This window comes from Talpa europaea, assembly GCF_964194135.1.
Source record: "Talpa europaea genome assembly, chromosome: 3".
Classification (NCBI taxonomy): Eukaryota; Metazoa; Chordata; class Mammalia; order Eulipotyphla; family Talpidae; genus Talpa; species Talpa europaea.
In genome coordinates this window covers 14,822,914-14,895,002 of record NC_140069.1, presented here as the reverse complement: position 1 = coordinate 14,895,002, position 72,089 = coordinate 14,822,914, and the positions used below count along the sequence as shown (strand labels likewise).

Genomic DNA, 72,089 nt, shown 5'->3' with positions numbered 1-72,089 from the left:
CTGAAATATGTAAACTAAATGAAGTATCATGTAGCCACAAATGATTATCATTCATGAGAGTCTGAAAGGTTCTTATTCATTAAAATAAATCTATGGAGGACACACTCTCTCAGACGTTAAGATTGACATGAGGGAACCAGAATAAGAAACAACTACCCTCCAGTCAAGAAAGTTCCAATTATAGAGAAAAGACAGCTAAAAAAATTCCAATACTGTATGATAATAGTGTTATGTGAAGTTCAAGGTAATGAGACAAAGGAAGCAAGAACAGAGTGCTTTTGCACACAGAGGAAGCTGTCCTTGGGGAGGTAGAACCTGAACTGAATCTTCAAGAAGAAATAGAAGTTAGTTGTCAAAGAAGATATTGCCATGAGTAGAGAACTTTAGTTAGATCAGTTAAGGGCCAGAAATCTTGTCATATTTGGGAAATTGTAACTATCAGCATGTCCAGGACATAAAATTTGAAGTGGAAATTGGTGGGAGTTGAGGCTAGAGAGCTTTTTGGTCTTGTATGTCTTCCTTAGTAGTTTAAACTTTATTCTGTGAGCAGCTGGTGCCCCAAATGATTACTAGCAAGATAACAACACAATCATTTTCTGTTTTAGAAAGTTCCCTTTCCATACAGTGTGGTTGATGTAGTGTGGATAATGGGGGCAAGGGGAGGTGGAGGAGAAAGGAAATTCTTGTATAATTAAAGTGATTGATGATGTGAATCAAAATTTCCATCATTTATGGTGGGAATTAAGAGAAAGAATACATTAGATACAGATAACAGTGATAAAATTTGTAGGACTAAGTCTCTGATGAGTTTGAAGAATTTCATAAGAAAGGAGTAATGTAGGAAATTTGACTTTCAATGAAAATTAAGCATTAGTAGAGTACAAATGTATTTTTTAAACCACTTTACATTATTTTTCTTCTCAAATTTTGTTGCTTTGCCAACTGTTTACACAACTATATCATTTTGGGAGTGCAAATTCACACCTTCATGTGTGCAACATGCTTCAACTCCTCTTTTATCAAAGTTTCAGTGCCAACACTCTATCACATTCCATCTCCTATACCCTCTTCTCAACACCACTGTCCATCCCCTCTGGTAACCATTGTAGTGTTCACAGAGTCTAAGAGTTATCTTTTGTTGTGTTTTGCCAGTTTGTTATCTTTTGTTACTGATATTTTGCAAATGTGTGAAATCATCCAGTAACTATATTTCACTTTCTGTTTTATTTCACTTAGCATAATCACTTCAAGATCCATCCACCTTGTCTCCAAAGGGACTATTTCATCTTTTTAATATCTGAGTAGTATTCCATTGTGTATATATACCACAATTTCTTTATCTAGTCATGTGTCAATGGGCATTTAGACTGGTTCCTTGTATTGGCTATTGTTATAATACTGTATCCAACCTTTCTATATGAACTAAGGTGTGCATAAATCCTTTTGTTTTAGTGTTTCCATGTTTGGGCAAATATTTAGAAGTAATGTTGCTGGACCATGTGGTATGTCCACTATATAATTTTTAAGACTCTCCATTCCATACACTTTTCCATACAGGTTGCTCCAACCTACGTTCCTATCAACAGTGCATGAGTGTTCCATTTTCCCCACACCTTCACCAACATTTGCTGTTTCCAGTCTTTTTGATATAGTTCATTCTCACAGGAGTAAGGTGACATCTCACTGTGGTTTTAATTTACTTTTTCCTCATATATTCCTTTAAGCATTTTTTCATGTGCTTGTAGGCCATCTGTATGTCTTCTTTGAGAATGTCTATTTAGTTTTTTTTTTTTTTTGCAAATTTTTATCAGGCTCTCTGTTTTTCTGTTGTTCACCTATATGAATTTTCTAAATATTTTGGAAATTAACTCCTTGTCAGATGTGCCATGTGCAAATATCTTCTCCCAATCATTGGTTGCCTTTTTTGTGCGTTAGTTTCTTTCATGGTTTATTTTTGCTTTATCTTTCCACAGTTAATGTCCAGGAGTGTATACACTCTTTTCATTTGTGTACTTTATGGTTTCAGATCTTATATCCAAGTCTTTATTCCATTTTTAATTAATTGTTGTATATGAATTTAAATGTTTTGCTTAATTTGTTTGCAAGTGACTGTTCAAACTTTCCAAGACCATTTGTTGAAGAAGTCACAGAGAAATGAAAAGATATTTCATGGTCATGGATGATGAACTGGAAGAATAAACTTGTTAAAATGGCTATATCATCTAAAGCAATTTACAGATTCAATGTAATACTTATAAAAATGCATTGAAACTTTTCAAGAAAAAAGGAACAAACAATGATAAAATTTGAATGGAACAACAATAGATCCTGAATAAGTCAAAGTAATACTGAGAGTAAAGAAGAAAAATGGAGGTATCACATGCCGTAGCTTCAAGCTATACTACAAAGTGACAGTAATCAAAAAAGTATGATGTTGAAATGGAAACACAGACTGATGGATTAGAATAGAGTGTCCAGAAATAAACACACACAAACATGGACAGTTAATCTTTTACAAAGGAGTCATGACCATACAATGGGGAAAACAAATGTAATTTTCAAAGTCCATGTATGCCACACCTTAGAAAATAAACCTTTGATTTGCACATTATTGCATTATTAACAAAATAACAACTAATATTAATTTAGCACTTAATATGCACTAATCATGTGTTAAGCTCTTCATATGCATCATTTGGTCTAAGCCTCACAACAAACCTATTAAGTAAATACCATTATTTTCCCCTCTTGCCTGGGAAATTTTAAGGCTTAGATTAAATTTCCTGGTAAAAAGTTAGCCTGGATTCAAAGTAAATTCCGCCCATCTTATAGAAAGAGCAGATTGGAAATTCAGAAAATTTTTAGTAATAATTAGCTATTTATTGACAAAGGCAATAGCATCATTATCTTTCATCATCTGTAAAATATAAGTTGGAGGATGGGTTACTAGGGTAGAGTGAAACTTCAAAACAAAGGGAGAAAAATTGAAAACGAAGTCCTGTGTAGCCCCTTCATGCTTGGACATTCTATGGTTTTGACTCTGTATAATGAATGGAGTTTTCATTCTGGTAGTGATTATGAGCTCAGCAGGATATGGTGACCCACCTGTACAGGCACATCACCAAAAGGAATACAGACCATTGCCCAATCAATGTGGTTATTGGTCTAATTCATACATTTTTTAAAAGTCCTTTCCAAGTTTCTCCTGGATGTAGTTTCATACTCCACCTAAGAAAATATTTGGGTTGTTACTCTTTACAGGAAAAAGGGTGAGAATAATTTCCCTGGAGAAGGAAAAACTTGTTCTTACATAAACAAAGGTCTTCTTGACCATAATTTTTGTTTTAAAACAATTCAGAAAGGGACTTTTGTGATGCATTCTCTTCCATTGTATCATTTTTCTTTCACGTGGTAGTTATGCTGACCAAATACTGTAGCATTAAAGTCTCCTTTCAATGGAGGATATAAATATTTCTGGAAAAACCCACAAAAGGGTCTTTTCTCACTGCAAATGGAGGCAGAAAAGTGTGGAGAGAAAATGCCAGTAGTTCCTTTTCTTTTTCCCAAATTATGGTTATTGGAGTAATGTAGGTTTATATCACTGTATCTGCTCTGGGTTATAGGCACAAACCACTAAAATGTCTACTTTCACACCCTGCCCACCACCAGTGCCCCAACGATACTCCAGCATGTTTTTGGTCATTGAACTTTGAACTATTACGTTGGACTTTGAACTACTGGTTCATTTTGACTCTAGGCAAATCATTGAGGCTTTCTTTGGAGATAAAAATAATGTAGTCATTTAAAGCTTTGTGATGTCAGTCCTACACCAGGCGCTTACGTATAAAGACAGACACTGAAGTTAAAATACTGACTCTGTGACTTATTAGTTCTGTGATCCCAAATAATTCCTGAACCTCCAGTCCTCATCAAAGTTGTTACCTCAGGGCCTCCCTGGTGGTGCAGGGGTTAAAAACAGCACTATTGAGCTATTGCCAGCCATTGCAGCATGAGTTCGATCCCCAGCCAGCCAAGGAGCAATCCGCATGGCATACCAGACCTCTCCTGCCTCATCTGCTGCTCCATTAAGCAGTGTATTTCAGTCAATCTGCCTGTTCTGCTCCCCATGCTCTCTCGTGAATCCTCTCACCCCCTGCACCTCTGGCTTACACCTCAGTTCTTGTATGCATAAATAAATAAATCTTTAAAAAAATTGTTTCCTCAAAGGGAACCATAACATTGAAGAGCAATATATAAATCACTTAGTCTAGTGCCTGACTGAAGTTCAATGAATGAGAACTAAAGATGTTGTTAAAAAATACTGAAGTCTAGTAAGCTTAATACCAGTAGCGTATATCCCATGCTCATCAGGCTAGACCTTCTACAAAACATATCCTTCCACCTTGCCTAGTAAATCTTCTCACAACACACATGCAAAACAATAGCAACAGATGCTGAGTCAATAAGCAACAAAATGGAAAATAATTAATGCAATATGTGTGTGTGTGCATGGAAATGTCTATCAGCAATTTGATTGCTTATGATTTAAATTCTTCTAGAAGGAAATTTGAGATAAGAATGACTTTGTATGTGCATTCACTATTGTTTCATGTACTTTCAGGAATATCTGTTATCTATAGTTAGTTCCAATTATGTGTGAAAAGCAGACAGAGGAAGAGAAAATAGGGAAAATGTACTAAATTAATAATAGTGTCTCAGACATGGGCAGAATATTGGTATACTTTGCACAAAAATGGGCTGACCTAGCTGAGTATTCATCAAACCTATCTGTATACATGAGGATGTTAATTTTCACTGAAAAACTTTGGATAGATGCCAATAAATACAGATTCCTTCTCAAGGATCTTTGTTTCTCTGTTTCCACAGAAATCCTTCATAAGAAAATTATTTTCTTCTTTGGTTCATCTTTGAGGCTTGTTAAGCTATCAATTTTGTATATAAAGACCACTACAAAGTCCAGAGAGGGAAGGAGTGGCCTTCCCTTTAAATTCGTAGCCAAACATTCATGTTTTCCAGAAGTTAGTTGACAATTATAATGTTTTGGTACTTCCAGTTATAATTGTAATGCAAAAATAATAAGAGAGGAAACAAACAGAGGTTATATTAACAGACCCCTGGTGGCTATCAAGGATTTGTGGTTCAGCCTTTGAAGTCAGTTTGAATAGATTTTCATGTGAAATATGTAGAGCAAAATGCTCCCAATTCAGGTTTCACAGGTGATTCAAAAGGGTGAAAAATAGAATTGAAGGGGCAAGAAATTCAAGTGACCCTAACACAGAGATTATTTCTGTCATCACTGACTTCAAAAATGACCTATCTCAAACCAGATAACAATTCATACAATAATGTATCCAGCACAGTTTCATCTGAAATCAGACAAAGCATTTAATAAATACTTTTGAATACATGTATGAATAAATAAATATCAGAAAAAATGTTTCTTATTTCTGTACTTGACATTTTATATTACTATTTAAAACAATTTCTTCATTACTAGTGGATTATTCAGTGCTGCTAGCAAGAAACTTCCTTAGAGGTGAAGTCAGACTTAGCACTCTTGTTCTAATAGGTTCACCTTTAAGGTGAGTCCCAAGTCTATGGAATTTCACAGAGAGTATAAGACAGGTAGAATTCCAGAAGTATAAAATGGCATTTGAAGTAATAAGAGATCTCCATTTCTGCTCTCTTCAAAATGTTTTTCCCCAAAACTTCCAACTTTATTGAAGTAGAATTAGCAAATAACACTACATATATGTTCAAATTGTACAATGTGATGATTTGATATGTGGTTGCCACAATCAAATTAATTACCCATCCATCATCTCCCATAGTTACTATATCACCATGTTGTACATTAGATGCTTAGTCCCAAAAGTATTCAGAACACTAAATTGATAATCTCAATTATTACACATAGTATCTACTTTCTTGGTGAAGACTTCTCTTCTTTTGTCCATGTAAATTTAGATTATTATTCTTGGAAATTTTCTCTGCATCTGGTTGACTCTCGTTCCATAAAAGCAATGATCACATTGAGCTGTCTATTTTCTAGAATAACTATATTAAATATGAAATTTTGTTGTCTAGCTCACTGAGGACTTATACCCTACATTTTTCATCATGGATTCCACAAACACAGAACTTAACATATAACAGAAGCTCAATAAATAGAAGTTGAATTTATTCAGCTCAACATTCTTCCTTTCACTAGGCTCTTTCTAATACATCCTTAGTCTTTGGAGATACAGAAAGACAGTTGATTCTCACTCTTTTCTACTACTGAATGGAGAGCATGAAAATCAACATGATGAGATAGAATAAATTTGTGCTTCAATATGAGATGGGTTCAGATCACAGTTTTGCTACTTCTAGCTTGATAACTTTGAGTGTTCTTCAACTTCTGTGAGGTTGCTCACAGACTGTAATAAGATTACATATATAGTAAATTCACTGACACTTTAAAATGTATTAGCATCCTTTCCTCTATCATTACCCCCTTTAGGATATGGCACTCTGGTTAAAACCGAAGGATGAGGGCCTCCCCGGTGGCGCAGCGGTTGAACGCTGGGTTGCGATGCTGCCCGCAGCCTCTGCAGTGCCGGTTCGATCCCTGGCTGCTCCCCGGCCACCAGAGGAGGGTCCCACATGGCGCGCTAGACCTCTCCTGCCGCCCGCTGCTCCCCTCAGCAGTGTACTTCTGTCCTTCTGCCTGTTCTGCATCCTGCTCTGACTCTGGTGAATTCTCTCACCCTCCCACGCTTCTGTGCTTGTATAAATAAATAAATAAATAAATCTTTAAAAAAAAAATAATTAAAAATAAAAAATAAAACCAAAGGATGACACAATTGATTTAAATGGAGGATTTAGGAGCTGCTTGTAAATTTAGAGAAAGGGCATGTCATCATGGGAGCCAACATGCTCCTGTTAAACTTTCTTATCTATGGGATATGGAAACAATCTTAATACTATTCTAACTAAAGAAACATCTGAATCAAATGCCAGAGGAGATAACATACAACCCACTTTTTCTATATAAACTGATATTTGAGCTTATTTTAGGAATGTATTTGAATCAATGGATGCTGGTGTCTAAATGGTGATATGAAACCCATGTGTCTCACTCATTTGGGAAACCTTGCCTTTTAGATCAATAATCTATGTTTTGTTCTTGAACCATTCTATCCATATAATCTACTAAGCATCCCTGGATGGGTAAAACAATCCCCCAGTCTTATCAGACCCTGCCTTGTCTGGTCCTGCTATCTCACCAGCCACACCAATGCCCCTCTCTCCCTCTCACACTCAACTTTAGTCAAATGAGTTCAGTCTTCTTGCAGTTTTTAACAATTTTACATGACCACCCCAATACTGTACGCATAAAATCACTCAGGGGCCACAGTTTGTGGTATGCGTAGCAGAGTCCCTCTGCTTCTGCTCATAACACAGTCTCATCTCCTCTCTCTCAAGCCTTCCCTCCAGCCATTCTGACCCTTCTTCTGGGTACAGTAAAACTTTCATTTTTTTGTTCTGAAACAAGTTCTTGGCAGCCCAGAGACCAGGGTTTAAATGCTAGAACTGCTACTTGCTAGCCTTGCAGCCCTAAATCATCCTCTCTGAGCTTACTTCCTCATCTATAAAACGAATCTAGTCTATATCGTTTTACCTGCCTTCACAGAACAGCATGTGGACCAAATGTGCTAAATGGAAGTGTTGGTGTTTTTCAAAATGTGAGACTTAGTACAAACATTAAGAAGACAGTTGTTACCCACAGCATGCCCATGATAATAAGCTACCATTACTGTGGATCCAGGTTTGAATCTCAGATACCCTTGACTTGAACCCTAACTCTGCTGCTTTTTATCATTTTGAGGATGTTAGTTGAGACTGTGTACATGAAATGCATTGCACATTATCAAGCTCATAAATCAATAAGTGCTTTGTATAAACTATTCTTTCTGTTACACCTTGCATAGAAGCATACACAAAAATAAAAAAAAAATTAAAAACACTACCTCTCAAATTTACAGCAAAGAACCATAACAGAAAAGAAAACACATGAATGAATACTTGCCTTTCTGGTCCCGCAAGATGAATTGAGGAAGGTTTGAATTATTAGCATTCAGCCAAGTAATATGGACAGATGAAACATCACCCAAATTGTGCCTGCAACATATGCAGAAAGTAGATAAGCCTTAGTGCATCTAATTTTAAAACGGGGGCTTATTAAACTAGATAAGGATCTAGAATCTATGATAAATTCTGTTTCTGTTTCTTATTCTACCACTTTTATGTTTTTATTAATTCACACCTCTAAAGTTACATGGACCATGAAATGTTCTTTTATCACCCAGTCTCTCCCTTCAGAGGACATCTATATAATTGCAAAGACTTGCTGACACCCAGAAACAATGTGGAGAGTCAGAGAATTTGCCTAAAAACTGAAGGTGAGTCAAATAGGAAAAGTCTCCGTAACCAAGAGCAACCAGACAGCGTCTAATGTGACTTTGCCACATGAAAGACTGTGTTATACAAAAAACCCACCAGAGCTTAGGAGCTCTAGCATTTTGCCAAAAACACACATGAAAAATATTTCCTGTCTGTCACTGCACTACCAAGTTGCTGTAACATTATGTCACTGAGGGTGACTTTCACTGTTATCTTTTCAAAGATAACATTACAAACATTATACTTCATTGAAAATCTTTCTTAATAGTTGTTGAAACTTCATATTCTTTTCATAACTGACCTTTATGTGTATGGAAGTGTGTTGTGTACACACACACACACATACAGACACATGTTAAATAGGCATTTGGAGGGCATAACAACCCTAGATCATTAGCGTTAAGAGAAAACTCATTGGAGACAAATACTGAATCTATAGAAGGCATGATTTGCTCTCATACTTGAAAGTAGGACTTGGACCACCAGATCTTTTTCTGTTTTCCCTTTCATAATAAAATACTCCCTTTCATAACTAAAAAAAAAATAAAACATAGAAAACCACTTGCTTTTTTTTTTAATAAAAAAAATAGAAACCAATATTTGGCTGAGCAAGATACCTTCTATCATGGGTATTGGAAACACTAAAGTTAAAATGATCACAAATTCCTAGCTTGCCAAGAATAGCTCAGATTTGCAACTGTTGCCCTGTTGTAAAAATTAATAGTGCCCACATTCACTCTTGATTATGTATGATTAAGAAAATAATGTATATAGTCACCTTAATTAAAGCATCCATTTCATGTTGAATATAAAGATACACATTTAAGGGCCTCCCCTGGAGGCACAGACGGTTGAGCGCCACGCTGTGAAGCTGTCTGCAGCCTCTGCAGTGCCCATTCAATCTGCACCGGCCAGTGAGGGTCCCAAATGGCACAGCAGACCTCTCCTGTCGCCCGCTGCTCCCCTCAGCAGTGTATTTCGTCAGTCTGCCTGTTCTGTTCCCCACTCTATCTCTGGCGAATCCTCTCACCCTACTGCGCATCTGACCTGAACCCAGGTTCTTGTATAATAAATAAATAAATAAATAAATCTTTTAAAAATAAATAAATAAAGATAAACATTTTAGGGCCTCCCCTGGTGGTGCAGGTGGTTGAGTGCAGCACTGTGAAGCTGTCTGCAGCCTCTGCAGTGCCAGTTCGATCCCCACCGGCCTCGGAGCAACCCACATGGCACGGCAGACCTCTCCTGGCGCAGCAGACCTCTCCTGTCACGCCCACTGCTCCCCTCAGCAGTGTGCTTCAGTTAATCTGCCTGCTCTGCTCCCTGCTCTGTCTCAGGTGAATCCTCTCACCCTCCCGCGCCTCTGGCCTGTACCCAGCTCTTGTATTAAAAAAATCTTAAAAATAAAAAATACACATTTTACTATCCAAAGAATCTGAATGAGGTAGGAGAATTGGGCACTACAAGGAATTTCTCTTTCTGGAATTTGCCTTAGATGTAAGTACAATCTAACAACGTAAGATTGGAAAAATGAGCTTCCATCTCTCATCTCAGTGTTCTGGCTGGAAAAGATGTCCTAGCCTGTCTCACATTTTTATTTCATTAGGTCAGTGGTAAACTAAGACTGCCTAGATGTGTGGAAGGGATAAAATGTGGCATGACCAATCAGCTCAGCTCTGCTTTCTCCCCGGTTGGTTCTGACCGCGACCCAGCAACTCATGTTGACAATGGAGAAAGCTGGAACTATGGGATTAGATATGCTATAACCCTATTTGATGCCATGACTAGATCCAGTTTAATTTTTCCAGCCTCCATTGCGAGTTTTAATGAGAAGCCCAAAGGTCAATTACTTTTTGACCGACTGTATGAAGAGAAAACTGATAGCTAGGAAAAGTTGATTGTATTTTTCACTCCGCACACACAGCAAATTGGTTTTCTATTTATGGAGAATGCTTTTAATTAGTGCTTGAATTGTGCATTAAAACTGGGCATCTATAATTAGTTAACAGATGTGATATTTTATACCTTAAAATTCAAAACTATTTTTCTCATTTGATGAATTCTAACCCATAGCTCTCTGTTTACATGTTTGCTATTTTGGTTCTGTGTAATTCTAGAAATAACTAGTTTCAGACAGTTATGGTTTAGTGAACGCAGGGGAATTGCTTTAGCTAAAATTATTGTTGCTTGTTTCTAAAACTCCTACAGAATAAATCTACGGTCTTTGAAAAAGCACAAGTTATTTCCAATGACACATACTATTTGCTGAAAATTTACGGTAGGTTGACTCATACATCTTTGCATTGTACTTAGATTAAAATACTATAGCTTTGGTTGAGGGGTAGATGTGTGAGTGGCCTCGCTGCGGCTTACCAGTTTGTTTTGATAGGACAGAGAAAGTTTACCTAATTATAGGAGGCTCATTATTGGTTCTGAAGCAGGAAAAAAGTCATCTCAACATTGATTTCTTCTGGAAATGAATCATACAGTTGTATAACTTTTAACACCACTGTCTGCCTCCATTTATGACTTTTTTTTTTCTCTTTTAGTTAATGTGAAGTTTGTCATTTCAAATAATGTCTGATGTCTGGCCCCAGGCTATTTGTAGATTTATCCTACCCAATATGTGTCACTCATCTTTGTTTAGAATCTACAGCCTCCGTCCTACCAACTGCTTTTTATTTTATCCTTGCCTTTGCTCCACTGGTGAGTCTGTACAGATTATAACGGGTTCTCTCAGTAAGAGGATGATTAATGGTGAATATCCTAAGTCCATAGATGTACAGTAAATTGGAATTCTTGACATGAATTTATCATCCAGATAAATATTGGCTGCATCTTATTTTAACAGTTGCTTTGTCCATATTTTATAGTGGCTAACCCATCCTTTTAGTGTTGCCTCTTTTTTTTTTTAAAGATTTATTTATTTTTATACAAGAACTGGGGTACAGGCCAGAAGCATGGGAGGGTGAGAGGATTCACCAGAGACAGAGTGGGGAGCAGAACAGGCAAATGACCAAAACACACTGCTCAGGGGAGTAGCGGGCATGACAGGAGAGGTCTGCTGTGCCATGTGGGAATCTCACTGGCTGGCCGGGAATTGAACACGTGCTGCAGAGGCTGCGGACAGCTTCACAGCGCTGCACTCAACCCACTGCACCACCAGGGAGGCCCTAGTGGTGCCTCTTAAAGAAACAATAGAAAGTTCAGATGATTCACTCCACATATCTAATCTCTACATTGAAGTTGGAGATGTTAGATTTTTTCCATATATGAAAAATAATGTTTTGATTCCAAACAATTTGCATTTTTTCTTAATTTTTAAAAGATTTATTTATTTATACACACAAGAAATAGGGTATAGGCCAGAGGTTCAGTGGGTGAGAGGATTCACCAGAGACAGAGTGGAGAACAAAACAGGCAGACTGACTGAAATACACTGCTGAGGGGAGCAGCTGGCATGTCAGGAGAGGTCTGCTGCACCATGTGAGTATCTCCCTGGCCGGAGATGGAACTTGTGTGGCGAGCTTCCTAGGTTGCGTCTTAACCCCTTGTGCTACCAGAGAGGCCCCTTTTTCTTAATTTTTCATGATTTTTATGTGATTTTGCTTTGTTTACCTTCTTGCAAACAAATAAAAAATGGATTCTAACATGTTGACAATTTAGGAAACGAATTTCTTTTCATTTAAACTGGATTTCTAGAGACATAGCTTATCTTCCTGTGGCATATGAGCTAGTCTGTGGCCCCAAGACATAGTGACCTGCAGTCTTTTTCTACCTCATCTTTAGTGTGAAGAAACCAACTTGAATGTCAAGAAGTCAACTAGAATGTGATGCGTCTTTAGGATCAGCATTCCAAAATGCTGATTTAACCCTCCCGATAATTAAGCATGTCTACCTTTTACTCTATTCAAAAATATGTATTTTTTGGAATATATACCAGCAGATGCTGTTGGGTGCCCTCTCAAAAGCAATAATAGATCATATCACAAAGAAACAGCCACCTTAAAAGAAAAGAGTGTATCTATCTATGAGCAAGGTAAACATGTGGGGTACATCTGAGTTTGGTGGAACTGGTTTACCACTTTGGCTCTCTTGCCACATGGGCAATGGAGGAAGCAGCCAGAAAATCATGGACTCATTTCAACTGTGGAAGTTCAGGGCATGACGCCAAGCCAGACGCGTGGCCATGGCCGGCTCCCTCAAGCCTCCCTGTGTGCTCAGTAACCAACAGTATGCTTCAGCCTAGGCTCTGTCCAATCCAGCCACTAGTCTTGTAGATCAAGTCAGGACAGTCTTTCTGGCATTTGATGCACCAACAAAGAAGCAGAATTATAGGAATCAGGGAGTAGAAAACTGGAGAGAGGCTAAAGATCAAAATACAAATTGGACTTTTCACTTTCAAGCTCTTAATAGTAGCCCATCCTTTTATGTCTTCTTATAGAACTAATTTATATTTGAAAAAGGTAGATGCAGCTCTTTCAACTCTATCCTCTATCAGTTAGAATGGCAAAGAGTTTCCTTTCTGAAAAATGTTTATGTGCAAAAACAGAATATATTCACCCTTTTAAGCATCCAGCCCAAAGAGATATTGGTTCATTTCTGTACTAAAGCTCTCCAGTTTTCAACATTTTTTTCCTGTAGGAATATAATTGCCTACTAAGGCAAAACTAAAAATGAATAAGCTAAAACAAATGGTTTTGAATGTCCAATGTCAAGGGTTTTGTACCAATTACAGTAAAAAAAAACCAATTAGTAAAAACACATCTCTCAGCAATAATGTAAATAAATTAAAAGTCTGAGTTGCTGTTTTATTGAAAAAGAGGAATGTCAGGAAAATGACCTTACCTCATATTATTAGAAAAATATATTTTTCAAAATAAATTTTAGTTTGAACTAATTTTATCACTATATATATATTAGTGATATATATATATATATCCAACTACTGTAGAATAAGAGCCTTCACTCAGCATGATAAATACCAGTCCTCAGTACACATTCATCAAAGAAATTATCATTTAACATACTTATTTACAAAAAGAGAAGAACAGTATAATTCTATTTTTAAAAGTTTGGTTTTGGTTTCTTTTTAGTTGGCTTCTAACTGAGGCTCAGTTACCATATTTATATAAAGGCAGGTTGTTTTGATGATAATGGAGAGCTTACAGGTAATAACAATGGGATTAGTGTTAAACAAGCAGGAAGCCAAGGTCAAGTCTGGGTCTTGATCACCAAAAGGAGTACCTGGCATATAGACGGAGCCAATAAATGTTTCTTGAATGTTCTTTAATGCATAAAAGGAATAAATAAATGTACAGTAGATAAAAGATAAAGATCATGAAATTTATGCCCAGCACAAGGTCATAAAAAAGAAAATTTTGTCACTTTAAAAGAGTCAAAAGCATCAACCTCAATTTAGATGGTGATTACATTGTTTAAGTTGTTAGTTTCTCAAAGGTATAACATTCACCTTGCTTAATATGTTAATGTGACATGGCAAAGCACAAAAGTAAAGCTTCTAAATTTAGTCCCAGAGCGTGGAGTGGCTCATGCTCAGCCTAGCTCTAAGCATGGGGACTTGAATGCAGTTCTGTATCTCAGTTGCTGTGTGATGTTCCACAAGTCACTTAAATACTCTGTGCCTCTGTTATCTCACACATAAATGGGGACGATCCTTCACAGCAAAAGAGATAGTTGAAGTACTTAGTGCTCAACAAAGTAAATAACCTTTCTGGGTTAACTTCTCAGCCCCTGAAACACTGAGAGAAAATACCCCAAGATGGCAAACTTACTGTTTAGTATTCCCATCTATGAGTTTATCAAAATTACCGAAGTCTTTCTTTCTCAGGCCAAGTACATTTGGTTTGGTGGCTACAAAGTATTTTAGCCAATATGGTCCTAGCAATATCCCATAGTTTTAGCTAGCGTTTGTGAAACACGTCAGTTTTTTCTAGAAGGCCAGATGCTAGCAAATACTGATCTGTTCTCCCACAGAAAAAGCACATCAAGCTGGGGGCAATCACTCTGAAAGCGGTACTTACAAGTCTTGTCTGCCAGCGGAGTATTTTAAGATTAGAAACAACTTAAATGATCTAAGTCAGCAACTCATTTAATTTTTAAAGCTTCCACAACTATCATCATTGACCTTCATTTCTAAGGTCTGAACACAAATTCTGGTTGTGGAACTTTTATAAGCAATTTATGCAGATTTCTTGTGTCCGTTAGTATCCCTGAGTCTCTGTTTCCTCACAAAATCACTGAGATCCTCAGGTTAAAATTATGTCTGGGAATCAAATTATAAACAATTATACACATTATTGGTCTCTCCCAAGGCTAGTTGGTTAGCTGAAGATGTTGTTTTCATGCCTATTCCATTTTTAGGGGATAGAAAAATAAATATACGTAATATAATATAATATGATAAATATAATAGAGTATTACATGTCATGTGTACAGCATATAATATGCATATATTATATATGACATATTATAATATATTAATATATACAAACTTGTTTTACATATACATTTTTTTTAAAGATTTATTTATTTATACAAGCACTGGGTACAGTCAGAAGCGCGGGAGGGTGAGAGAATTCACCAGAACCAGAGCAGGGAACAGAACAGGCAGACTAATGAAATACACTGCTGAGGGGAGCAGTGGGCGTGGCAGGAGAGGTCTGTCACGCCATGTGGGACCCTCGCCGGTGGCAGGGGATCGAACCGGCACTGCAGAGGCTGCAGGCAGCTTCACAGCCCAGCGCTCAACCACTACGCCACCATGGGAGGCCCTACATATACATACTTTTTAGATTTTAATTTAATAGCAAGAAATGTTGTTGGTGGCAAAACATATCTTTAGAAAAAAGAAGGTATTTTATTCTGGAAGTTATTGGGCAAATTTGGTGGGAGGCACAGAAATAAGAAAGCAAAAAATAATAAAAAAAAATTTTGGAGCTCCTTTGGCAGTCTAAGAAAGTACAAGATTGAGAAGAAAGAGATTGAGAAGAACAAAAGGAGAGGCAAAATTCTAGAGAAACAAGTTGAGGAGAGGTTTGAGAGAAGGCAAAGAGGAATTTCCTTTTATGTTACTGGCTAGAGACCTGAGAAGCAGAGGGATGCATAATACACGAAATTGACTTACTGGGTGTGCTCTTGAAGCCCTGCTGTTACCCCTAGCACTTCAATGGGAAGAGGATCCATGTCACTGCATTGTGTTGGTGACACTGATGGACATGTGGGTGAAACAGGACAGAGAGCCAAGTCGAGCTGCGGGAGACAAAGGCAAGAGACGTGGAGACACCGCAGCCAGGGGAATTGGAGCAAACAAAACAGGACTCTCTGAGGAACTGCCAGCCCTGTTGGTGAGGGCACCCGGCTGTTGAAATATGCATGATGGAGGCTCAAGACGATTTTATTTAGTATTAAACAGCACTCTGTCCCACAGAGCAGAATAACTTGAGGACCCCCGAGGTGGCCAACTTGTGGGTTACGTATTAAACCCACAGGAGGAAGATTTATGCTTGAGGCAGTGGGCACTTGTTCTCTGCAGGGGCATCGAGGTCACAGGTCAGGATTTGAGCCCTGACTGCCACTTGCCCTGAAGCCCCTTAGTGGTAACTCACTAAAGTTACCTAAACTCACTAAAGATAGTTCCCCACTTGCCATTTGTAGAGTGCAGGTATTATCTACCTCAAAATTGCAAACAATAAACAAAAAAACTAAAACAGAAATAAATGTCTCTTGTAGGATGACAGGTACATACTTCATCTTCCAAAAGGGACCTGTTCTTCCTTCCATCTGAAGTTAGTCAATTGACTTGAAATAACTCATTTAAATAGGTAACTTGTGAATATGAAATTTCCTCAGAGAAAGTCTTCCATATCAACAAATTGCATGTTGAGAAACTTCATAGCAGGAGTCACCTAGCAGAGACCCTGGAGCTAGAATTGAAGAATGGAGCAGAAAATAAAAACTGAGTTGAACTCACTGGTATGACCCCGATAACCTAAAACATTAACCAAATGTCCTCATGGCACTAGAAACACACGCAGCATTTTTAATGCAGTCTTTAAATTCTGGCTCCCATTTTCTGTGATGTATTCTTGCCTCTGAAATTAACTTGTTTAAAAAATGATGTTAGCAAAAAAATAAAAAAATGCTCATTTTTTAAACAAAAATGTTCCTTGTGTTATAAACAATTTGACACATCCTTGTAAGCTTTGAGATTCTTTGAAAGAAAGAGTAATTATATGAATAAAAGACTTCAGGATCTATGCATGTTATAAAGTAGAAATTTTAGAGGCATTTATTGTAACTTTGAAATAAAAAATATTTGTTTGATTATTAAGTTTAAATCTTCCCAAAAATATTTCATGAAAATATGTTTTGAGAATTATATATGATGTAAGCAACCAGAATGTTATGTGGACTCTAAAACATAAACAGACCTTAGAAAAAAAAAAGAGCCTATCATTTATTAAGCACATGTTTCCCAGCAGAGCTGGAATAAATATTTATTTCCATAATACAAGAAATATTTTCCCAGGAATGGATTATTTTCTGCATTTCATCAGTTCAACAAATGCCTGATAGTCCCACTTAACTCTTCTGTTCAAGCAGAACAGGTCCAACATGTATCTGCTGTCTGTGTGAACACCCTGCTGGTCAGCTTTCTCAGCAGTAAGGGGTAAAGGAAGAGTGGGTGGTAGCAATTACCCCAAGAACACTCATTTCTTTTAAAAAAATTTTTTTAAGATTTATTTATTTATGCATACAAGAACTGGGGTACAGGCCAGAGGTGTGGGGAGGTGAGAGGATTCACCAGAGACAGAGTGGGGAGCAGAATAAGCAGATCTACTGAAATACACTGCTGAGGGGGGCAGCGGGTGAGTCAGGAGAGGTCTGCTGCACCATGTGGATAACTCCCTGGCCAGGGATCAAACTCATGTTGCAGTGGCAGTGGATAGCTTCATAGGTTGCATCTTAACCCCTTGTGCCACCAGGGAGGACCTAAGAACATTCATTTCTGACCCATGTGTAGAAGAGGGAGAGACAGATGCCCATTAGCAATTCACCCTGTGTGTGTTTGGTGCCTATCTCCCCGAGTTCTCGTGCCAAGGGCATTTGCTTGACCCATCTTCACAAGCAGAACCTGGATCTTGGGCTCCATAATTGCAAAACCTAGTGTGAGGATGAAGAACAAATAAATAATGTTCCCAGAGGCAAAATCTGTGATGGAATTGAAAGTTGGGGCTCTTAAATGCCAAGTCACAACTACTATTTAACATAGTTTCTATTAAACATATTCAATTTAATCATCTATTTGTCCTGGAGAGTGTAAAGCAATTTAAGGGAGATGGTATATTTGAGCTGACTACAAAGAATAAAAATGCTTTGTCAAAAAGAAAAAAAAAAGTGTGCTATAAAGTATTAATTTCCTTTTTGTGCTGCCAAAGGCATCAAAGAATCTCCCAGTTATATAATCTGAATTATCTTTCTTTACACAGATGTGACAACTTACCAAACCCTATTGATTTTCCCTATAAAATATGTTGACTCTCCTCACTCTCTGTCCTTTCAGGATCTCATCTGTTCTGCTATGGTTTATGTTGTAATTTATATGAGGATGATCTTCTAATCTGTACCTCTGGTTCAGCTTTCTCATAGACCATCAGCTATCTATTCTGGAATATTCTAGAAGGGTGTTAAACTAACATATCCCAAAATTAATTCATCTTGTTTTCCCAAAAATAAGTATTCCTCATCCCAATAAATGGCAGCACATTCAATTATTTAAGTCAAGAACCTGGGAGTCACCTTCTCCCTTAACCTCCATTTCTAGTCAACATCCTATTATTACTTTCACCTTTAAAAAATTCATTTCCTTTTTTATATTCCCATTACCAATATTAAAGTTCAGGGCACTCATAGAGTCAGCCACTACTGGGTTTCTTTTTTTTTTAAGATTTATTATTTATACAAGAACCAGGGTACAGGCCAGAGGTGTGGGAGGGTGAGAGGATTCACCAGAGACAGAGTGGGGAGCAGATTTACCGAAGTACACTGATGAGGGGAGCAGCAGGCGAGACAGGAGAGGTCTGCCGTGCCATGTGGGTATCTCCCTGACAGCCGGGAATTGAACTGGTAGTGCAGAGGCTGCAGACAGCTACACAGCGCTGCACTCAACCCACTGTGACACTGGGGAGGCCCACTAGGTTCCTATTTAATATCCATCATGCTTCCAAAACCCTGATTGAAAGACAAGAGAAACAAAAGCAAAAATAAACAAATGGGACTACATCAAATTAAGAAACTTCTGCAGAACAAAAGAAAGATACTATCATTAAAACAAAAAGATACCTTACCCAACAGGAGAAAATATTTGCACATCATACCTCCAACAAGAAACAAATATGCAAGATATACAGAGAATCACGTAGCTCAAACAAAAAACAGCACAATTTAAAAATAGGCAGAAGAGCTAAGAGGCACTTCTCCAAAGAGGACATACAGATGGCCAACACACACATGAAAAATGCTGACCATCACTTGTTATCAGGGAAACACAAACTAAAACCACAATGAGATACCACCTCACACCTATGAGAATGACCCATATCAGAAAGACCAGAATCAAGTGCTGCCAAGGGTATGGAGAAAAAGGAATCATCTTACACTGTAAGAATGTAGACTGGTCCAGTCCCTAGGAAAACAATTTGTAAAATTGTTTCCATGAAAAATATGGAGGTTTTTCAAAACATTAAAAGTAGACCCATCATATGAGTCAGTAATCCCACACTTAGGAATCTAACCAGTGCATACTAAAACACTAATGTCAAGGCATATATCATTCCTGTGTTCATGCAGCACTGTTTACAATAGTCAAGCTATAGAAACAACCTAAGTACTAGCAATAGATGTATGAATGAACAGATAAATAAAATATGGCATGTAAACAATGGACTACTACTGAGCTATAAAAAAAAAGATAAAACTTTGCCATTTACAACAACATGGATGGAACTGATGGGGATTATACTAAGTGAAGTAAGTCAGAAGGAGAAAGACAAATAGATGATTTCATTCATATGTGGAATATAAAGGAACAAAGCACAGGAACAGACAAACCAAAACAACCCTTGAAGTCTCATTGCAGACCTGAGGCTACCCAGAGAGAAGGTGGGATGCAGGTGCAAAGTGGTCAGGGAGCCAAAATGAACAATGGTGGAGGATTCTTGTGCTTTGGTGGCAGGAATGTGTGAAGAGGTGTGGAGCTATACCCCTAAATAACATACAGTGTTGTAAAGTAATGTTACTACTAGAGAAATAAGTTAATTTTTTTCTCAAAAGAAAGCCCTCTTTTACCTAACTAAAATATTTGATTTCTCAGTCTCCATACCTGCTAGCATAGGACATAATCCTGGTCCATGAGATGTAAATGGGTTTTACTCCACACAATTAAAGGAGCTGTCTTACTTTCTTTGCCCCCCACTTTTCCCCAACCACCCCTTCATCCCACCTAGAATGTAGATGCAGTGTTTAAAACTGTAGCAGTCTTTTCATGATAATGAGGATAAAAATCACATGTAAAATATGGTGAAGCCAGAAGGTAGAATTCTTGGTCTGTGCTGGGACACTTACCATAATGTGAGGATTCTGTGTCTTCTGATTCCTTATTGTCTGAAACATAAAACAAAACAATACAAATATTATTTCATTAAGCCAGTAAGACACTGTTGCTGGGTTTCTATTATTGCAAGTTAATGAAGCTCTATCTTGTTACATCTTTCATATTTTGATTTTCAGTTCTAATAGTCACATCTCCTTTCTTAAAATCCTTCATACACTCCCATTGCCCTTAGGATACTTCTCAGTGTTCAAACTTATAAGCAACAAATAAAATCAGAATCTGGTCCTCGCCTTCAGCTTAAATTTCATCTATCCCACATTTCAAACTTTAACCTCAACTATTTTCAGTCCCTCCCCTTCCCCCATCATTCTGTTTCTCAACTAGGACTTTGCGTGTGCAATATCTTCCTTTTATTCCTTTTCCAATTTATTTAACAAATTCTCCAAATAGGTTTTCCAAAACCCTACTTAGGAAAAGCCCCCTAAAGAAGTCCTTTCCTGAGCCATTAAGCCTAAATCAGTCCCTTCTCCTCTAAGTCCCCATCACAACTGGATATTTGGTATTTATCTCTATCAGAATGGGAGGAAAATAATTGGCAACTTTTTAAAATTCTGCCTTCTCAAAAAAAAAAAAAAAACACAATTCCTTAAGGAAAAAATGTCCTAAGGACTATTGTAACTCCAGATATTGTATCACAATATCTAATAAATAGTATATAGTAGTTGAATAAGTACGTGAATGCATTTTCATCACATTTTCTATTATTCAAACTCAAACTTTCATCATTGTGTGTCTGTATAATTAGAATTATCCATTCTAATTCATCTAATATTATTCAAGAGATAACTATGTATAATTAATCACAGAATGAAAACCAAGAGCTTGCCTCTAGCTCCATTAGGAACAGAAGAAGGTATTGATCTTTTAATAAGTAAAAATGGTTAGGGATACCTGCACTCTTTCATGTAATTAATTTTGTAATTAATTTATACTTAGATTTGTTTAAATGAATAAACTTATATATCTATTTTATTTTTTTCTTCATTCTCATATTGATTCTTTTATATTGATTGACTTGAATGAAAAAGTCTCACATAAAGACACTCTTTGAGTGTACTAAGTCAGGACATACCCAACTGGAAGCAATCTTAAGATTGATGACTTGCTGAATATACCAGGACCGCTTTGCAAAGCAGAGGCAAGACCAAGTTTGTCTAATTGATGATTACCAGGCTTATAAACACAACTTGAGAATTATAAACATTCCAAGGCTCTTGGAATGCAATTTTAATGATAGACCTTTTTTTCTGTATTTTTAAGGAGGAATAAATTATACACCATACAATTAGCCAATGGTAAGTTAAAAGTTGGATTTTTTAGCAATTCATGTAACTGTTCAACCATCACTGTAATTCAGTTTAATAACACAGCCATCACCTCCCCAAAGTTCTATTGTGCCCTTAGACAATCAATTCTAGCTTCTACTTCTAGTCCCAGGCAATTACTCATCTGCTTTCTATCTTGAGAGTATCGTCTTTTCTAGAAATTACAAGTAAGAAGAATCACATCATATGTAGCTGTTTGTATCTGATTTCTTTCACTTCTCATAATTTGGAGAGGCAGCAGCATCTGTGTTGCCGCCGGTATCAGTAGATTGTTAGCTTGATTACTGAATGTATTCCATTGCATGGGCACAAAACTGGACGGACAAAATCCATTCACTGATGTTGGACATTCCATTGTTTCCAGTTTTTACTATCATGGATATACTGTTACAAACATTCATGTATAAGTATTCATGTGGACATATTTTTCATTTCTCTTGGGTAGATATCTAAAAGTTGAATTGCTGGACTGTATTTTAAGTTTATATTTCAGTTTTTAAGAAATTGCCCAAATGTTTCTAGGTGACTATACCATCTTACAGTCCTATCAACAATGGATGAGTATTGCAGTTGCCAAATTCTAGCCAACGTTTAGTAATGTATTATTTTTATTATTATGAAAAGTCTCATCTGTGTGCAGTGGTATCTCATTATACATATATTAGCTATATGTCTTCTTTGTTTAAGTATCTGTTCAAGTATTCAGCTTATTTTTTTATTTAGTCACTTATATTTGTACTTATTCATATATCTAGGTATTTATTCATTTGGATACAAGTCCTCTATTGGACATGTGATTTGCAAATATTTTCTTTAAGTCTATAATTTGATTACTTTCTTAATAGTGTGGGATTTTTTGAAACACAAACCTTTTAGATTTTGAAGTAGGAAAATTCATCCTGTTTTGTTAACAGTGACTTTGGTATAATATCTAAGAAATTTTTGCAAAAACAAGCCACTAAGACATTCCTTTTGTTTTCTTCTATAAGCTATATGTGTATGTGTGTGTGTGTACATATATATGTTTCTTATATGCATGCTGTATCTTTATCCCTGCTGTATCTACATGTTTGTGCTCTTCTCCCTCCAGAATTTATTGTCACTAAAGCAATAGTAATGGAAAAAAATAACAATTTACAATGACAGAGAAAGCAGGAAATATGATGTAGCAGAAAAGTAACTATGGATAACTCAGTGTAATTAATTTAGAAAGGCCCATATTAAGGATATAGTACTGAAATTTCAAATCACAAGGTATAGAGAAATGCTATTAATAGCTGCCAGAGAAAGGAAAAATATTGTAAACAAAGTGTAGAATACTTGAGTGGCATCAAATGTCTCAACAGTTAACGCCAATAGCTAGATGAAAATAGAACATTTTTATACCTTAGGGTGAAAATTACTTTTATCCTGACATTCCATACCCAGCTAAAATAACAATTAATTTGGAGGGATAATTTCTATATTTTCAGACATGTGATGTCTCAAAAATGTATCTGTAGCTTCACTCTCCCTCAGGAAACTATTGGAGGAGATGCTACAACAAATTGAGGGATGAAACCAAGAAAAAAATGTGTGGCTGCAGGAAAAAGAATTATACAGATTCCTAGGCAATGGTGAAACAAGTCTCAAGATAATAACTATAAGTCTAAAGAAAATCCAATCTAGATGGAGCAAGAAACTTTAAGTGTTCTAGAAGAAGCATTTCTAAGCAAAGCAATGAAAACTAATTGAACATCTTACATTTGCCACAGAACTGACAAATCTCAAAGAATTAGTAGCTATTATCAGATCGGTACATAGAAAGCTATGCATACAAAAACAATGCAATTATTATTCAGTCTTGTGTAAACAAAATTAGAACAAGAAACAAAATGTTATAATGTGCTGTGTGACTCAGTGATGAATAATTGCTACAGTCATTTTAATATAAACAATGACTATTGTGTTAAAATATTATTAAATTACAAAGATGAAAGGAAATGTATGTGAAGAGGCATGTAGGGCTGGAGGTGGAGAAAGTACTCCTCATCTTCCACACCGAGAAGTCAATGAGTGTCTAAATTGAAAAAAATAGAAATCAAGATCATAAGTATTAATTTGTTATTTAAAAATAAGGAGGGGATAAAGAAGAACCCCTAAAACTATTAAAATAGTTTCTTGATGGGTGTATGAATTATCAGTGGGGTAGGAACAGCAGCAGTTATCTACTTCATGTCATACATCTGTTAAAATCGCTTGTTTTTAAGTATGCTTTTCTAAATAAGAAATTTAAAATGCCAAAAATAAGATAATTTTATGAACATATTTTTTAACATGTTGCTTTCTCAATTGTCATTTTAAAAGCCATTCTAACTTCCATTTTTTATGAGCTACATTAAGTTAACTCACAAGAGAGAAACTGACTCCAATAAGGTATTTGCATGATGGACAAAGAAAAAACCAAGTGCAAAAGTGTGTTACATCAATTTGTTGGGAAAATTCCATCAGGAAATGAAGTTGTCATTTTGTTACTACCCTGTTTTAACTAGCAAAACACTTCTGCTATAGGATATGCTACTTTCATTTCCTGTGTTTTATTTCCCTCCAGACATCATCTAAGCTGGATGCACAATAATTAAAATTCATAAGAACAGATGTTGCTCCGTCTCTGTCAGGCACTGTGTAAATGTTTTGATGTATCATTCCTTTCAGTTCCAGGAGTGACTATACAACAGTAGTGCATAAGTTCTTAGGACTGCTGTAAAAAAAAAAAAAATTGCCATAAATTTAGTCAATAGCTTAAAACAACAGGTATTTATTACCTCACAGCACTGAAGATCAGAAGTACAAAATCAAGGTGTTAGCAGAACTGAGCTCCTTCTGAAGTCTCTATGGGAAAGTCCTTTCTTGCCTATTCTAGCTTCACTGACTCTGGGTGTTCCTTAGTTTGTGGTTGCAAAAAATTCCATCTCTGCCTCTATCTTCACATAATCTCTCCCTTTGTCCCTGTGTGTCTCTCATTGCACCTAAGTAGAGACCAACCAGATAATCCAAGTTTACTTTATCTTGAAATCCTTAGCTTATTACATATGCCAAGTCCCCATTTGTCAAATAAAATCATATTTACAATTTCCAGGGACTAGGCCACCATTTCACCCATGAAAAATGGATTATAATGGAGAGGAAATATCACTTGGTGTTCACTTTAGTGACCTATCATATTTGAACACATGTAAAGCTAAGTCTGAAATCTCAATGCCTTGGGGAGTAGATGGTGAAAATGTTCAGAAAAAATGTGAGATTACAGAGAAATTTCATAAACAAGCCACTGATTTTTCCCTGTTTATATTAACCCCTTCCGGGCCTCCCTGGTGGCACAGTGGTTGAGTGCTGGGCTGCGAAGCTGCCCGCAGGCTCTGCAGTGCAGGTTCGATCCCCAGCAGCTGGCGAGGATCCCACATGGCGCGCAGACCTCTCCTGCAGTGCCCTCTGCTCCCCTCAGTAGTGTACTTTGTCAGTCTGCCTGTTCTGTTCCCTGTTCTGGCTCTGGTGAATTTGCTCACCCTCCCGCACTTCTGACTGTACCCAGTGCTTGTATAAATAAATAAATAAATCAAAAGAAAGAAAGAAAGAAAGAAAGAAAGAAAGAGAGAAAGAGAGAAAGAGAGAAAGAGAGAAAGAGAGAAAGAGAGAAAGAGAGAAAGAGAGAAAGAGAGAAAGAGAGAAAGAGAGAAAGAGAAAACAGAATGGATGAGCAATTCCTAGATAACTGGGAGTAACTCTTTTAAGTATCAGTACCAGTCTTGCTGGTGGGCATTAGATATTGTTCACACTGTACATAGAACACATTTAACATAATTTAGCCATTCGTTTCATTTATTCAATCATCTGAATTATTTGCTAACACATCCTTTTCCTACTAACCACTGAATATAGGCTTTCAATACTTACACTCTTGAACTTCTTTTCACTCAACATTCTACTTTCATCTATAATTTCCATATCTATGCTTCTCAAATTGAAATCTCAAATACTAGATTATCCCCTTAAATCAAGAAGTGCATTCCAAACTGCCTGCCTGCCTGTTGTTTCTCTAACCCTGAAACTCAACTAGTGTGGGTCTACTACTCCTAGGCAGCCTATTCGGCTGCCATTTGTCACTTTTTTTTCCCCCAAAGCTTATTCTCTCCTTTGCCAGGTCTTCTCAGCAGCAGCAGCATTTCCCTAGTCATTCAAATTGAAGCTACCGAGAGATTTTTAAGATTACATTTCTTCGTAAATCCTAGATCAAATAGAGCCATCATCTCTGATCTAGGAAAGTTCTCTTCTTAAATTTCTACCTATTCATAATCTCCCCAGATTTCCAATCCAGTTGAAAATAAAAGCAAAGATGGATGGAGAAGGCAAGACATTTAGCTATATGTAGTTCTAGTTTTTCAGTATCTTACTAAGCCTAGACTATTCGTTCATCATAGGTCAATGGAACAGAAAGGTAGACAGGCAGATGGATGGATGGGTGGCTGGCTGGCTGGATGGATGGATAAATGTAGAGAGATCTCTACCTCCTTTTATTTATATAATATATGTGTATATATCCTAGATTTTAAAATACATAACACCATGATTCTCCCCCTCCCCGCATTTTACCAAAAACTTGCTACAAATATATTCTAACAATATTGCCATGGCAGACTCTCTCATGGTTTGTGTTTGCTATGATCGGCAAACCATTAACATCCTGTTTAGGCAATCAATACCCTTTATCCCCACATCTTTGCAAACAGAGTTTTGCTTACATTTCAGAATATTTTCTTAGGATCCTGTACCAGAAAATCAATTATTAGGCTAAAGGCTATGCACTTTTAATATTCTCAATACTTATTAATATTTTTAATATTCTTGATACTTATTGACATAGTTACACTTTTCTTTGCAGAAAAGTTGGTGTTCTTTCCTTTTGGGTTAAATCCCAAGATAATATTTTGTAGCAACAGAAAAAAAATGGAGAGCAGTGGGGGCATCAGTCTTCAACTGTCACAAGGGTCATGAAAACTTACTCAATAAAAGTCCTAACCCAAGTATAGTGCTTACATAACATGGAGGTTATTCAAGAAATCTCTGCTCAGTCTTTCTGGAGCCCAATATGTAAGTGCAACATGGGGTATTAAATTGTCAATTCATGTACTGAGCAGAAGGCATCTCTAGCCTCTGAGTTCCTTGAGATATTTCTACTGGCCTGCACACTTGAGTGTTTAGTTCAGAGATAATTTTCAATAAACTGTTGTCACTTGAAAATAAACAGTCTGGACAATGTATGGTCCATTTGGAATACTGAGAAAATAAACAATGAGGACGTGCTTCCTTCTTGTCTTTCAAGGCCTTTTTGGAATGTATTGCACCCGATATTTCACTTTCTTCCTGAAAGCAGAAGGTTTTGTTTAAAATAAAGCTGTTGTGTGGCACTCTGGGTGACTCTTTTTGAAGAACCACAGCAATGGGCAACTTTGGAACCCCACTTAGAAGAAACCAGTTCATCCTCTTGGTGCTCTTTCTTTTGCAAATTCAGAGTCTTGGTCTGGACATCGATAGTCGTCCTGCCACTGAAGTCTGTGCCACACACACAATTTCACCAGGACCCAAAGGTGAGGAAAGAAAACGAGATTTCCATATATAATAAGTAAGCTCTCTTCCTCCATCTCTCAACTCCATGCTAGCTCTCAATTGTTTTCTTCTCTCCTCCCTAGCACCTGCCCGCCTTCCTTCTACTTTGGAAAATCAATACCTTATCACTCATTTTGAAACTCCCCTGCATTCTAGGTAGGAGAGCACTGGAGCGGAAAGAGCCTGGGGCAGGGATGTGTTAAGACTCTTCCAGATCAGGGGAAAGTCCCTCTGTCATGCTATTCCAAGGAAAGATAACCCAAGCAAAGCATCAGACTTAGGGAATCCTCTTCTTAAGAGCATTACTAATTTGGGGAAGTTTTTTCCAATGTGTCTCATGCTGATGCTGGTAAAGCAATTAGACAAAAGTTCAGTGAAGGAAAAATTAAATCTTCTGTATATTTCATAAGTTAATGGGCTCTTGAGTTCCAACAAAGAGGAAAAATTTTGTCAAGGATTAGCAGTAGTATATAAAAGAATGTTTCTGTATTTGAGAGTGGAGTCTTCGGGGCCAAGTGCCTTCAGCTGAAGGATGATAGAATTTTGCAAAATTTTTCAAGTAGAGCCAAGGTCCAAATGTGCTTCAAGCAACGGGTTGATTAAAAATGCTGCTGTTTTCCTGGTTTCTGCTCTGACCCTTTTGTTCTAAAAGTGGTCACTGCAGTGCAAATTGGTGCTCCCTCATTAGTAATTCATGTGATGTTTCTTCAGGCTAGAGGGTGGAAGAATTGCAGCTGTTTAAAATTTTAAGTAGAAAAAAGGATCTTTCAAAGAAAAGCAGAAATACATCGCCCTATGCTTGTCAGTTATTTAAATGTGTATTGCTTAAAGTGCATGTTTCTTAATCAGTGAATTAATTTCCTCCTAAGATTGCAATCCAAGTTCTAACCTTTGATACCATAAAATAAATGCAGGGAGGGACAATGAGACCTTGGGGCTTTCAAATAATTTCTTGGGTGAATAAATGAATAATGTGAGGGCAAACGTTCAGAAAAGAAAGTTTCGATTAGAAAAAATGTGTTTACTTAAAACCATTTCTGGATTTTCCATGGAATATATGAAACTTTGCATTACTCTTGGAGTGTCATGGAGAATGCTGAAAATTCAAGTTTTCCTTGTGCCTGCAGATAAGCGAATCCATTTGAGAATAGAGCCATTAAACAACTTACTTGCAGGGAAATTGCAACTTTCAAACTGGCAGAATGGAACAAAGTGTTGTTATAATAATGCCCAAAATAAAATGCATTCCAATTCAACAATTCTATTCTAACTTACCCAACATATATTGAATACCTACTAAACGCCAAGACCTGTATAAGGCACAAGAGATGCATAACTAATATATATTAGTGTCATGAGCATGGAGAGAAGAATTCAGGAAGGAGAGCAGAAGACAATTCACATTTGTAGGATGTACCCACTGTGAGTTTCCCTATCATTTCTTTACCTAACGGTTTCTTCTTTCCCGTTAGAAACCCTATGGAGATTTCAAACAATGGAAGCCCCTTTAACCTTGTGCTGAGCCTGTGTACAAAGTATGAAATGATTAGACATCAGAAGTGTGTGTGACAAGAAGTCAGTGTCCCTGGGAGGCAGAGACTTGAAGAGGCCTCTAGAACCCTAAGTCTATAATGGTCCTGACATGATTTCTTTGTCTTCCCCTAGAGCCTGGGGGTTTTGCATCAAATGGGTATCAAGTTCCTTCCTTTTTTAAAGAGATTCCATGATTCTGGAATGTCTACTAAGTCCCAGGTATTATGTGAGATGCCAAATCTTTCCAGCCCAGGAAGAACTTGAGTGGGATACATATATATATTTCGAGCTGAGCAGTACCACAGGCTTGTAGGGTCAGGGCCCAGTCAACTCACGTTTGTCTCTGGATCGCCTACACAGGCACACGCAGAGCAGAGCAGCCTCTTCATCACTGCCTGTCACTTTTCCAGGCACAGGGCTCCATGTTGAGCAATACAAAAACAAGGCACTGTTTATATCTTCTCTCTCTCAAGATAAGAACTGCCATCTACCACACCTCTCCCCTTCATTAACACAGTGCCCTGGCCCCGCCCTGCCCCCGCCAAAAGGCAACTTTTATCTATTTAGCTCTCAATAAAATGAAAAAAAAAAAAGAGATAAAAAATTGATGACTCGGTAAACACATTAAAGGACTGGCTTATTTGCTTCTGTTTGATGGATAATTTTCCTAACATCAAGTTGGTCTATATATTTCTCCATTGCTCATCATCTCAATACTATATTTACTAAGCACTGTGCTCAGAAACTTCAAGATATTCTGAGAAACTAAAAATAAAAAGAAATTTTCACTAAATTTACTTGAAAAATCAGGACTAAATAAATTATTTAGAGTTCCAGGTGAAAAACCAGTAATACTAACCTTCATTTAATATGCTGTCCATATTATTTTCCAGTCACAACTTAGTGCAAAGAAAGTCACTGTGTTCAATCTGTTTGGCCTTCAGAGTGTGATTCCATCTATTTATGCTTCGGTTTCTTCATTTGCAAAATGGACCTTCATTATATAGATTCTGCTTTAAGAATAATATAAGGTAATCAACATAAACTCTGTGTTGTATAGACATAATACATAGATATTTGACACATACTATTCAAATTTCCTTCCTTTCCCTGTCTACTGAGTAACAATTCTGAGAATAAGCATTGTTCCAGTTGTTAAAACTACTTTGTTCAACATTATTTTTCTTTCTATGCCTTAAGTTATTATTTTAGGCTGTGGGAAAATGTTGGTTTTTTTCTCCTATCCTAGCAGCTTCTTTAACAACTTATGTGAAATTCTGACCTCTAGTGACTTTACTGGAGAACAACAATGACAAGAAATTTTAAGATACGATAAAAAGAATTTTAAAACTGTAAGAAATATTTGGGTGATGCTTTATCATTTTCAAGGACATTTCAAATACACTATCTTTCCTAATCTTCATATTTCTCCCTCTGTGGCAGCAATTATTATAAACTTAAAAATAAGGAAACAGTCTTAATGAAGTCTAATGCCCAAGTTCTTTGAAATAGAAATACTAGTCAGGCAACGTGAATTTCAACCCTGGCCCTCTGGCTCTGTAGATTCCATGAATCCACTGGTTTCTATATCAAGTTTGAAAATGCAGTCCACGGACACCTTTTAATTAGAAAGGGATAGGACAATGCCTAAGAATGTGGAGTTCATTCAACCACAAATTCCAACATTGTATTGAAAGCTAAAATATGCAGGAAGGAAAGAGATGCCTTCTCTTTGACAAGGAAGTCTACTATTTCATTAGTTTATTTGCAAATTAGTAATATTTCGCCCCACTGCTTATTCTGGCTTCTGCTAGCTCCTGGCTTCTCCCTGATTCTCCCACATCATTTCAAACTGCTTTTCCATTTGTAGTTTGCTCTGAGCATCTTTACTTTTTCATTCCTGATGCAGAATCTTTGCACTTGATCTCTGTATCAGCTCCTCTGTCTGACTCAACCTTACCCCAGATCATCCCCAAAACTGCTTACTCTCCTCATTCAGACTTTAGCCCAAATGCCATTTGCAAGGCAAGTCTTCACCTTCACTCTCAACGATCGTTTCCAACACATTATATTACTTTTGTAAGCTTCCTGCTAAATGAAAATTTTTCTTGGTATCTGCATATGTACCACCAGTTTGAGAATACAAGCTTCAGGAGTGCAGGGAATCTGTCTTGCTGAGTGTGGTTTCCATCTGCCTACAAAAGTTCGTGACACAGTATAGATGTCAAGATAAACATATTTGATTGATTAACCATTGAAATGTTCTATGATTTCCCAGCATTTTAACCTGTGGCCTTGACCTATGAATACAGGAAATGCTTGGAAATGCTCTTCAAGTGTTTCCTACAGTTCCCCCCTCCCCCCCCCAAAAAAAAAAAAAAACACTGCTCCGGGAGAGAAGTGTTACCATCACTTCTCCAATGGCCAAAATCTTCCACCAGTGGCCACTAACTTTCTGTGAGGACAACAGTCTCAGGCTCCTGTGCCCACTCACTTGATGCTACTTCACTCGGTAAAGGAATTCCACTCCTTTTGAGGGCGCCGCAGCTCCCACATGTAGCCATCATGAAGCCACAGGCCTGGCCTGTGATGCCTCCAGGGACCTCTTCCTGAAAACCCTGATGACAGCTGCAATCATGGCATCGGGAGCAGAAATGCTAACACACCCAGGCAGTTGTCATGTGCTGCTGCAAGTGCTATACAGTCACTTTGAAATGTAATAATCTCTGGAGACTTTGAGAAAGAAAACATTCTCTTCATTGGGCAGATTAAGAAACTGAGGTTCAGCACTATTAAGTCCCTAGACTTAATAGCTAGAAGGAGCTGGTGGAAACTTGATCTGTTTTAGCTGCAGGCTCTGATCAGAAGACCTTTTCTTGCACAGTGTCGACTTCCTCCACACTTTCGTGGAACTGGAGGAAATAGCTGTTCCAGTCTTGGCTTAAAGCGCCCTAGTCCCTGTGGGGCTGCGCACAGTAGATGCGGGACCACTCATGACTCTGGGGGGTAGGTGGCAGAGACCAGAGGACCCTTTGTTTGGAGTGATCTCTCTTTGCTGACTCCTTGGCTTCTAGGAAATGCACTCCTATCTGGCTCTCTGCTTTGCTGAACACAGCCTTGGATTCCAGCAACTGGCACCACTTGTGATTTCTCTCGTGTCTTCTTGGACTCCGAAGCAATGTGACTTCCCCAGAAAGGATGGCCAAATAGGCCCAGGAATATCTGGAATGCGTTCTCATCCAAATTGGGAGTTTCAGTCAGAGACAATTTAGTTTACCCCCAGTTATTTGTGAAAACAGAGTTCCAGGGTAAAATAACTTGTTCTCGGTCACACAGCCAGTTGACCAGGTTCCCCAGCCAGTCTCTGTTCCATTGCTCCGTGTTATATCATTGTCCTCACGTTTTATCATTCTCATTAAGCATGAAATGATCCTTCTTTCAATTTTATCAATTAACATTAGAAAAGAGTCCTGTGAGGTCAGTGTATAAATATGGTACAGAATCGCTTAAACTCAGTCACCTTGATATAAATTAAGCTGCTCATTTCTTTCTGGTAATTTTATCAGAGAGGTTGAGCAAGTAGACATTTTCCCCAAGCCTTTCTTTTAATTGTATTAATTTACTGGATACTTTCCTTATGAATTTTAATATGTATTTAATGCATAAGTACAGATCAAAATTTCCGGTCGCTTGGCTTTTCTAACTATCTACTCTGGTATGTGGGTGTTCTGAAACATTTTGTTCTCCTTTTCCTGTTGGGTAGATACCAAAAAATATCTTAAGATTAGATGAGGAAGGAAAGAGTAAAACTCTAATGAACCAAATTGTAAGGAAAAAAATTCAAAATGTAGTCAAAGGTACTGAATGGTAATAATGAAAGAGTTTGCTTCATTTTAATAAGGTTACTTCTTGGGCCTCCCTGGTGGCCTAGGGGTTAAGTCTCAGTGCTACCACTGGGGCAGCCCTCTGTGATGGCCTGAGTTCGATCCCCAACCAGGGAGCTGACCCACAAGGTGCATCAGACCTCTCCTGTCTCACCCACTGCTCCCCTCAGCGGTGTACTTCAGTAGATTTGCCCACTCTGCTCCCCACTCTGTCTCTGGTGAATCTTCTCACCCCTGTACCTCTGGCCTACACCCCAGTTCTTCTACACAAAAATAAATAAAATCTTAAAAAATAAATGGTGCTCTTTACCCATACTATCATTCCCCCCAATTCTCTTATATCACGATTTGGCTACATGTCAATCACTACCTATTACTACAGTAACAGGTGCTTGCCTGTTAGTAGAGTTTCTGAGCTTTGGAGACAAAATATAAATGATTTTGAATTTGAGGTCCTGCACCTATTATTTATGTGATCTTAAGCCTCAGTGTCCTCACTTTTTAAGTGGAGATGATACTGCCCACAACAAGCACTTATTTTAAAAACTAAAAACATATGTAGCATATAGCTTAGCTGTCATTGTTTCTTCTATTGTTCCATTGCAATTATTTGTCACCATAAGCTTTTCTCTCTTTCCACATCCCTAAAGTAAGGCTCACTGCTTGTAAAGTAAGGCTCACTGCTTGCCTATAAATAGAAATCTGCCAGGAAATGCTACCACCTTTTGCTCCTTGCTGCAATTTTCAACCTATTTTTAGTCCCATTGCAAAGTCCATTTTTTATTTATCAGTAGCTCACAACTTGAGACCAGCCATTTTCTTGACAGATGTTGCCTTCTTTCTGTAGTTCTCTGACTGAGCCCAGTGTTCCTTATCAGTGAAATGGAAATGATAATGGTGTAAATGCCTCCAAGGGATATAGTGGGGATTAAATGAGTTAAGACAAACAAAACCAAAATGGGCTTCCTCATCAGTGCAAAAGGATGGTTAACAGTGTGACTTCTTCCCCTGCCTATGTTGAGAAATGAGTTAAAGCCACAAAAAGCTTTAACATCCTCCTTGACTCATTGTCAAGGGCTCTGCAAATAACAGCAAGTCACGAGACAACAAGACCCCAAGGAAAATGAGAATGTTTTATCCTTTTTTCCTTCCTTGAAGGAATATTTACTTTAGGTACTCTCTGTGCCCCAGGCAGGCAATTCTATTGGCCTTGGGTCATGATGATAGGAGATGGCCAGATCCAAATATCTGTCTCTCATGCTATTGAGGGAAGAGGATGTACTGAAGGGACTCCACAAAGACAGGTTTTATGGATCCCACCCCCACCCCAGGCCAGAGAGATTCAAGGCACCAAGGACTACAAATCCCATAATGTTCTCACCACCCAAGGGAGAATTGCTGGGAACTGAGGGTGGAGTTAAGCAGCCAGCTTTGGTATATAACAAGACATGTGAGCGTTGGAGGGGGTGGTTCTTGTAACACCCCCCCCACACCCATCAGCATGTTATTGGGGTTCCAGCTCAGCAGAACTGGTAGGACGCATTCTCCAACTTATCTGTCTCTCTTTCTCTCTGGGTTACTCCTTACTTCATTTCCCCTTTTTTGTAAATAAACCCTTTATTAACCTTTTTGTGTGTTCCTGCAGCCAAGTCTAATTATAACTCCCTTTAAGCACGGGTGAGGACCCACACTCAGGCCAGCCCATTTCACATTGGGGTTGCCCTGTGACAGTTCTTCTTGAGTTGATGAAAATTTACTTTTGGAAACTTTCTAATTCTAATGTTAAAAATGGCGATATTTGGTCTCTCCATATCTTTAGACGCTCATAACTAGTCTTTCCGGTTTTAACACCACAATTTGATCTGTATTCTATAATTTTATAAAATTCTTTAAATTATATTTTATAGTCTTTCTACTCTTTTGGAAAGGAATTATAAATATATATGGTAAATATCTGATAGTTGGAGAAGTAACATCTAAATAATCTGCTTGTTTTCAAATTATTTATCTTGGTTGGTCTTGATTTGAAGAGTCTGGAAACCTCATTTTAGGTCTTTGTGGCTACTTGACAACATTTGTGCCTGTTGAATTAATTACCAGAATGAGATTCTGTATAATTTACAAAGGCTTTGTTCATTGTTTTGCTTTAGCTCCACTGATGTACTGTAGGAATTATTATCTCAATTTAAAGAGAAAGAAACTTAAAAAACAGAATTCATCTGACTAAATGTGGAGATCTAATTGTCTTTATTAAAGGACCCATGGGTTGAACAGATCCCCTCTAGCAAATAGAAAGACTGAAAATGTTGTACCTACTGGGAGGCTTTTATAGCCAAAAGGGGGCAGCAAAAAAAAAAAAAGAAAGAAAGAAAAGGATTTCCTCAGGCAAAGCCATCTTCCCTTAAGGGAAGTTGGGATGCTGACCTGCAAGCTACAAATTGATTGGTTTAAAATTCTGATTTGGGGAGAGGCTGAAACAGAAAATAAGTTAGGAGCTTAAGACTTAGGATGCAGCATCCCAGTATGAAGGATTTCCTTTTCAGCCTGTTGTTTCTTTCTTTCTTTCTTTCTTTTTTTTTACCAAACTAAAGTGCTCTTGATATTCCAGGCACCCTTCAGCTCTTTGTAGGAAATGTTACTTTATTATTCTGATGTATGAGGAATCTGAGGCTCAAAGAATTTAAGTGTTACTGAAGTCTCACAGTCAGAGTGATGGAGGCAGGATTTGAACCAGGCACTCTGCCCTAAAACCCCCATGCCTCACCTTGCACTGCATAAGCCCCCCACTGAGTCCTGGATGAGTGTGATTCCTCCTGGATTATGTTTCTACAGACTAGGCTGGGAATGCATTTTAATAATGAATGATATGTGGAAGTGGAAGAAAACTTTCATGTTGTATTTTTTATTAAATACAATGTTAGTTTTTTTTTTTCTTTCTTGTTACTCAGACATGCAGTGACTGCAAAAATCTTGCATGCTCAAGTAGTAATCTTTTAAAACCAAATAAGCCTGAAAACAAAGACTAGCTGCTTTGGAATTCAAGCAGGAAAGATGGCAGTATCCTTGAAATCCTCACTTTTCTCTACTAGGTTACATAGGAAACAGTTGAAGGGGATGGCATTCATGGGTCCCTCGAATTGATAGGGCACAGTTGGAGGAAATGGCTGACTTCATGACTGTGTATCTCAACAACCTGATTTGGGCATATTAGGCACCCAATAAATATTAGCTGTCATCATCACTGACATTGATATTATTAAGTTAATCCCACTATACTACTGCCTTGCATATATGCCCTTGCATTTTTTTAAAGCTAATACTGGGAAAGCAGATTTATTTTATTTCCTTATTTGATTTGTTACCTTGTCATCTCAGGAGAGAGAAATGCAGTTAAGTAAAAGCCTGTCCTTACATTATTGAGCTTTCCAAAGACTCAGCTTGTTAGATACTAACAAAACAATTGGCAATACTTTTTTAAACGATTCATGACATTTAAAGACCTTGTTTGATACCTCCTTCCAACTCAAATTTTAGACTAAGACTTTGTTTTGTCTGAGATAGTACTCTTATAGGGCAGCCCCGATACAAAACGGGGTGCCTGACTGTGGGTCCTCACCCGTGCGCTTAAAAGGACTTATTAATACTCTACCGCAGGCACACGCGAAAGGTTAATAAAAGGTTTATTTACAAGGGAAGGGGAAATGAGGAAATGCACAGCTCAGGGAGAAAAGTGGGAGACAAAGTTTGAAATGCGTCCTACCCGATCCACTGATCAGGAATCCCAAATGGCACTCAGAGCTGGCTGCGAGTCAGGAGCCGTGAAGCCAGGAGGCAAGCGAGAGAGCGAGAGACCCCAAAGCCCACGTGTCTGGTTTTTATACCAACCCTCACTGCTTATCTCCACCCTCAGGTCCCAGCCACCTTCCCTTTGGTGGTAATGTTATAGGACAGGGAGAGGGGCAGCCCAAGCCCCGCAAACCTGCCTATTCTACATGGGTTCTGCCATCCGCCGCATCAACACAAAACATATGAGACTTTAATGGGAAGGAACTTTAATAAAAGTAGGAAACAATACAGGTAAGGCGAAGAGTCTAGTTTCTAAATGAAGCACCCAAAGTTACCCGTCCCCTCGTGGGTAAAACTCCATCCAAATGGGATCGGCCCAGAACAAGGCCCCAAAGCCTGCTACAAGTCTAAAACATCTTCCAGTGGGGACCCACAGAAAAGGGTCACAAACAACCGGACAAGCCCGGAAGGAAAAGAGCAAAATCAACATCAAGATAAAAGCTGCCATTGTCACCTCCCCACGGGTCTCACCCACATCTGTGTCACCCCGTCCACGACCAAAAGACAAGCACAGTTTCTTCACGTGTCTCTAGGCTCCATGCGCCTCCTCCAGGTCTCCTGGCTCCATCCTGCTTCTTTCCTCAGTCTCTTCTGCAGCTTCTCCTCTTCCTGCTCAGCTCCACCCTCCCTTGGGAGGGGCAGGAAACCTCCCCCTTTCCTGGGGACCACCCTGTTACAGTAACGGGATTTGTCTTTCCCAATGTACTGATGGCTTTGGTCTGGAGTGGGGGTGGAGTCCACAACGCCTGTATGGGATTAGTGCAGTACATCCTTTCCCCCTAAAAGTACTGTATCCCAATAACTCAGCAAAGGTCTTGGAAGTTAGTAGAAACTCAAAACTATTTTTTAAGGAAAAAATGGATAAGAAAACTTAAGTTTTAAATAATTCTCAAGAGCAAAGCGTAGAGTATCTGAACTTATCAGAAAGGAACTTATGCTCTAATTAAGTAGTTGGCATTAATACAATAGACTGGTGAAGGAATGGGGTGCCTTTGTGACAGATGTGGGGTGGTCACACACATCCGAATCATATATAGTGTTGTAAACCAACATCATTTCAATAAAAATATAATAAAAAAAAGGTAACAATGCATTTTTAAATATTTCAAGACCGTAATTAGAAAGCAGTAACAAGGAACTGGATAGTGAATTACCAAGGAAATAATTCTATCCATAAATTCAGAGAATCTAGAATTTAACGAGACAAGACTCAAGTGTTCTCGCTATTTATCCTATTGGTTTATCTTTCCTTCTAAATAGGATCAGTTACATAGGACTCTCCAAGAGACATTCTTTATAGAACATAACATTAAGTGCATTGTTTATACAGAGATCTTTCTCAAATTCATTATTTTTAATACCTGTACAATATTCCTCCTTGTATTTTCCTTAGTCACAAATCCCAGATGGTAAACTTTCACATTGTTTATGGATTTCTTTTGGTCACCATAAACATTCTCATTTGCACAATTGTGCTAAGAGCTATTCTGGTAAAAACAGTTTCCCTACAGTAAATCAGAGTGTGATTTTTTTTTTTATTTTGGTTATCATTGACAGATTGTTGACATTAATTACAGAAATGTAGCATTTTACATTTCCAAAACGATGACTTAATGCTTGCTGCATCTGTAATATCTTAAGATATGATTAATCTTTTAAAGTTATTACTAAATCTAATGGTTAAATGTAATATAGACTCTTGTACATGTATATATTTTTTCTGATTCAGAGTGAATATGGACATTTTCTTCATGTCATTTATTGTTTATATTTTAGATCATTATTTTATTTCACTTATTGTCTTCTTTTGCAAATCAATTTGCAAAAGCTCTTTGCATATTAAGTATATTGATCATTTTTGTATCTTAGCATTTGTTTTTTTCTCTTGTCTAATACATTAGCTTTTAAACTTCAAATGTTTATGTGGAAACTATTAATATACAAACATTTAATTTCTTATATGGCTACATATGTCTATCTTTTCATTTATAACTTCTGATTTTCTCCTTTGAGAAGATAAATTCCAAATGGAGAGAAAAGTGAGAACAGTAGCTACCTCTCATTGGAAGCAGGAACTGAGCACTATTCTGATGAACAATGGATAAGCAAGTTGGACAGGAATAGAAGGTCATCCAGGTCAATATCAAAATAATGCCAAAATTTCCACTGATGCCAGTGGAACTGATGCCAGTCTGTGGAAGTCCAAATACTAGATTAATTAGATTGGACATGATCTATGAACACAGAGGAACTGTTGATATATTCGGAATGGGGCAGTTTTATAATGAAAAGGTGATTTTATAAAGATTATTTTGCAAAATGGTTTGGAACAGTGAAGTTCAGTTCAAGGAAACCAATATTTCAACAACTATTTATTGAACAGACATTACTTTAGTCACTTGGGATATATCAGCACATAAAACACCATAAAGACGTGCAAGGATCAAGAGAATAGGAAGAAGTAAAGTAATGGCAGTAGGGTGAGAGGATAATGAAAGGATGGATGTAAGTAAAACTAGGAATTAAGGTGGGCGTGAGGAATGAGGAACAGTAGAAGACAATTTGGATATTTATCCTGGGAGATTAGAACAAGGCAATGATATGGGGAGAAATAGACAAATTAGAAGAAGAAACCAAAATATGGGGTGAAGGGAGCAGAAGAAGCAGCGTTTAGTGCTGTCCCTGGGCAGCTTTACTAGATGATAAACCATCACCACAGACTTCCCAGCAGACTGAGGTCAATTCATCAGCCTGTCATTATTGAGAATGGCATTTCAATGACTGATTTGTCTGACTGTATTATCATTAATCTCGCATTTATCCATCTTGTCTTTAAGGATATTGTTCCTTCTATTTTGAAAATCTTTGGGTTTTTTTTTTCAAAGTTTTAAAGTTTTTGAGTTATTTATGCATACAAGAACCGGGGTGTAGGCCAGAGGTGAAGAAGGGTGAGAGAATTCATCAGAGGCAGAGTGGGGAGCAGAACAGGTAAATTGACAGAAATACACTGCTGAGGGGAGCAGCAGGCGAGGCAGAAGAGGTCTGCTACACCATGTGTGTAGATCCCTAGGTGGGGATTGAACTCAGGCCATCCGGGTGGTAGCGTTGAGACTTCCCCCAGGGAAACCCCCTTGAAAACTTTGTTGAGCAAGAACCTATTACAGCTGAGTCTCTGTGCCAAGTGCTAGGAGCACAAAGAACATGTCATCCCTAACTCGTTTCATCATCTATGACTAAATATGGCAGATGCTATGAAATGAAAGGAGTTCACTTCAAAGAATGAGATTAATCCTATCTAAAGAGAAAGATGAAGCCAGAAAAATCTGTACTGAAAGATTCCTGGGTAGACGAGTTGACACATGAACTGGACCCATAAGGTACCTGCAGTTGGATAAAGATAAAAATCCACATAAACTTTCATTAATGAGAACATGTTAGTATATGAACCTGTCCTAACAGAATCACAAATTTGTATTTTAACTTAATTTCTTTTATATTTATGTTGAGATAAACTCTAATTCTGGTGAACTCCATTGCAAGAGATCTCATTTACTTCTTTTTGACGAAGAAGAATGGAGAGTTTCCAACGTGGGCAGGTAGAGTGAGGTGTTTCCTTCTTTGTGTTCCCATAATAGCTATTTTTTTCAATATTTTCCATGGTCATTTTATGCTTACCTGCCCATCCTGTCCTGAGGTTTTTGTTTTTTGTATTTTTAAAAGATTTATTTATTTATACAAAGCTGGGGTACAGGCCAGAAGTGAGGGAAGGTGAGAGGATTCACCAGAGACGGGGGTGGGAGGGGGAGCAGAACAGGCAGACTGACCACTGTTGAGGGAAGCAGCGGGTGAGACAGGAGAGGCCTGCCGTGCCATGTGGGTCTCTCCCTGGCTGGCTGGGAATCAAACCCGTGCTGCAGAGGCTGCGGACAGCTTCACAGCGCTGCACTCAACCCGCTGCGCCACCGGGGAGGCCCCTGTCCTGAGGTTTTGATCTCATAGGAAGGCCCTTTTTTATTCTCCTAAGCAGTGTCTAGTAGTTAACTGAATAACTTGCAAGTGAGAGAAACAAAGTACAAACCAAATTTAAACTGCTAATCAAACACAGAAGGGAGAAGGAGAACTTAGACTCATATAACAGGGAGGGATTGAAGCTGAGTTTGCACCAGGCTCAAGGGCTGTGTTCTGCTTTCTGTTGTAAAGCATGTTTTCCTTTGGTGGTAAAATGGATTCAGATACTTCAAGAACAGTCTACCCTCTGCAACCCCTACAGAAGGAATCCATCTCCTTTTCTGAAAGCCAGCACTAGCAGAGTTAGTGAAGAAACTTAGCCACAAATTGACCTACTTATTGTCTCACATGTCCATTGTTGAACCAGTGACGGTGGATAAGGTTCAAACCACATAGACTGAAAATGAGTAAGTGTGTGTTTTCTTATGGAGCCTTACCAGAAGCACCAAAAGGATATCAGCAGATGAAAGCAAAGATGCCACAAAAACTCAGTATTTATTGGCTCAGTGAGGGTACACGTGATGAACTTTATTGTGCACAATAACATTTATCCTTCAAGGAACTATGAGAAAAATGTGATTATCCAAATTTTCTAAGCTAGGAGCCAAGAGGTTATTTAATAACAGATTAAACCGCTGCTTGGTAGAGATTTAGCATTTGAGCCTAGGACTGTGTGACTCTGAGTGAGTTTGCAAAGGATGCCATAATAAACATAACTAACTAGGTGGCTTCTATATAGAAATTAATTGTTTGCATTTCCGGAAGCTGGACATGTAAACTCAAGGGTTTGGCAGCTTTGCTCTCTTAGCTAAGAGCTCCCTTCTGGACTTGTAGATGACTGTCTTCTCCTTGTGCCTTCACATAGCCTTTCCTGTGTGCATGCATTCCTGGCACCCCTGTTTGGTGTCCAAGTTTCCTTTTCTTATAAGGACACTGGTCGGAATATAGAATGTCCACCCTAAGGACAAAATTTTAGCTTAACCACTTCTTCAAAGGCCATTTCTCTAAATACAGTTATATTCTGAAATAGGGTAAGGGCTTCAACATAGGAATTTGGAGAATATGCAATTCAGTCCATAACAGAGTAGGGAATCCCAGTGCTGTCCATCTCACCCAATTTCCTCCTGAATGAGTGCCCTCTGTGCCCTTGGCAAATTGCTATCTTGCACCTAGGAGTCTCCCTGGGGTTGCTTAAAGGCATACAGTTTCCTGTGGACTAAGACAGACTTGGTTCTTGTTTAACCATATCCCTACTGCAGATCCAGAATAAATAAAATTTTATGAATGCTTTAAATGCTTAGGAAAAGTATTCATTGTTTTATTAGAATGATCATATTTCAGGCACATTCATCATAGCTGGGAGAGGTAACTTTAGGGAAGAATCTAAGCAAAATTTCCTAGAAGACCCCTGCCTTACTGTCATGTAAACACGTTTTCTATTCATCACATGCATATTGTTGTTTATTGTTCCTCAGCACATTGGCCAAGGTCTGGGTCTCTTTGGCCACAGAAAAACATCTTCATGGCAATGAAGATGACAAATATACTGTCGCCAAATCATCCTTCATTCAGAAATCACACATGGACCTCCCTGGTGGCCTCGGGGTTAAGTTTCAGCACTATTACCACTACTGCCTGAGAGTTCTGTCCCCCACCAGGGAGGTGACCCACATATGGCACAGCAGACTTCTCCTATCTCGCCTGTTCTGCTCCCCACTCTGTCTCTGGTGAATCCTCTTATCCTCTGCAAGTATTGCCTATACCCCAGTTCTTCTACGCCAAAAAAAAAAAAAAGAAATTTTACTTGCTCACTTTTTATACATTTATTAAAAGAAATAGGAATAAAGCTGTTCCACACTATCACAAGTGAGAAATGAGAAATGAGAGCTGGGATCAAATGTCACAATGAGAAATTTGTCTACAATGTGTATGCCCAATGCTATTTCTGAGCATCAGTAAGCCCTGCTCACAGTGGCCTGGACTTTAATTGAAGACCACATTCTCCAGTTCTCTTCTATTAAGCAAGAGGTAGGTGCCATTTTAGGATATAGGACCATTTAGACTTTGAAGAATCCCACTTTTAGAGCAATTGTAACATTAGACGTTGCTGGACGGTAACAGGGAACAAAGAAAGTGGAAATCCTTCCTATTGATTTCTTCTGCTACCTGCAATTTCTAGCACAACTATTAAAATGAATCAAAGCACCATGGGTCCCAGACCAGGGAAATAGTTTTTAACTTAGGAGACTCTAGAATACATAGCTACTCTAGTTATTCTGAATCACAGATGAAACAGGGTCTCTAAGAGGTTAAATATCACACCTGAATTCACAAAGGTTGAAAACAATATAATTAAGATTTGAGTTCAGGATGTAGAAGAGGAAAGCTTGTCAGTTTCATCAATATTTCACCCCAGCTTCCCAGGAACTACTGTCTGCAGTGAATAACCAAGAGACATTTGTTTTCCAAGCACTCTGTTCCTAGCAGAATTTGCTCTATTAGTATCCTTTCAAAAGAGAAAATGGAACTTTTTGTCATAATTTGTTATCAAAGAACCTACTTTTACTAAACTGAATTTCTGGTTCTCTAAGTGCTGACCTCTTTTCATTAGATTATATAAGCACAGCAATATAGAGTCAAGATAAATGAGATCACAAAAGCTGATGAAGGTGACATTAGCAAATGCCTCTAGTCCATTAAAAGTAAGATTGATAGAATGGTGTGTGTATATATATATTTTTTCTTTTTTTTTACATAGGATGTTGTTTTTCCCTTTTAAACCTACTTGCCAAAGTATTTAAAGATATGTCACAATATCTCTAATTTACTTTCTTTTAAAAATTCAGTAAAAATAGATGAGTCAACAACATATTAATTATTAAATGTTATCAATGGATATGTATTTACTTCTATCTATCTTTAATTGTGTGAAAATTTCCATAGTGAAAAGAAAAAAAAAAACCATATGGTGAAGTAAACAAGTAAATAATGGTTAGAAAATAGGAATTGAGATGGTAAATACAAAGGGATGTCATTTCTGGTGCTGCTGCTGCTGTCAGTGATAATCATGATATTATTTTTATCCTTCCCTCCTGTTCTCATTAAAATACTGTGCTGCACATATTTCCCACATTGTCTCCTTTAACCCATAACAATCCATGTATTAAGGATTGTTTCCTCTATTTTATGGATAAAACTAAGACTCAGAGAAATGAAATATCAGCTCCAGAGCTCCAGAACCACTGCCACGAACACCACGTGCCTTAGGGAGATCTGGGATATCTGTGTGGAAGGGATTGAGTTGAAGGGATTCAGGATGGGTGGGGAGGTAAGTAAAGGCACAGAGGGACTGAAAAGCTGGCTGAAGGGGGAGAAAACTGACAGTGCAGGTCCAAAGGAGGCTGGAATATTTCAATGGAATGATAAGGCTGAGGCTGGGGAAGAAGTTCTGAAAGGTGACCCCACTGTGTCCACACTAATGTGTTGGGTATGTATGAGAAGTATGGGAAATAATTCATTTGACTATTGAAATTTCCAGGAATGAGCACACAAGGATATAATTAACATAGATTAAAGCAGTGTAAGTAGGGTTGGAGAGGATATAATTCAAGCAAGCATCCCACCCTCATGTATACATTACGCCTTACCACCTAATCAGATGCATTCCTAACCACTTCCGCACCCACTCACCCCCCCCCACCCAGCCTGTACAGCAGCATTCAGTGAATTTTATTTAGAATTTCCAAAGTCAAATCACTAATTAATAATTGCTTCCTTTGAGCAGGAGATACTGACCTGGGCTCAGCTACTTCAGTGCAATCCAGAATTCAATTTTAAAGACTTTTTGGTTGTTGGGGAGAAAAATTCTGCCTAAGAAAAATTGATCAACTGTGCGCTCTGCTGGAAACCTGCTGGAGAGATTATCACAGCCAGCTAGTGGCCTGGGGGACATAGGGGCTGCGGCAAATCATTTTTGTAAAATTGAAATTAGTTCACTTCAGCTGATAGCTTTTCGTTTAATTTTAAAATGTATGTGGGTCTTTTTAAAAGGAAGAAAAGAAGTCTAAATTGCCATACTAATCCAATGAAATATTGCCTAGAGAATAATAGCAGACAACTGTGAGCCATGTGGGGGATCCTTACCAAAGCTGGCTTTTATACCTCTCTTCTATTCTCATTAAAGCAAGTCCCAAACATCAAATGAACCTGGCTCTCAAGCTGAAGCAAGGGCACACACTGTTTACTGCATTTCTGCCAGCAGCCTGCTCACCACCAAGCTGGGATGCAGGCACACAGGTCAGAAGAAAAATAATTCTCTTTTCATCCTCCCAGGTCCCTATCAGGAGCCACCAGAGAGCAGCAGATGACTTAGTCATTCATCTGGCTGCCTCTAGTCAGACACTTGCTTGACAATGAATAGGAAACCTCATAGGAAGAGGAGACAGATGAGAAATTATTATGGCACCAATAATTCACATCCGTGTGGTTTTATGAGTCACAAAGAGCTTCGCACACAGCCTTGCTTTTGATCTTGCCTTCGGCTGAGCAGGAAATGCATATTTAGCCCCATTGTACAGAATAATGATCTGAGAAGCGGGAATTTGTTCCTAATCATACAGCCTGTTCAAAATATTTTTTGATGTTGCAGGCAAATGCCCTGGTTTGAATCCTGACTTTATTCCTTATGAGCTATTTAACTCTGGGAAGTTACTTGACCTCTTTTTGACCTCATTTCCACATCTGTAAAATGGAGCTAAGGAAAGTATCCATCTCCTAGGTTGCTATGGAGATCAAATGATAGGATGGCTTTGACACATAGTACTCAATAAATATGGTTACTGAATTTGTAAAGAATTTTATGGCCCATTCTGTATATACAATTCAACTCTATTAGGCACCTAAGTGAGGCATTGTGCTCAATTTGGGGTATGTTGGAATAAATCATGAGTGACTCCAGCCATCCCACAGGTCACAGATAAATATAAGGGAGAGCATAAATAAACTGACTTAGTATAAAGTGATACTTTGAACAATGAAGACAATTAGGAAAATTTAGAGAAGGCTTCCAGGAGGAAAATACTGTCCCCCTGGGAAAAAAAAAAAAAATTAGTATGTTATCCAATCTACAAATACACAAAACAAAACTCACCAAAGCTCCAGAACATTCCAAGATCCCTCAGGTAGTGAGTTGGCTATGCCAGTCTCAGTTGTACTAAACTATTTCAAAAATATATTCCCTGTGAATTAAGTTATTGAGATAATAAGCTCCCTGTTTTTTTCTTTCCCACTGTCTTTCTTTTCTAAAAAGAAACAAAATGTGTCATTCTTTCTGCATCTCCGTTTTCATCCCTGCAAATTTTAGCACAGTGTCAAATTCTTTAAAATCAATAATCTGCTAAGAGTCACAGAAGTTTAGGCTGGAGGGGACAGTTACTTGCTATCAGGGAACCAGAAGAACAGTGATGTGTGTTGTGGATGTGTGTGCTGCTGGCTGAGTTCTACCACTCACAAGCTCTATGACAAAAGGCAAATAACCATCCTTCTTGCTGTGTCTCGGTTTTTCCATTCATAAAATGACACAATCATGGTCCCCTCATCCTACCATTGCTATGATGCCTACAGTGGCACGGTGCAGGCACACACTGCAATTTCTAATAAACAGTCACTATTAACTTTAAGTAAAGAAATGCCACCTGGTCCATCTATATCACCCATCTAATCTGGTCACACAAATCATCTGTGCATCCTGTTTTGAATTCGTTTCCCAAAAGGAGATTCTAGAACTTCACGTGTTATGTATTTCAATGTTTGGTCAATACCACAACCTGGAAAAGCAATTCTTGCATAGTTTGCTAATGTTATCATTAAAGATAATAAGATTCTATTCATTCTCAAAAGAGAGAGAGAGAGAGAGAGAGAGAGAGAGAGAGAGAGAGAGAGAGAGAGAGAGAGAGAGAGAGAATAGTTGGTCATGCTTTTATTCTGGAGAAATAAATGAAAATCTCAACTTTCTCTCCCAAACTGTCTAATCCCAGGAAGTTCATTTTTATCTTCTGAAGTTTTTCATCTTTCTTCTGTTGATTGGTAGGATTCCTTCACATACTGAGATTAATGTGGTGATTATGTAGGTAGTTGGTCATAATGTTGTGTATACGTTTGCTCTTTATTTTGAAAGCACATTCAGATGCTCATCTTGTTGATCCAAAAACACTGAGAGAGGACGGGAGGGCAGTTATTATCCCCAGCTAATGGATGAGGAAACTGAAGTGTAGAGGAAGGAATGTTAGCCACCAGTGCTAAGCACAAATCATGGTCTAGGTCTTTCATATATATCATCTTTAATTTAAACTTCCTGAGAGCCCTCTCTATTCCAAAGTTGGTAAAACCAATCACTGACATCCGAGACTTTGCTCAGCCCAGTTTGTGGCCATCATCCTTCTTGACTGGACACAGTGCTAAGGCTAGAGCTGCCCTTGACTGAGATAGTTGGGGCACACACAGAAGTGTCTTGCAACTCTTCCCTTAGTTCTAGCTAATTTTCTGTCCTTAACTTCCCAGTCCATGCCTACAGTGTTGGGTCTCCATACATGCAGTCAGAGTCATTAATTTATATATAGTACTTCCTCCCTTACCTACAATAGTCCAAAAATAACACATCCAACAATATTACATAGCAAGAGATATTTTAAAAATAAAGATACGTTGAGAGAGAACAACATATATTGTCCTAATTGATATCAGTTATTATTATGAATCTCTTATGTGCCTAATTTACATGGCAAACTTCATTATAATCATGTATATATAGGAAAAACACATATCTATAGAATTCACCACTGTATGCAGTCTGGCATCCATGGAGAGTCTTGGAACATACCCTCCACAGATAAGGGGGATTACAATATATAAACACTGGTATATAAATATATATTTACATGAATATCATATATATTTACATGAATATATTTATCTAATTTATATATTTGAATAATAATTTATGAACAGATACATGAAATATTATGTCTCATATGTAGTATATAGACCTGTGTGTTGAAATATATATATATATATATATATATATATATATACACATATATACATACATCCAGAACTTGCCTGATTCTCCAGCAAGAATAAAGATTTGTCAGGCAAATGAAATACTTTGGGATGCCCCAGCAGCATTTCTATGAACATAGAATTGGGTGTGGAGAAAATATACTGGGAGTTTCTTCTCCTTGCCAAGTATCCAACCCACATGGCCTTCACACAAAGTCATGGCAGACTCACAGTGCTGCTGGAGGGATGGATTGCAATCTTGCCCCCTAACCTGCAGAGCACGTGCATATGTTACTATTTGAGCTGCTTAACTCTCATTTTTCATTTCAAAAGGAGATGATGGTGAAAAAGGAGATCCAGGAGAGGAGGGAAAGCATGGCAAAGTGGGGCGCATGGGACCAAAAGGTAGGTAAAAATTGACACTATAACATTAGAATTGCTCGTCTCTCTCTACTGGTTTCCCTGACACTTAGTGGCTCTGATACCCTCAGCTTCAAAGATGCATGAAATCCATTGCAGAAAGGAATTTACTTGCCACCACTGAGTTCCTATGAGATCACCTATCAATAAGACAGGAGCACCTTTCTCAAGTGGCAACTTTAATTGGCAGGGATGGGTACTAGGATCCCTGGGAATAGCAGGGTCTGGGGAGATGTCCAAGCAGCTATGAGTTTCAGAAACACAGTTATATTCAGAGCTGTCTCCCGTCTGAAGCGGCTGCTAAGTAGCTCTTTTTGTGTTACCTTGAATGTGATGAGGACACTCGGAAGGAGTATGAAAAGTTGTCAGATCCATTGATATGCTTACCCTCTTCTAAAACTCTTGGCAAAGGGGGTGTTTAAGAGAGTAGAAAGAAAGAAGATGAGAAAAATATAAAGGCAAGGCTAGTAGACAATATTTTTACTCTCAAAACTAAGAGTAATTCTTGCCAAAATACAGCTCCTGGACTGTGGTGCATAAGCACATGTCTTCCAAGCTCTAGAACTGCCTGCCAAGCCCTACAAGTTGGTCATCATAAACCAAAGTATTTTTATTCATTTTTATTCTTCAATAATTTAGAAGAATAGCCTCATAGGTCTTTGAGATCTCAATTCAAGAAATGCTGATTTAAATTCTTCTTAGTCGATAAATATAATCAATTGTAAAAGTATTATAAAAATATTGCTTTATAATGGGCTACTATTATTTAGACCATCATAGAAAAAAACAAACTTAATAACAATTTTTCAGGGACTTGGTGATCTGAGATTTTTTTATTAATAAAGTCTCAGTGGGACAATCTCTGATGTCCTTTGATCACTAGGTTATGATTTGTGTGTTCTTTCTCCTCTTTTAAAGTGTCAGAGACAGTCAAATCTTGTTTTAAAATAGAGAGGAAATAGAATCCCAAAATGAAAGCAAAATGAACTAAAGAGAAAGAGAATTAGAATAGAATGCAATAATTCTTTCATTCAGCTGCTTATCTGACCTTGGGATTAATCATCTGCTATAATCCTTTTAGAAATACTCCATCAGAAAGGAATTTAATATCATCAGGTCCTGGATTGTCATACTCACCCAAATTTTAATTTGAATAGATACTTTGTAATACTCTCAAAAACAGATAACTAGCATAGGGTACATATTAAATATCATAGATAGAAAATAAACATTTGGATAGTGATTTTAGGTGAATATCTTATATGACCACATCTTTCATGGAAAGATAAAATCCTAGGATATAAAGATGACATGGTTTGCTTTGCAGGAATTAAGGGAGAGCTGGGTGATATAGGAGATCAAGGCAACCTTGGGAAGACTGGGCCCATTGGCAAGAAGGGTAAGTGGAATTGTACTCTGCTATTTTACTATTCTCAGGTAGAATTTTTTCTCAGGGCTTTTGGGGTTTTTTGAGTTCCATTGGTTTATAATATTTTATATTACTTAGAGGTATGAGTTATATGTCGCCATTTAATATCATCGTGACCCAAGAAGACACTTGACATGCTTTCAATCTTCTTGAATATACTGATGCTGTTTCGTGACCTAATATAGTGTCCATCCCTTTCTCTTGTTACCTTATTTAGCTGGAAATTATTTTATATAATATAAGTGTGGGTATCCCTGCCTGTGTTTGGGTCCCATTTGCTTGGATTTTTTTCCAACCGTTTACTCTGCACCTCCATCTTTGGAGCTCAGGTGCATTTCCTGGAGACAGCAGATAGTTGAGTTTTGTTTCTGATCCAACAAGCCACTCTGTGCCTTTTGATTGGTGAGTTCAGTCCATTGAGCTTTAGGGTGATTACTGAGATATGAGAGTCTGCTACTGCCATTTTGCCCATAGTTTTCTGGTTCTATCTATTTACTCATTCAGTTCTTTGTGACTGTTCTTCCCTTTGATTTAGATAATTGGGGGTGGCTTGCATTTATGGTGCTGCTGATAGCTCTCCTCGCTGGGTTTCCAGACTAGTGTCTCTGAAGTCTGTGGACTGGGTTTTCAGCACAGCTTCACAAGACACGTAGTCAGGGGTAACGGAATTTCTGCAACATTAATTACCCTCTAGACTTTCACAAGTCCTGCTGTACTGTGTCTCTCGTAGTTTTACTCCAAAGCTAATGAAGCTTTAGCTTCAGAGCACCACATGTCTGAGTTCTTCCCCGGCCCTGAGAAGGGTCTTAACAATGAGTTCATATAACTATGTCTTGGCAAAATTTGTAAATAAGGTATTTTAACATCAACTGCTACTCAGTAGTGTCCAGAGACAGATGAGAGGAGTGTGTTAAGAATATCTGGTATACAGATGATCTCACTCATAGCAGGAATTTAGAAAACCTAAACAAGGGACCAGGAAAAAAAGACTAATTATAATAAAGTAAAAATCAAAATCAACAAGCAACTATAAACTAGAGACATACTACTGGGGGAGGCGTGGGGAGGAAGGATTAGGGTCAAAATAAGGGGGGTGGGAATTGTATGGAGAATATAACCAAGATGAAAATGCGTATATTGTGCAAAAATGAAAAATGATGTAAAAAATATATAAATTTTAAAAAGTAATATAATAATGGTCAAAACAAAAAAATAAATTAAATAAAAGCTTTATAAATTATAAAAAAAAGAATATCTGGTATATATACGCAATGGACTGCTACTCATCTATAAAAAAGAAAGTGGAAGATTGCAATTTGCAACAACGTGAGTGGAATTAGAGATGATGTTCTGTGAAATAAGTCAGAAGGAAAAAGACAAATACGATATGATTTCACTGTGGACTATAGAGGAACAGAACAAAGAAACAGACAAAAATAAAACAAAATATGTCCTAGAAATCTGGCTGCAGAATTGAGATGGGGGTCAGGAGTACAGAGAGGATCCAGTGGACCGTGGTAGAGGACTATGAGTGCGTTGGTGGTGGGTGTGGTGACATACATCTGAAGAGGTGTGAACCTTATACCCCTAAATCATATACAGTGCTATAGATCAATATCATTACCTCTTCAAAATGATGTATTTCAGAAAATTATTGCCGCTCTAACAAGCCTTTACAGTTCTGTATTTTCTAATTGTCACCCACAAAAATTTAATACCCTGTGGACTATTTATCTGTTGTGTATTATGTGCATGCTTATGGTCTTTATATGTGTATAAAGATATAGGTATTAAAAGAACAGATTTTTTTTTTCACCCCTCATGAACCAACTATTGCATCCTTGAGATGTTATTGTCCCCACTGAGAATGTGTGGGTTAGGACTGATGTCTACTTCTGCTTCCACTTCCCTCCATCACACTTTTCCTCGTATCAAATGCTTTTTGGATTGGACACAAGTATTTTGGGAGTTAGTTAAGAACTTAAGTGGGGAAATATTTCATTTGGACTTAGCAGGGTATATTTATGTAGTTTGTAGTTACTTCCATGTACAGTTAAGTTTTTACTAACAATTCCAATGCAGGAGTGGCTTCCAAGAATGGCCTACCACTGGCTGTGCAGATCTATCTAGACTCATGATGAAAATGTGTAAGGTCGTAGGTCAGAGCATCACATGAGTATGTCAGGGACACACATGAATGTGTCAGGGAAGCCTGTTTTCTGGTGGATAAGAAACAGGCTTCAAAGGAACAGAGCCAGGGCTATGCTGTGGAAATTTTTTTTCCAAATCTAACAGCTCATAGATGAAGAAGACATTACAGAGGTATTCTTAAATTGGACAATATTCTTAATGTAAAAACATAATTTGTGAAAAAGAAAATTTTGTGAAGGTTAAAGGAAGTTGATGAAAAAGTTCAGATTTCTGCTACAAGCTATGAAAGAGTCACCTACCTTAACCCTTCTGCTAAAAAATGATTAACTGAGTCAAAAAAAATTTTAAGGCAAAAAAGGGTTACCAAATTGAATATGATATTAGGGGCCATGTTCTGGAAGAGAAGGGAGTCATGTATAGAAACTCTAACCTCTAAAATCTGTTCTACTTTTCCTCTCAAGTCATTTACCAACCCATAAGAGAGGCAAGACTAAGGGCTTGAGCAGAAAGTTGTTGAAACAATTTGTTTTCAAGACCTGCCAAAGAGAAGTGGTCTTGGAAAACACTACTCTTTTTTCATTTCAGGAATGGAAATTTCCAGTTATAACTGCAAAAATTCTGAAATTTTTTAAATTATGCACACAAATTCATGTTTAAAAAAAATCTTAGCAAACTAGAAAAAGAAGGAAGCATACTCAATATGAAAACGAATACCACCAACAAAATCCTGCTTAAAATCGTACTTAATAATGAAATATGAGTCACCTCTCTCTTGAAATTAAGAATGGAATGAGCTAATCCTCTATCACCAGTTCTAATCAATATTATTATGAGGTTCCAATCAAAGTAAAAATGCAAGAATGAGAGATCAGGGTCATAATAATAGGAAATGAAAAATTACAAGGGACATTATTTGTAGATGACATTATTGCATTAACATAAAATACAAAAAATTCTACAGATTAGCTATTTGAACTTTTTTTTTTTTTTTAAATAGAGGCATGTTTTATTTATTTGTTTGTTTGTTCGTTTGTTTATACAAGCACTGGGTACAGTCAGAAGCGCGGGAGGGTGAGAGAATTCACCAGAGCCAGAGCAGGGAGCAGAGCAGGCAGAAGGACCGAGGTACACTGCTGAGGGGAGCAGCGGGCGGCAGGAGAGGTCTGCGCGCCATGTGGGACCCTCCTCCGGTGGCTGGGGAGCAGCCGGGGATCGAACCGGCGCGGCAGAGGCCGCGGGCAGCTTCGCAACCCAGCGCTCAACCGCTGCGCCACCGGGGAAGCCCCAGATTAGCTATTTGTATTGTTTCTTGACAATTTCTATATAAAAATCAGTTTTGCATTGAAAGTATTAAAGATCTAAGAACATGTGTAAAAAAAAAGACATAAACCTTCCAAACAAACACTACAAAATGATAATGAAAAATTAAAGACTATCTGAGGAAATGGAGGTAAAACTATACCCACAGATTAAGAAACTCAATAGTGTTAAGATGATTGGTATTCTTATGATAATCCTCAAGTTGACCTACATAGTCAATGCTAATTCAATCAGCATCCCAGAAATAGGGCCGGAGTGGCTTCCACTTTTTCCCCTTTTGTTGGTAAAGAATGGGGTTAGAGGGCCTCCCTGGTGGTGCAGGCGGTTAAGTGCCATGCTGTGAAGCTGTCCACAGCCTCTGCAGTGCTGGTTCTGTAACAGGGTGGTCCCCAGGAAAGGGGGAGGTTCCAGGTTCCCTGCCCCACCCAAGGGAGGGTGGAGCTGAGCAGGAAGAGGAAAAGCTGCAGAGGAGACTGAGGAAGGAAGCTGGATGGAGCCAGAAGGAGACCTGGAGGAGGCGCATGGAGCCTAGAGACACGTGAAGAAACTGCGCTTGTCTTTTGGTCGTGGACAGGGTGACACAGATGTGGGTGAGACCCATGGGGAGGTGACCATGGCAGCTTTTATCTTGATGTTGATTTTGCTCTTTTCCTTCCGGGCTTGTTTGGTTGTTTGTGACCCTTTTCTGTGGGTCCCCACTGGAAGATGCTTTCGACTTGTAGCAGGCTTTGGGGCCTTGCTCTGGGCCGATCCCATATGGATGGAGTTTTACCCACGAGGGGACGGGTAACTTTGGGTGCTTCACTTAGAAACTAGACTCTTTGCCTTACCTGTATTGTTTCCTAGTTTTATTAAAGTTCCTTCCCATTAAAGTCTCATGTGTTTTGTGTTGATGTGGCGGATGGCAGAACCCATGTAGAATAGGCAGGTTTGCGGGGTTTGGGCTGCCCCTCTCCCTGTCCTGTAACAGTTCGATCCCGCCAGCAGGCAAGAATCCCACATGGCGCAGCAGACCTCTCCTATCTCGCCCGCTGCTCCCCTCAGCAGTGTATTTCGTCAGTCTGCCTGTTCTGTCCCCCGCTCTGTCTCCGGTGGATCCTCTCACCCTCCCGTACATCTCTGGCCTGTACCCCAATTCTTGTATAAAAATAAATAAATCTTTAAAAAAAAAAAAAAAGAATGGGGTTAGGCAGAAGCTCCTTGTGTCCTCATTTCCCTCACTGTCTCCATCTAGTTAACATACCCGCAATTCTCTGGTCACACCAGCTGCAATGTGGGTTAAGTGCCATACTCTTTTTCTAGCTTGAATGATCATCTTTATTCATTCTTCTTGAGAGCTTTATTTTCTCTTCCCAGATCAACAGTCAAACATAAACTCTATTTTACTTCTATCAGAGTCTTCTCTTTTGATCTCAAGAATAGCAGCCACACATTTCCTCTTGTAAATCAAGGGCTTTGCTTTCAATTATAGCGTCTGATCTGTGTTTCAAACACTGATTTTAAAGTTGAAAAAAAGTCACCATTTTTCTCTTTTGTTTTAATGATCCTGATTTTCCAAGTATTATTTTGTGGCTGCCTCTCAGTGATAAGAAAAAGATCATACACAAGAAGAAGAAAAGGGAAAACTGTCAAGGTTGATATTTTGATGTAGTGTATTTGACACAACTTTGTATTATAGATATTTGCATACATCACATCTCTTCTGAAACAATCAAATTCCTTGAAGTCAGATGTTGAAATCATGTCATTCTTCATAAATCCTTTTTTTTTTTAAAAAAAAAAAAGATTTATTTATTTATTTATACAAGCACTGGGCACAGGCAGAAGCGCGGGAGGATGAGAGAATTCACCAGAGCCAGAGCGGGGAGCAGAACAGGCAGACCGACGAAACACACTGCTGAGGGGAGCAGTGGACGAGGCAGGAGAGGTCTGCACGCCATGTGGGACCCTTGCCCTGTGGACGGGGATTTAACCACCACCTCAGAGGCCGCGGGCAGCCTTGCAACCCAGCGCTCAATCACTGAGCCACTAGGGAGGCCCCATAAATCCTTTTTATAAAGTATCAAGTATTTTGTATGGCAGAGAGAAAGAAAATAGTAAATATTTGCTGAATTAAATTTAAAAACATACTACATGTGTTTGAAAATCTAAGGGCAAAGCCAGCTGGAAGAACATGGAGACGTAACAAATACATAGACACTGAGATATGATCAGATATTGATCATATATTGAGATATTGATTCAGATATACAAAACAATGATATTAAAACTAAAAACATGCAGAAGATTGCATTAGCCTTGTTCAGAAGGCTACATCATAAAAACATTTTTAAGACAAATGACACAAATTGAAATGTTTCTTACACAAAGTTGCTCTAAGTTCAATTGAAATAAATTACACTTGTTTGATTAGTTGTATCTGGGCAACAAACTCAAAATCAAATTATTTATATAAAATCAAGGAATGTTAGTTGGAGATTATTGCAAATAAAATTTAAAACCTGTTTCCTCTGAATTTAAGCAAATAAGCTATTATCTACCTAAAATAATTCATCATTAATTGTTTTTTGCATGGCTGTTGTTTTTATTCAGGTGACAAAGGGGAAAAGGGTTTGCCTGGGATGCCTGGAGGGAAAGGCAAAGCAGGTATGATATGCAAATTTTTCTGCTTAACTTCTAGCATTATTCTAAATGTTTTCATGTCAAAAAAAATAAAAACTTATGGAAAAATTAGAGTTTTGTTAGGGTGCTTAATTTTTAGGGAAAGGAAGAAGGGAAATTTCTGTTATGCCCCCTGGCGACTTTCCAACCTCTGAAGTGAGGTGATGGCTTACTTGAGGCTTACTTGCTTATTTGAGGAGACAAAGAACAAATCAGGCAGCAGCCCTCACTCCTATACACCAAGAGGAAATTCCCAAGGGCCTCAGCACCAGAACCAAGTCAACATGCTTGACATTCCACCAGCATCTCAACCCAATACTGGCCAGCAATTTGCCAGACACAAACTGGGCAGATTCAGAAAGTCCCCATGGTGACAGAACATGCCTCCAGGAGCCAGTGCTTCTCCCTGAGTGATGAGAGATTTTTCACTGCTACATGCAGAGAAAGAAAGTAGATTGTTCTTGGACACCTTCCGTCATTTCTATCCACAAGGATGTAGTGAAGACCATTCTAAGAACTGTTTTGAATTCTCTATAATTAACTGTGAATGTGGATAAGTACAACCACAGATTCCCCCCGCCCCCACCTTTGGCTGATATTTCAGCCACCAAAGGAAAAAAAAGAAATGTTTACATGAGAAGCAGCCATCAAATAGAAAAAATGGAATCATTTGAATTTCACATAATTTTCCTTACTGCCTTCTCTGTCAAAATAGCAGTAGGTAAGATGGAAAAGGTAAAGAGTGAATGGGATGAGTGGCAGAAATTAAAATTGTTCTTAATCCACAAATGGACCAACTGGTTCTCAAAAGTGTAAGTTGGGCCTATTTGCAAGATTGAAACTCAGTTTTTAAAACATTTAAGTTATACTCCAAATGGAAAATCAGAATTAACTTTGAATTTCATGAAAAGACTTCTGTTTTGGGAGAGCTGTGTGAGTCCATAAACAATACAGAAACAAGAGAAGACTGGCTGGAAATGTTTTAAGGAAGCTATAAAGATTTTATTCTGAGATTGGAGAGGCACATTCTGTGTTCAAAAAAAAACATGCCAAATGGTCCAGAATATGTGTACAGTGGTTTGTCATATTTACTCTTCTTAAAATTCTGGTTTACAACTGTGTTTTTTCATTTATTCAAAATATTTTAAAAGACGTTTTCAGAATCCCTTAAGACCATGTAAACTGGAAACCTTCTTTAAATGAAAGATTAAAAATATAGCCATTCACAGAGAGCTATAACTAGTTTAAAAATGATACTAAATACTGGGCAGAGAGTAATTGTTCTTTTTAACTGATCTGCCTGTGCTTTCACATGAATTCACAGCTGTTGTCTTTTCAAAGGCACTGTCTGTGATTGTGGAAGGTACCGGAAAGTAGTTGGACAACTGGATATTAGCGTTGCTCGCCTAAAGACATCTATGAAGTTCGTCAAGAATGGTAAATATATTCTCTTTTGCTTTGCATTATTTACCAATTGCTTGAATGTCTTTCAACATTACAATTCCCAGATTCCCAGGAGAAAATACCTAGGATTGGGCAAAAGTCTACTGAGATGGTGCCATTAGTCTCTTGAAATGCTAATTACCCACTCAGAGTCTAGGACACTTCAGTTCCACCACATGGATTTAGAAATACATGAACTGCCTGGGGGTAAGAAAGAGGTGCTTTCCTGAAAGAAAGAGGAATGGAAAAAAAAGGCAGAGTTAGGCAAGCTGTGGTACTTTAAGAATAAAAAGGGACAGCAAGAACTAAACTGAGCAAGCATTGCAAAAGATGGATGTAATATTAAAAACAAGCATTTGGAATAATAATAATTATTATTGTTATAACTAATTCAACTGAAGCTTAGAAAGATGACCTTGTCCAGAGATAAACAACTAATGAACAGGGATTTCAGTACAGGTTTTACTGATTCCTCCACCCTCGGTACAAACTGCAACATGATGTTTTTCTCCAAATTTTGCAGCTACCCGTATTACTCATTTTTGTCATCTCTTGTCCATTTCCCATGATAGTCAGCGGTGAAGTCCTTAAAGTTGGGCTTATATGTTCCCTTTTGAGACAGTTCAAATGGGGGAACTTGTGGGATTATTCTCACAACGGGATTCATTTATCGTAATCCAGCTATATTTGTTGTACATTATTGGAAGCACACAGATGCCACCTTGTGTTCATCTTCACCTTTTAATTCTAGAAACAAAGAAAAAAATTGACATTAGCTAAACTTTAATTATAGTTCCGGTTATAACTTCTACCAAAGATGCTGTTTTCAACTTGGACTCTTGTGAGTAAACCAGATCCCAGAGGTTCAACACAGAGCAATTGTTCTTAACATCTGAGTGCTCAAAGATTTCTTTGTGAATAATTTGTGCACCTTCAAATGTACATGCATGCCCCCCAAACATATATTCCATTTTATAAGCTCAGGATGATTCTGAGTGTTAATTCTGTCTTGAAACTTACTCTGCAGTTCAGTCTGCAGAGTGAAGTATAGGCAATCTCAATCATTAGACATTTACATCCCAGGAATTTGGCCCAAAGTAGAAAAAATTCTGTATTCTTTTCATGTCAAGATAGTATATTTTTTACCATCCCCTGCAGTTTTGTGGGCACCGAGGCTACAGAGTAGCAACAACATGGCCATGCCCTTTGAAGACATTCACAGTTGAGTGGAATCAAAATGGTGGAATCAGTACAAAATGAGCTGACTTCTATAAAGATGAAGTCCAGGGCCTTCCTGGTGGTGCAGTGGTTGAGCGCTGGGTTGCGAAGCTGCCCGCGGCCAGTTCGATCCCCGGCTGCTCCCCGGCCACCAGAGGAGGGTCCCACATGGCGCGCAGACCTCTCCTGCCGCCCGCTGCTCCCCTCAGCAGTGTACTTCGGTCCTTCTGCCTGCTCTGCTCCCCGCTCTGGCTCTGGTGAATTCTCTCACCCTCCCAAGCTTCTGACTGTACCCAGTGCATGTATAAACAAACAAAACAAACAAATAAAACATGCCTCTATTAAAAAAAAAAAGATGACGTCCATGGGGCAGGGGAAAAATATGGAGAAAGTGCACAGGGTCCCCCAGGTCTGTCCAGGGGCATTAGAAAACATGTTTAAGGAGTTGTGTAGGAAGAGGAAGTTTTCCAAAGAGCCAATGAGAAGTCATCCCAGATATGGACAGTATGAAGTGGAGGAGAGAAGAAAGGGTGTGTTTGTGTGAATGGAATTGTGGCAGAAGTATAAAGAAATGATAAGGGAAATCATGTGAGGTGAGTTGGGTAGTAGTTCATATAACGAGTCTATTAAAATAACCCTGCTTCACAGTTGCATGGGAAGTGATGATGAAAGCAGAGAGAACACATGATGAGTTTATTCTGATAACTAAAAAGGCAGTAAAAATATTAAACCAGTGCCTACCTCCTCGTAGGGCCTTGCCAATAATTGCTGACTGCTGAAGAAATGAACTGAAATCTAGCAATATCACATACTAGCTTTTTCTCTTTTAGAGATACATAATCATCTCTTTTCCTCTCTGCAAAGTCATAGCAGGCATTAGGGAAACGGAGGAGAAATTCTACTACATCGTGCAGGAGGAAAAGAACTACCGAGAGTCCCTGACCCACTGCCGGATCCGCGGTGGAAGGCTCGCCATGCCCAAGGACCAGGCTTCCAACGCCCTCATAGCTGATTACGTGGCCCAGAGCGGCTTCTTCCGCGTGTTCATCGGGGTGAACGACCTTGAGAAGGAGGGGCAGTATGTTTTCACAGACAACAGCCCGCTGCAGAACTACAGCAACTGGAGGGAGGGGGAACCCAGCGACCCCTATGGCCACGAGGACTGTGTGGAGATGCTGAGCTCGGGCCGGTGGAACGACACCGAATGCCACCTGACCATGTATTTTGTCTGTGAGTTTGTCAAGAAGAAAAAGTAGCCTCCCACGTGGGTCACTTCTCTGTGACTACCATGGCAGTTATTTTTATCCATGCTTTTCTTCCTAAGATGCTAAAATAAGACTCAAGTTAGAAAGGCTAAAGGCAGGTTCAGAATCTCCATTGCCATGCTCTTCTTTGAAGAGTTGGACATTTTTGTGCATGATGTTACTGAGTCAATAGCTCACCAGGTTACAAGGTCTGGAGAGTTTGAATAACTAGCCTTGCAGGAGGGGATTGTTGTGTCTCAAATGCTACCTTTCTCTAGAGCTCTAAACCACTCTCTATGTAACCCCAGGGACAACTGAATAGTTGGTTGGAGAGGATAAGGCTACCCTAGACTTGCCCAAAGCTGCCAGGTCTATGGAAGGTTTCTGTAAGGAACATAGAGATACAATCTGTCTTTGAAGTCAAAATCCCCAAGTTTTGACCCGTCACCAACCCGGCCACAGTCACCCTTGCAAAGTTCACTTGTTTGCACAGACATAGAAATACTTCAACCCCAAACCTCCATGTGAACAGTGAGTGGTCTACTCCAGACCACATGGAATCACACTCTTTCTGCTTCTGATCTACTGTCTTCACGGAAGTCATCTAAGAATACCAGACAATTGTCCATAACTTAATCCCAGATCCCGAAGTATTAACTCCCTGATTTGGAAAAATAGGAGCTTCAGAAATGGAAAAAAAGGGTCTATTCCCAAAAAATATAATTTATAATACTCCAGCTAAATCGTCTCCCTGCTATTCCTATAACTACATTTTTCTTTGTCTTTGATGTGTCACCTTCCCTCTCGTTAAGCCTGGGGAATGAAGGAAGGGCTTTGGGGAGCCTTCAGACAACTCCAGTAGCTTTCACGTGTTGCCAACCCCAAATCTCTCAGTCTCTTTTTCCTTCATTCTAATGTATCACTCATGGTGACATTCTGTGGAAAACCCTTTACTGCCCATAACTGTATGTTCTAAGTCCCTCACACCAGAAGTCCCTAACTGGTATTCTCTCATCACAGAAGTATGTCAAGCAGGGGCTAGGAACATGCCTAGAATTCACATTTACTGAACTGGTGAAATTCTTCTTTGAACTACAGATCGAACCTCAAGGCAGCTTTCATTTGGAACTTAAAAGTAAAGAGTTCAACAAAACTCGCGATGATCCCCTTATAAACTGTTGTTCTAGTTTTGTTGTGTGACATGTGATCAGACTGTTTAAAATGCTAGCAAAATAGCTAATGAAATAAGGGAAACATCAGGAACATACGTTCACACGTTCACCTTAAGCCATCTGTCCATGATTTCACCCATGACTAACTGGTTATGAGATAGGATTTAATTAGGTTATTTCTGTGGGCTTAACAAGGGTCACAAACCCAGTTCCTACCGGGGCTATAGAGATTACATAAATAAATGAGGTGGAACAGGTGGAGATCACAGCACATGGACACGCCTTGCCCTCCTGAAGGAACCAGCTGCCCTTCAGTGCAGCTATTCTCACCATGGAGAACGCAGTGTTGGTATATGTTCTGCTATTTCAAGAGAAGTCAAAAAGTTAAAACTTCATGCCTTTATATTTTTAAACATTGGCATCTAGTCAATTTTTAACCCATTATTTAAATCATATAATGCAGCCTACAAGCCCAAATCATGGCCATTCCATTTCCTTCCTGTAGGAAAATGCTCTGAAGGTTCTCGCCATAGCAAACCTCATTAGGATGCAGTAACATCAATGTCAAGCCTCCCATGAATCCCTCTTTCAATTAAGCTACTAATAGGAACTTGTTCAATGCTTGCCATTCATAAGGTGAATTCCCTAGTTTCTTATTCACGCTTGTGAGCAAGTGGCATACTGTATTTTGAAGGTGGGGACGTTGACTAAAAAGTACAAAGCAGGATGCCACATCAAAGCCAGCATCCTTGAGTTCAATTCCAGCCTAGAGTAAGAGGAACAGGAATCCAGAAACACTTGAAGAAAATAAAGAACTGAGAAGATGAGAAAAAGGAATGCACAACAAACGTTCCTGGGGTAGCTCGCCTTGGGATCTATATTTCACTTTGTTCTAAACCTCCAAACTATAAATAGTGATTGTGTGTAACCATTTCTATTATGATTACTATAATAATATTACTCTCAATGATTTCTCTTTGTTGCCAATGCTTCCAAGATAAGACGACAGAATGTCAAAGAATAGAATTCATCTTGCAACCTTGCTAGAAAATATTTTGAAGGCTCCAAACTTAATTGAATTTACTGTGAAACTTAGATTTTGTGAGGCACTTTGTGCTTTATAAAATAAATATTTTCAAATATCATTTTTCATTTGATCCCAATAAACTCTGAAATATGAAGGGCAGACATTTTTACTGTAAGTGTCCAGTGAGAAAATGAGGGTCAAGGGAGCTAAGCAATTTACCAAAATCAAAACACTTGAGAGAAAAGCAGAACTCCAGCCTGCTGATCACTCTGCCAAGTCACTGTTCCCACCAGCCTCTGTTTACTGCTCTAATGTTGAATGGAAATTCATCCACAATTGCTTCATGATAGCAGAGACTCAAATAAGCTATCTTGATCATTTTCCAAAGTTAAAGATTCAGGTTAGAGAGATGCTGAGGATTCTGAAACTTGCCTTCCAATTTGGTGTTCACTGGTTTATTTCAGTCTTGAATGTCTATATATGACTTTCGTGATGAAGAGGTTACTTGATGCAGCCTCCCCAGCATATGGCAGATAACTTCAAATATGGGAAAAGTAAATCAAATAGATGATAATCAAGATTGAACCAAAATGAAAATGAAAATTTGGGGGTAGGGGTAGGAAAATAAATAAATGAAAATGAGTAATTATTTGCCCCAGAAAAATAATTCATTAGGGAGCCCTTTTAAGTGATTAGCATTTAGCATCATTTCATTCTCAAAGAGTTGAATTTACACTAAACTTTTCAGGCATACATCTGGACACCTCCAAGGATAGTATCAAGACTCCAAGGAAAGAAAATTTAAAAAGTAATTCAGAATCTCACAGTACTGCCTTCTCAAAGCAGCACCCTTCTACGCAAGTAAAAATATTTTATGTCCAGAGTTATTGCCCAAACACTGTAAAAACGTGTCCACTCTGTGTTATCACAAATATAACAAACTCTGATAACAGTAAAATGGCTAGTATTTTAATGCATTTCATCCTGCTTTGATCTGTTTTATCCAAATATGTATACTGCCTTTTTTATTAACCAATTTTTAGTGCTCTGGATTGCATATTTTGAGACAATAAGACATATTTGTGAAGCATTTAATGTTAAGTGCCACTTGATAATTGCATATTTTGAGGCAATAAAACATCTGTGGGATAGGAAAGATTAGCTGACAGTGATACCTGCCGCACCACCAACAGATTGAATGATTGTAGTATTACCGCTGATAAGGAAATGATCGTGGGGTTCCATGCAGGATAACCTGTGTTTGATGGTATCACTTTGAAAATAAGAATCTAGATTGGGTGTCATGACTTCCTTGAATACCAGTGCCAGTATACCGCAGACTAGCCACATTAAGGCAGTATTTTCAGTGCTTTAAACCTTCCCCTGATCTGTATATTTCTTCCTCACAGTTTTTTGACAATTAAAGAAGGCTGTAGACAAGGTGAAAAGCCAAGTGCTGGGGGCCTCCCTGGTGGCGCAGGCGATTGAGCGCATTGCTGTGAAGCTGTCCACAGTCTCTGCAGCACGGGTTCGATCACGGCCAGCAGGAGAGATACCCACATGGTGTGGCCAACCTCTTCTGCCTCGCCCTTTGCTCCCCCCGGTAGTGTATTTCAGTCAGTCTGCCTGTTCTGCTCCCTTCTCTGTCTCTGGTGAATCCTCTCACCCTCCTGTACATCTGGCCTGTGCCCTGGTTCTTGTATGTATAAATAAATAAATCTTTAAAAAAAAAAAAGACAGAAAAGCCAAGTGCCAATCAGAAACACTCTATGTGTCCAGTTGACCTTAGTCATTACTATTTGTTACATGTTAAAAAAAAATTTTTAAGATATGTTTATAGATTACTTTTTAGTGGAAATAACATATTATAGCATATATTAGATATTCCTATATATATATGTTATACATATAAGAGTATATTTATATGCTTTGTGTATGTGCAGACCCAAAAATGTTATATATTAACATTTTTGTCTTCAGGACAATAAATAAATCTGTTCAGGTTGCAGAATAGAATCAGAGCCAATGTTTATAACTTTTTCCTAAAACCATCATAAAACCATCTATACTTTTTCTTGCATCCAGTTCCTCTGAACCTACTTTTATCACATAAAATGTTAGCTGTTATTTTTTAACTTAAAAATTAAAACAACGGTTTGTATTACCTTGAGATTACAAAATCTTCATAAGCTAGAGACTCAATGGCATCCTCTACCTCCAGTGGCAAACTCAATGGTATCCTCTGCCTCCAGTGAGTGCACACACTGGAGGCCTTAGAGACAGATGTAGAGTCAGGAGTGATAGGCAATATCATGAGGACCCCTCCTTCATAAATAAATGGTGACTACAAGAGGGCACAGGTGGGCAGGATTTAACAACCAGTCAAAATGGTTTAAGGACCAATGGAAGTGGCGATTAAGGAGTAGATGATTTGGTAGAGCTCAGCTTGGAGGTTCAGTGCAGGTGACTGGTATTGATGGGAGAGTCTAGGTCCATGAAGCCTCCATGGTGACCAAGTGGAAAGGTGATGGCTTAAGTAAAAGGTAGACTCATTAACTCATGAATTCAGCAAATACATTTATGGAGCATTTAATGTTAAGTGCCGCATGATGAGGTCTGGAGACACAATGGAAAAGAAGACAGGTTTCTAATCTCATAGACAGAACTCCCCTTGGGTTCATTAAACATCAAGCCTATCACATTAAAGACCAAGATTTAATTCATTTTCAGGGATCAAACATTTAAACCTATCCAGTTTTTGCACTTTCTTCCTCTGCCACATAACACCTCTTCAAAGACATACTAAAATAAGTTGGACAAGAGAATTTTTTTGTAGAAGTGCGATGTTATACTTTCTTGAAGTGTAATAGTGACACATCTCTTCAAACACATTTAATTTCCTTTTTGGCTGACTCATTTTTTATATGAAAAATAGTTCTCCTATCATTATATGTATTCACCATCACCATTTCCTCACAAGATAGAAAATATCCTTGGGATTGTGTATGAATGAATGTTTACATCTAACAAATGTTCCTTGGCCTTATTTTTTACTGGTGACCTACAGCTGACATTCAATAAAACCCTGATTTCATAGATTGTCACCTTTATAATAAAATAAAATAATGAAGAAAGAAAGAAATGGAGAAGTGAGTCAGATATTTTATAATTTATTAAAATGTGTGTATAGCATCCCTGAATTAATCACCATGCTGCTGGGAGATAATGCAGATTAATGTGCTTCCATACAATTTTAAAACTATATAACCTTTTGGCATATGTATTTTCACCATAGAACCTTGAAACACACTAATTTATCAAGAGTTAAGACTTAATCCTTGTGTTAACCTGGTTGGTGGGTTTTTGGAAGAGGGGGTAAAAGGGAAGATGCTGGCCATCGACCCCTGGATATATTTGATAGAATGTGAGTCCCAGGGAAGAGTACTCATGAGCTCTCTCCTGATATGTAAAAACCCCAGGAAGACACAGAATCATTATCCAAGTTCTGAGAAGACGAAGTAAGAGGAGAAATCATTGCAAAGCACATTCAACTGAAGGCCATCCATCCTGGATGTCAAGTCCCTGAAAAGTGCCAAACAACATCAAAGATAAGGTCAACAAAATAAATGATAAGATTATAGAAAACAGGGAAATTGGGAGAACGTGTTTCCAGAATGTTCCCATATCTAAAACACATTCCCCTTTCCTGATAAGCTTTCACCAGAAGCACCTTCTTCAAGTTGATTCAGGAGCTTTCCATGGAAAATGGTGACCCTCTAGGGAGACTCTCCCACAGTTCTAGACTATGCTATCTATACTTATTACAGCATTCACCTTGAGCTCATACACTTAGTGTATTTCTGACCCATGGGGAGTAGCTGAGATTTTTCAGTTTTGAGTGAATGCTAGTATGAAATAGAACAGAAACACTCAAATCTATAGTTTGGTAGATATCACTCTTGGCAATTAATAAAGCAATAGTTAGCTTTATTATTTTAGTTTTAAATTCACCCCCTGATTCTTTGATTTGGGTCCTAGATATTTATAATCATGAACTGTGTGGTAAGAATGAACTAATAATTTATGTGGAAAGATGAGAATCAAGGATAACACAGCACTGCCCCCCTGTCAGAGAGGACTACTGCTAAGCCTGGTACATGGTGGTAAAAAAGTCAAATTCTTACTGGGGATATGTTGATTAATGGGGAAGAAGGGAAGAATTTATCCTGATAGATCTAAAGGAGGAAGATTAGGAACTAACTCTCCTTTACTGTTCTGGGGTAATTGGAAAGAGCACGTTTAACAGAGAGGTAAGATATGGAGAAAGTGAATGCAGAAGCAGAAGCAGACATCCTCATCTGCCGGGAGCCCATCAGTCAATAAATGGAGCAGGATCTAGAATTGCCAGTTGCACAGGCAAGAGGCCCTGGGCAAAAACTCCAGTGCCACCAGGTGAGGGAGGTGAGCCTGATACTCACACCGGGGTGTGAAGCTGTACTTCTGAAAATTGTGGAAGTACGGTACATCCATAAAATTTTATTTAAAGAAATAAATAATGAAACTTAGGAACATTTTGTCCATTCCTTTAAAAGAGCAATAGATATGTCAAGAATTCTTAAGAGTGCTCTTTCTTCCTGCCCCACAGAACGGTAGGAAAACACAGCCTCACATGAAGGAAATGATTCTGATAGAGACGGAGCGTTCCAGGGGGATCTGGTTGAAAACACTTAAAGTCAAACATGATGAAGTTCCTTAAAAAACACCCTTGAGAAACAACTGGTCTGACCAAGAGAGGGTGGGGAATGACATGACTGTGCTCCCCAGGCAGGAGTGTGATGGACGAGGTGGAGCAGGGGCCCCCACAGAGATGCGCTGCTGTAGGGAAGCTCAGCCTCCGGGTCCCGCCCATGAGGTCAAGTCTTTTGTTTGGGATTCTGAATGCATCCAAGTCTTTCTGCTATAAAAATAGTATTCTGGACCAGAAAAGCTGATCCTTGGCAGTTTTTTTTTTTTTAATATTTATTTTCTTATTGTTGATTTTTTGGACAGTATTTGGTTTCTCCCCTCGGGTGTAGTCCCCACAGTACTCCCATCACCATAGCACCCGTGATCCATCACCACAGTCCCTGGTGCTCTTCCCTTCCCTGTTTTGACATCTGTCCCTCTCCCTCCCCTGCTGTGTGACTCAGATTTATGGTCAGCTTGCAAGTTTTGTATTTTTCTTGATCCTTTTTTTGGTTTCTCTATATTCTGCATATAAGTGAAACCATCTGATATTTATCTTTCTCCTTCTGACATTTCTCTTAGCATAATCCCTTCCAGCTCCACCATAGGAAAGATGTGTGAAGGTTCCTCAAAACACGAAATATGGATCTACCATATGAGCCAGCGATTCCATGCCTAGGAGTCTACCCCCAAGACACAAAAACACTAATCTGAAAGGCAGCTTGCTCTCCCCAGCAGTTTTAAATGGTTCCTCTCTTCCTCTCTTATTATGCATGTAACAGAAAACCCTGCTTTTATTTAATTTTAAGAATGAAACATCTTATTTCATGATGACAGTGGGTTTTTTTGGGGGGGGGGATTTTTTACAATGGTACAAGCAAAGTTAAGGGAAATCATCAAGGAGTAATGTAATAGGTAACAGCAGAGCAGGTAGGGCCAATGTGAGGGATGGGCACTGGACCTGGGACGCATGTGAGAGCCACCTGCCAGGAGCTGTGGCCTTAAAAGTGAGAAACAACCCCCAGTCAGGTAGGGAGGGAAGTAGATATCCTTAGCTGATGTCTGCTACTGCTCGCTGTTCTATAAGTCTTCTTGCTGACTGATCCCAGCCAGAACCAGAGGCTAAAGGGCCCACTTGTTTGCTGTAAAATTTAGCAACTTAAGACCCTGAACAAGGTAGAGTCAGATAGAGATGGAATTAAGGGCTAATAAAAATATGCAAAAGAGTGAAGAAGTTCAAATTATCTTCAATAAGTAGAGGCTGGTGCTGGACTATTGGGGTTCTAGGAACCAAGAGGCTAGAAGGAAGTTGGAAGAACTTCAAGATTAGAAAGGCAGCAAGTGGTGGGCAGTTGGAATTAATACAGACAGTCCTATTAAGTCATGAGAAAAAAGAACCGGGCAGAATGGTGGAAACCAGATATGAATGAGACATGAACCAGGATTGGCAGGAGAGTTTTAATGAGAAATTGATGGTTGGGTGAAGAGAAATCCTCTAAAACAATAGAGTTGGTTGCAAGGACATTTTACAAAATAGCTGCAGATTTATTCACAGGTGAAGAAGGAACTGCCAAATCTGCAGAGCTAGTTTCAATAGAAACAAAGGGGATTAAGATGTAATTCCTGACTTTAGGGGCTTTCTAAATTGTTAAAGCAAAAAGGGCCAGGTATAATTCTAGAATGCAGTCCACCCCTTGGTATGCCCTGGCATCTCAAGTCCCTGAGGACTCCCTTGTGAATCCATCACCCCAGAGAACCATTTTTGAAACATTTCCACTGCATGATCATGAAATTCTTTGACTACAGGCATCATGCTTATAAAGTAGAGAGATAAATATACTATATATGCTATATAGTCACATATATATCACGTATAATATATTATATAATATGCATATTAAAATAATATAAAATGTAATTCATTTTTATATTCTTCAAAAAAATTACCAGTCAGTTGGTTATCAGAGTTTAATTAAATTCAAATCAATTATCAACTCATAGGGCATGACAAGATTTTTATTTTTAATCATAATCAGCTAAATCAAGAAAAAAAGGTGAGTCACACAAATCAAGTTTATTCTGGAAATGCATCTCCCCATTCCTTTTGCACTACCACTTCTGAGTCTATAGCTCTCCTAAAAAACTGTTTCAGCCCAGAATCTTCTCATGGTAAGAAACAGAAACTCATCTCAGACTAATTGAAGCCAGGAAGGAAATTGGGAAATTAAGGGTTGCTGCATCTTGATCCGGGTCTGAGAGATCTCTGCCGTCTCTGGGTTTCCTTTGCATTGCTACAGACTCTCACCCTATGATAGGAAAGATTGTTAGGCAACAATCTCTGGGCAACAATCTCTGCAAGCCCAGAGCCCCACTCCCTCCTTCCTCCTGCCCCCCCCCCCCAGAGAAAATACAGAGTGATATTACTGACTGTGACACAAAGTTCTGCTATTGCCTCAAGTAGCTCGGTCTTGGTCTTGTGCCTACCACTGCAGCAGAACAAAAGGTGAGATGGAGGGGTGGTAATTCCAAATTCTCCTGGAATTTTTCTCTTCTGTCTCTCCTTCTCTCTCTTTTTCTATCTATCTATCTATCTATCTATCTATCTATCTATCTATCTATCCATCCATCCATCTAGAAATAGTACGGAATAATCTTAGTATGGAGTAATCCAATTTTAAATTATGTGAATTTGAATTGAACAGAAGGCTGAATGGGATAATGGGGAAAACTAAGAAATGATAAAGGGCATAGAGTATGCCATTACTCCACCTACACTCTACCCAGGAGACAGCATAGATCGCAATTACTTGGAACATTAATCCTTAGAAGTCATAGGTCTGAATTTTGTTCATCTAACCAATGGCCTAAGACCAGTGGGATATGAGCTATAAATATCAGGAGACACCAATACCCATCTTGTTAAATCATAAAATGCCTCCTACATCCCTTCTTCCCTTCTGTTCCCTATCACCTCCCAGTTTCTCAGTTAGCTTAGGCATGCAAATGTGGTGTCCCTGCCAAGTTGATTCAGCTCATGGAAGTGGAATTATGTTAATGCTGCAAAAATAAATTTGTTTGCAGTTCCATACTTATCTCAAAGATTCATCTAAATATTACAAGCTTATCTACAATATAATTTTATTTTAAGGTAAAGCAATGTGTTTATCAGGCGTGTAAGTAAAAGCAATAGTAGAGGAATGCAGGCTGTATTTCTTTGTGCAGCAGCTCCTGGGAACACAGTTCTAAATACCTCAGTTCAATGACTGCCTGACATAGAAACCAGACATGAACAAGACCATCAGACTCTGACTGTCAGCTAGAAATCCTATTGTGCTGGGATCACTTTCATATTCACTGAAATTTCAGTTTCCCTCAGTGTTTTGACAATTACTGAAAATTTCCCAAATAAGGAACCAACAATTACAATTTTCCAGAAAGAAAGTGCCAGAAGGTATTTCAAATAGTTATGTTAATGCTTTTCCTATTGTCTATTTTTTTTCTATCAAGTTGACATTTTTAAGATGCAATGACCTTTTTTTTAATGATTTAAAGCAGAATATTGCTGCCAAGTGGATATTATACCTGACAATTTGACCAGCAGCCAATTCAAGGACATAGAGTGTTCAGGTTGCAAGAATAAGGGCAGGTGGGCTCTTTCATTCTGCTGACCCACCATTCTCCATGTGCTCCTAGGGGAAGGCACTATTCTCCTCTGTATGCAGGAAAGCTCTGCCTCATTCCTTATCCTTCTTGGCCACATCTGATGTCAGTATTAGACACCATGCTATCTTTCAAGGTTATACAAACTTTGAAGCCTGACTCTTTAACACAAAACCTTGGGTCCTAAGGATTGTTTTAATGCTCATGCAATCAAAGGACTTTTTTAAAACCAGAGCTGTGGTTTCTTTAGCCATGAAATTCCCTCAAAAATCGGTTGGTTTCTGATCTTGCCTTTGATTCCCTGTGCCACCCACCATCCACAAAGTTCTTTTACAGGAGAATCTGTTTCCCGGCCCTGTGCCCTGCCCTCTCTCAAGTCAATAGTGAGTTCTTTGAGGCTTCCTAAAACTGTAGGTGGAAAGTCTACATTCTTCATCTGATGGTTGCCCCAGATTTCGTTATTTGATTGAGAAGTTTTATTAGAACTTTTTCTTCAATTAAGGATGAATCTCATCTTTAATTATTTGACATTTTGTATTTCGATTTCTTTTCTCTTTCAATTCTACTTTTATACTGGCCAAGTCTTTTTTGACATTTTCTTATTCATAACCTTGTCAAAGGTTAATAAGAGCTAAAATACACTAATGCTCTTAAAACACTTTAAAAAGACCTAATCAGTCTCCCTAGTTACTAGATGCAACAGCTTATTTCCAGCTGCTCTTCTATAATGTAAAATGAATAGCTTGTGTCCCATATAATCCTAGTCTCTGATATTGACTTTCTTGTTGCCTAACCATGAAGCCAATGTCACATATTATTTTATTTTATTGTAGCCTGATGCAAAATACCAATGTATTTATTAGTGAGTCTACACTAAGCTATACATAAATAAATGTACCCTCACATCATAATGATTTGATGCAATAAAAGTTTATTTTTCATTCACATCATGATTGGAACAGCCTAGGCCTTCCCCCTCTCCTTACAGTCCCTTGTGGAAACCCTGGCTTCCTAGGTTCCCACAGAAGAAAGAGAGCTGGAGGTATGGGGTGATTTTTTTTTTGTGGGACCCTCGTTGGTGGCTGGGGAACGAACCGATGCTGCAGAGGCTGCGCCACCAGGGGAGGCCTGGTATGGGGTGATTTTAAAAGCCAAATAAGTAGGGGTGATACATCATTATTGCCTAAATTCCTCTCGTCAAAACTAAGTCACTGGCCGTATCTAGTCACAAGGTGACCTAGGAAACATGGCATTTCTGGGTGAACATTTTTTTCTGCTACAGGCAACATTTTTTTCTGCCAGACAACTGCAAGTTAGTAGTTAAGTCCTCAGATTTTGATTTCACTGTGCATTAAATACGGAACTTTAAGCAAGTTACTTAATCTCTGTGAGCTTCAGCTTCCTTCTCTGTAAAATAGGAATAATAAAAAGATACTACATCAGGATATAGCCATAGATATAGAGACTGAGATAGTGACAGAGACAGAGAAAGAGATATAGTAATTATAACAGTCGGGCACAAGGTAAGTTCTATGTAAGAGTTTATACATGTTACATAGCCAATTATTGAAATGCTAGTATAAAACACACCAAGATAAATAGCAAATGTGCCATTTTATAGCAAGTTTTTCTGAATAGGAAATCAAATATTTATATAATTTTTAAGCTCTCACCCATGTGACTCTAAGAGCAATAATATACTGTAGTAGCTTTACGTTTTATTTCAGGTCTTTTTACTTAGCTCACTTCAATTTTGCATGATTTATGTTAGAGTGTGCTCAGAAAGGTCTTCATGTTGGGAGGAAGGAAGGCAGCTAATCTAGTTCTTACTTCCCAAAGGCTGTAGAAGAATTACCTGACTAATTACTGCCAATTTTACCAGGAGGTATATATGTATGAGACAGTATTGTCTTTCATTTATAAAACAAATAATTCATTTGCCAAAAGTTAATAAGCATTTAGTATGTGGCAGACACTGAGTTAATCTAGAAAAGTTATGAGCAATTAATTCTCCCCATGGCAGTAAAAGCAGATTGTTTTTTTGTTTTGTTTTTGTTTTTGTTTTTGTGGGACCCTCACCGGTGGTCAGGGATTGAACTGGCGCTGCAGAGGCTGGGGGCAGCCTCGCAACCTAGCACTCAACCACTGTGCCACTAGGGGAGG

At 38.4% G+C, this 72,089-nt stretch overlaps 1 protein-coding gene across 1 annotated transcript; it reads left to right on the top strand.

The window, feature by feature from the left end:
• Positions 1 to 26,869: 26,869 nt before the first annotated feature.
• Positions 26,870 to 59,354, top strand: COLEC10 (collectin subfamily member 10; the record flags this gene model as incomplete). Its single annotated transcript, XM_084230114.1, has 6 exons — positions 26,870 to 27,110; positions 47,790 to 47,861; positions 49,204 to 49,275; positions 55,369 to 55,422; positions 56,779 to 56,874; positions 58,963 to 59,354. The coding sequence occupies exons 1-6, from the start codon at positions 26,963 to 26,965 to the stop codon at positions 59,352 to 59,354; spliced, it is 834 nt and encodes a 277-aa protein (XP_084086240.1). The 5' UTR covers positions 26,870 to 26,962.
• Between the last annotated feature and the right edge of the window lie 12,735 nt (positions 59,355 to 72,089).